The sequence below is a fragment of the Quercus lobata genome, chromosome 3 (assembly GCF_001633185.2).
Source record: "Quercus lobata isolate SW786 chromosome 3, ValleyOak3.0 Primary Assembly, whole genome shotgun sequence".
NCBI lineage: Eukaryota > Viridiplantae > Streptophyta > Magnoliopsida > Fagales > Fagaceae > Quercus > Quercus lobata.
The window spans coordinates 29,031,083-29,092,030 of record NC_044906.1 but is presented as its reverse complement, the minus strand read 5'-3'; the positions used below and the strand labels follow the sequence as shown (position 1 = coordinate 29,092,030).

Sequence of the window (60,948 nt, the reverse complement as noted above, 5' to 3'; positions counted from 1 at the left end):
AGGAGTGTGATGATACATTGCACCACACATCCACACAAACTAATGACTTCAATGCTATTTCAATTATATATTTTTGCTCAATTTAAAGAAATATATAAAATGACATCGTAAGGACAAATTTGATAATTTATTATTATTAACATCAGTAGAAACCCTCTCCTCTCCTTTGGCCCCTGTAAATTCTCTAAAAAAATCAAAATGGACTAAATTGGACTGAATGAACAGAAATTGTTAGAATGGACCGAAACATGATTTTGCATTATTTTAGTTGATATTTTGCATTATCATTTTAGTATCATAGTTTATAATAAATGATAGAGGATTGAGAAAGTTATTGTAAATAATCATTCCAATATTATATTAATTTTTTATTTGGTTTAATGTCAAATTTCTCTTTCATTCCAATTCCAGATTTATGCATTTGTCCAATGATAATTATGCATTTGCCAATCACCCACATAGCTAGGGGTGTGATGAGACCTAACACCAAAAAATGAAAATTGAAATAGCAAGTCATTAGTTTGTGTGGATGTCTCTGATTGGAAAACGCATCGACCTTAAAATAGGATAAATGGAAAACATTGTCATTTAAAGAAAAAAAAAATAGAAGAGTCTTTGAGCTCACGGGTAGTGCATGTGAAGGGACTATTGCACTAAGATTATCATCATCTTTTTAAAAAAAAAAAAAAAAATTGAATGTGTCAATTGTTTAATTTTTTGAAAAATCATTATAATTTCAAGGCTAATTATATCGTGAATTTTAACTTGTGTAAAAAGCCACTTAGGTAATTAGAAATGGTAAAATTGAATTCATGTATAATTTCGTATAAAATGTCTAAAATTTAACCTTAAACACATATAAAAAGCTTGAACAAAGAAAATGACAATTGATCCTACAAATGGTTAAGTTGTTACTCTTAGAGGATTTTGAAACACTTCATGTTCTAATCACAATGCATAATTGCGTATTATCCAAAAGCTATACTTGCGTATTACAGCTCTTCAAAGCCAATTGACACCCCAAACCAAAAACTTCAAGATACCAATCGATTTTTGGTAGAGGCAGAACTCAAAATTAGATCTTTTATTCAACAACAATTGACTTTACCAGGTGAGTTAACCGGAACTCACTTATCTAAAATATTATTTAACTTAAGCATGATTTGCAAAAGATTGGATGCAATGTATTTTCAATATTGAGATAACACTCCCACATGCAAATGTTACTAGTAAGATATAGTAAGAAATATGTGTTCTAATAATTATGAATTTAAAAGTCTTTTTTTTAGTCCATAATGTTTTATTTAAAAATTTTCCATATTTTCATGTACAGGGGGAAAAAAAAAATCATAAATCATAAATCATAATTATCTTGTAAAATTTATTTATTTAAGAACCAATCAAAATTAGTTATTTAGAATCACATGATATGTAAAAATGCTTATTAATGTCAAACCATGATCTTTTGACTGGATGATCCAATCATCACATTTAGAATGCTACATTTTCCATATTTGCTCCTAAAGTGATTTGAAATTATGATTTTGCTTTTGAGTGTTTGGTTGCAAAATGAGATATCTATATATATCTATATATATTACATGTCGTGTTTTGATATAAGATCAATACTTATTGAACATATTTTTATTGACACAAAAAGGTCTAGAAACGTCTAACATGAATAAATTGCATGGTACCCTCCATCGTCTGACGATAGTGAATCAACAGAGTAATCCAAATGACAAACTAGCTAAGTAACCCATTTAGTGCCAGTTGTTTAGCACCTGTGGATACGGACGACCCATGACACTTAGAAACTTGGTCTTTGTGTGTCCTCCACTTCATCATCTCCACATAGTGAAGTTTGCACACCGCGTCTAAAAATCCTCCTCCTAATTCCTATCCACCTCATATGGGAAGCCAAGCCCAAAAATCTTGGTGTCATTACCCACTCCCTCCATTACACTCCCTACAAGGGAAATGATTAAATTCCTAGGAACATGGTCAGCCCTAGAACACTATATACGCACCAAGCCTCCTTTATTCCAAGATATGAGTAAAATTTCCTAATTTTCTTACTTTAACTTAGCCATTGGAGAGTATTTGGCCGATACCACACTGGTGCACTTCGTAAATGTTTCATCTATGAGTTTGGACTAAGTGTTTTATTCTCCATCTCTTCTGACACTACGAGTTTGAATGATTAACTTACTGATGATTTTGTATTCATCAAGTATGTTGCATGAGTTCTAGTATTATCAGACACAATCACACAAAGCTATTGTATCAATCATGAACATTATCACCACAAGCAAAATAAACACTAAACTAATTGGTTTTCTACCACATCTCAAAAAAAAAAAAAAAAAAAAAAATTCCAATTAAATTTATAATATGATAGTATCGGATGTGTAAAGTACGGTATTAAATTGAAGATAAAAGCAAGAATCATGTGATTGTGATTATATAAAATTGTTGTGTTTTTTTTTTTTTTTTTTTTGATAAGAAAATTGTTGTGTTAATTAGTCCTCGATGTTCTTGTCAATGTTTCAATGTTACCCTTACTCTTTCTTGCTGCCATTATACAAATGATGTCAGATCACAATTTTCACAAAATTAAGCATGGCATTACGTAACAGATGTGACTCGTGAAGCCATGCCGCCCTAAGTGATTCAAGTGCCTGTAAGGGTGTAACATGGCACTATCTTCTCTAATTTTCTGAGATCCACAAGTGCCAAATTAACCATGCAAGGGTTGTGCCAAATACTGGAAAATATTTTACACAGCATTTTCATGTACACTGCTAAACACTGTAAAATGAAAATATTTTTTTGCAAATATTTTACATATAAAGTATTTTATATTTGTAAATATTTTACATTGAAACAAATGGAGCGTTAGTATCGGAAAGATAGAGCAAAGGTAAAATTAAAACATTTTTAAAATTTAAAGACTAAATTGACAGAATTAATAATGAAGGATGAAATTGAAATATGACCCAAAATTTAAGGACCAAATTAATTTTAACCTAAAAACAATGCAAAGGTCATGACTTTCCTATTTACTAGACTCATGCAAATGTTAACCTTCGAGTAGTTGAGTTGCGTAGCATGCCTAATTTGTGTTAGCGGGAATAATCTTGAATAAGGATATAACTAAAAATAAATAAAATAGAAAGAGAATGAAAATGAGAAAAAGAGAAAGGGAGGCAAATAGCAACGATTAAAATTTTCATTTACCATTTGTTTATATATTTGCCTTCTCAATGATGTTTACAGAGTTTATTGTTTAAGAAATTTCTGTAGAGGTAATTATAGGTTTACATTGTATTAGTAAAGTAAATCTCACATTGTAGACTTTTTACATGTGTACAACAATGTACACGTATATATATATTTTTTGATGAACGAAAAATGGGTAGAGGGGGGGACCTGAGTTGACATCTTCTACTTGGGCGTGATCATAGCAACACTTTCCCACTGGGCTTGGGCCTGCAGGAGTAGGGGATCTAGGTGATCTATAGTTGTACACCCAGCCCCATCGAACATTGTACATATTTGTTTAGTCTATAATGTAAATCTTACATTGCTAGTACAATATAAACTAAGAACTTTCCTAATTTGGGGTCCCTTTTCTGAAAACTCATTTCTACGCATTACCCTCATCTATTGCTTGTAACTAAAATTTTTAGAAACTTCAGTATTAGCCATTACAGCCAGTGATCTATTGGTCTAGTGGCATTTCCTCCCGTCCTTCAATGGAGGGGCTTAAGATTCAAATCTTAGTAGGAACATTGTTGTAATGGGAAGAGGGAATTTAGGGATTCTAACTTATAGGTTAAGGTGAGGACAATGTTTGTTTAGCCCAAAAGAAACTGCCAAATTTGTTGCATCCTCAGGGATTAGTGGCTACTAGTGGCCATTTGTAAGTGTGTGTTTGGATTAGCTTTTTGCTGAAAAAGAGTACAAGTAATATTGTACCGAAATTATATAAGGCTCTAAAAAAATATAAGCAAGCAACTAAGCTAATAATCTAATGGAAAAATGCTAATCCAAGCTCGCTTAAAGTCAAATTCTTACTGTATACATCCTCAAAAAAATTCTTACTGTATATCTAGTAATTAACAACCAAGTATGCAAGAAGAAAAACACTCCAAAGAAAAAAAAAAGAAAAAAGCACAGTAAAACTAACCAATAAGCAATATATAAAAATGAACTCTTACAATTATCAATATAGCACAAAACTTGTAAATACAAATACAAGCAAGAAGCCTCATTAAAGGGTAGATAGTGACAGCTTTTGTAAAATGCTATATGCTTTTGATTTCTTCTCCTTCATTGAAAACTAGTTGTACATTACACTGGATGGGGAGCAAAGGCATACTGCTTCCAATAATGAACTACCGGGGGGGAGCAAAGGCATCCCTACTTGGAACAATGAACTATATATGGGAAGATAATTTCAAAAAATGTTTCTAATGTAAAAAATAATTAACAATGTACAACCCTCTGATGACATCCACAATTAAAGGGGTTGCAATGTGAACCTATATCTTGACCGTAGAGATAGATGGAGAGGAATCCCATCCACTCATGCAGTGAAAGTGATTACTCTGAACGAGGAAACATGAAAGTGAAGCCTGAGTTTTCACGAATAAGTGGTGGTGGTTCAATATCAGCGATGTCTATTTTCTCCATGGACTTTGATAAGTCATCAACTGAAAATGGAATGCTGCACACAGGTGACTCTAAAGGTCAGTGACAGCCACAAACTAATGTTCTGAAAGCATGTTAACAACTATGCAAGTTCTGTTAAACAAAATGGTACAATTCCTGCATATGAATTCAATGGAGTATTTTTTTAAGCATTAATTAAAATCCAATTGACTCTTCATCATTAAATAGACTGAAAGTTGCACCTAAACAATGTCTCAGGCTTAGAGTTTTAGCGGTCATTGATAATTATGCATCATGTATTCCAACTATATAAAATAATTGGCACCCAGTTTTTGAATCCAAAAGGGAGAACCAAATGGGTGGAGGTTAGCCAGTTTGTGTATAACAAATTGGCAAGCATCGGTTTGCTACCAAAAGGTTAGTAGCTTAGTGAAATGCAACTCAAATTGAAGTTATATAAAGAATAGCAACTGAAGCAAAACAAAAAAGAAAGGCTGAAGGCCTCATCACATAGTTGAACGCCATTACTGACCTTGAATCATCATCCAACAAGAATGAATTACTAACTGCATTGTTAGAATCTTCTGTCATCAGCACCCTCATATTGGAAATAACCTACACAAAAACAGTAAGATGGAAAAACTAAATATCATCTGTTTTCGATTAATGTTTGTAATCTTATGGAAAATGAAAACCTATCACTCTGCTTGGTAACAAAGATGACTCGGACCTAGTTTGAGTAATGGCATCCATAAAAACTTACATCCGAGGACACACTATGCGTGCCATACTTGTCATCCCAGTACATTGTACTGATCCGATAGAGCTGCTGTATACTAAGGACCTGTAAATGGAAAAATCAAGTTCATTGAGATCTTGGGAAGAGGTGAATGTTGAATTTTTATTTTTTATTTTTTGCTAGGCAGGTAAAAGTATAAATTATATTTATTTTTAAAATTGGATATATATTACATACCGGGCAAAGATCGTGGCTTATTTCATCCAGTGTTTTCTTTGGTTTTTGATGTATAACCTGAATCAGAAAAGAGAATATTTCAGAACACCACTTTTTGTTGCTTCTCCACCATTGTATCAAGGTAATGGTGTAAGAAAAATAATTTAACAAAGACTAGAGGGATACCAGAAATCCGATTGCCTGTCTAATATGCTTGAGCTCATCCCAAGATGAACCTGCATACTGCATTTTTTTTTGGGTTATTTAATATTTATATATCACAAGATCTGAGTATCATGGCAGTGAATTCAAGGTACCTCATCTGTTGCCTTATAACACCAATGTTCCAATTCAGCCAATCCAGCCTTCACATATTCACCATTGCTAAAAGAACAGCACTCTCGCCTTAACAGAAGACTGCAACAAAAAACAGTGTATGTAGGATGACAAGGGAAAATGTACTTGCATAAGACTTGCAACCAAAAAGCAACCAGATATTGTAGCATGGATTTTATACCTGTTAAATAGTTGAACATTGATGAAAGAAAATATTTGTGTGAACACCTTACGAACTAAAAATGGGGGTACCTAGAAAATGGAAGAGCGAAAGAGCAAGAGTTTAGCAAAAAATATTTCACCAAGAACACACTCAAAATGAAAAATCTATTGAATGACATCCATGATCCATGGAAAAAGATCCAATCACGGTTTAGTTAATCCATTAATCGTGGTCATGAAAGCCAAAGCTGGCTTGAAACATAATGGTCACAAGCAATGTCAATGTGCACCACTTCTGAATGTTAGTTTCTATTATATGAGTACAAAGGAGAAAAAAGATGATATAGAAAGGAGCAGAGCCAAGATAAATTCTACTAACATGATTTTCTTTCAAAGTGTTTAGGAAGTTTCCAAGGCTTTTTACAATCCCTTGCCAGTGAGCAATCAATGCTCGCTGGGCCTCTGTGTTTGCAACTGAACGCGATGATCCCTTAACCAAGCTTGCTCTGGATATTCTTGGTGCCTGTTTCATCATATCCAAACAATAATGTTCAGTTTAAGTAGTTTAGAAAGGGGAAAAATAATTAGAATGACTAAACAATGACCATAGTGAAACATGAATTTGGCTCTATAAAAATAAAGTTTAGTAAGTCTGCAAAAACCAAAATTTATAAACCTGGATGCACAATCCAAGCAATGGAGAAATTTCTTTCTTCAGATTATCTCGAATCATTCCATAAATCTTTTCTACATATGCTGTAAGCTGCTGTTTAAAAAGCAAAGCTGGGTACTTGGCTTCAACTTGCCGCAATGTATCCACTCCATTAATGCTACCATTGATCAAGGAAATATTCACTCCTTGTGGAGCACCACGGAAACTCTAAATAAAAATAATAGAAAAAACATGAATTAACAGAAGAATTGAAAATTTTGAACATTTTAACAAGCAATTTATATTTTTTTGAGAAAAAAAAAAACTATATTTACTTGTGTCATCCTCCCAAATAGAGTTGCTGATGATGAACGACGGCGTTGTGGGGCCATACCAGCAGCACCACTTGCTTTCAAAGTGCGCTGGAGTAGTAAGAGAAGTGTTGAGGCATTGGATAACCAATAGGCCAAGATATCATTGTTATCCTGGGTCTGAAATCCAAATGCAAATATTAAAGTTAAAAAAGAGGCTTCTGATTTTTATAAGAGAAAACAAAACACGGTACCCAGCATATAAATCTGGGAATTTCAAACCTCGATAGCATTGCCAATGGTCTGAATGATCCGATCAAAAACACTAGTCCGCTCAACTTCAAATGATCTCCACTGCAAAAGGCATTTATATATGATGCAGGCAGCAATAGGCCTATTCCCTGCAAAGCCTAGGTGTTCGGAAATACATCTTATGAGCAACTCTTGGTTCTCCTGCTGCTTCTCATTTAGGGATTTTTGGGGTTTCTCCTCTACTTCAGAAGGATCCCTATGATTTATTGGAGGAATATGCAGATCCTGATTCATATACCAGGTGATCAACAAATGAGAAAAATCAAGAAGATATATTCAAGTAGTTCATACTGTAAGTTTCTTTTCATCTTTTTCCTTTTCCTTGAGATAATACTATCAGTTTAGAAGAGCTTTACTTACCAAACCTATCTTTGTATCCGTTCCAATATGACCACCTTCAGCAGCTCTCTGTCATTAATCAGAGAACAGGAAAATCTCTAAACTATTTGGGATATCAAATATTAACCAACCTTCAATATTAATGATTTCTGAATTTACCTGAATAGTTGATCTGGAGCGTCCTGAAAGGAACTTATTAGGTGCCATGGATACAGCTTGTTGACGCAGGACTTGATTCTCAGATTCTAAATTGGAAAGTTTTTCCTCTAGCCTAATCAAAGAAATCTAAATGCTTAGTTATCCAGGTATGGAAAGTCAAAAACTACTGATGACTTTCTTTAAATAAATTGTGATTTGAACTCAAATTATATGCAGGCCATGAATAAATTTGAAACCATAACGATGTTAATTGGTGCTAGAAATTGATATAGGAAGTTTAATGCGCTGTATATATAACGCATAAGAATAAAATAAAAAGAGAGGTTCAAACACCTTTTTCAATCTTAATATATAATTTTCCATGTCTGATGTATTTCTAAAATCTGCCACAGTCAAATACTACACATGAACATGTAAAATTGCTAAATTCTAATTACATACAGGATCATGCAAAACCCCATCTGACAAATTTGAGAGTCAAACTAATAGTGCAAAAACCTTACGTAAAACATTCAGAGGTGAAACTCACTTAACATGTAAATGTAACTATAGGAGGATCAGGATGTCATTCTTGAAGGATCATATTACCTGGTTAAAGATTCCTGGAGCTGATGAACTTTCTTCTCTGTTTCTTCTAATTTTTTCTGTCGTTCTTCACTAGATTGTTGGGCTTCATTGTATTTTCTTTTTGAGATATCAGCACTTTGTCTTTCTGATTCCAATGATGTCTGTGGTGGTTATGTAAATAAATGAACTGACCATGCTTTACTGTTACCAATATGAAAATATTGCTGCACACTCATACAAGAAGCTGAAAAACATTTTGAACCTTTGAAAAAAAAAAGTATCCAGTCCTAGATGGTACACAAATCTGACATGATGATGTGAAATAATGATTTCAAGAAATGAAATTGCACATAGTGACCTTATCATGTCTTGTTACTTAAGTCAGTTTAGCTATTTCATTGACAAAAGTAGCATAAGCTGCAGAACATGTTGAACCTTTGCAAACTCAGATGATTCCTATGGTACATGGATTACAAATCAGACAAGATGCTGCCACAAATTGAATGCAATGACTTCATTCTAACCAAGCGACCTTTGTACCACATCTTGTTACTTAGGTTGCTTTATCTATTTCAATGAAATGGTGTAAAGTGTTATTGAAACCTTTAACCTATATTAAGGTAAAATGATTTAAAGCTATCCTAACTGCAAGAGTTTGTAAAGTTAAGACTACTCTTCATCAAAGTTATTATTGTTGAGTCACCTCTGATATTTGGATTCCCATAAATACCTACTCTTGTAAATGAGCAGTCTCATTTTATTTGGCTAATAAAAGTTTAAATGGTGATATGGAAGTATTGATCTTAATAAGAGTTTAAGTTTTACAGTTTGTGCCATTGAATTTCCATATGCTGCCTTTACACCTATCAAGAATCTATGTCAAATTCCAATTTTTTGATACTCCTATGGAGATATGCATGGTCATCATGCAGATGAGATGTTTGATCCATGTCTGTTTTCCATCAGCAGCAATTGAATTTGTCATAAGTCAGCAAATGGTTTTATGTCCAATGCAAAAGGCATTGTCAAATAAGCACTTTGAAAATTGCTTCCTCACCCTCACACCGATATGCCAAATTGAAACTTAAAACTCCTCTAACACACAGGGTATATGGTGTTAAATTAATAAGTAAAAGAAGAAGTACTGCTTTGCAAGATGCTGTTTTTGAAAAATGCACTAAAAATGAAAGAAGATTTGATTGTCTATTCCGTGCATCATTTAAGAAAATAATTCTAGTTTTTTTCGGTGTGAAAATGAATACTATATATCGCACATTTGATTCAACAGAAGACATTAAGTAAAGTTTATTGGTTGAACTTTCTAACCCTTAGGTTCTCCACTTCTGCTGTTAGAGAATCAATTTTCTGGGTATCTTGAACAAGAACTTGAGTTTCTTTAATAACAGGAGGTGCTTCTTCAATAGCCTTCTTTGCAGCCTCTCGTTCCTTGACAATTAATGCATTTGCTTCTTTAACTTTGTACTGCAGTTCTTGCAACAAATTCTGCAATTTTGCCACCTCCTGTGCTTTTGCTTCCTCAAGGTCAGCCTGCATACATTACTCTTAAGGTATGAGAAAAATTCACATGAATAGAAAGCAATGGGAATCTCTTAGTTCTGAAAATGAAGAAAGATCAAACAAATGTTACTGACCAATTTTGAAGTCACATAGTATCTTTTAAAATATGGTAAAGCAAATTTTGCAGTAAGATAGTGCTACTATGCAAGGTTTCATGGTGTAAACTTTTCATAGAAGAAGCATACAATGGATATTAGCAATATTCTTGTATACCTAAAACTACCTATTTTCAGAGCATCAGTATTACCCTTAAACGTTTTTCCAATTGTAAACGCCAAGTGAGCTCCTCTACATGTTTTTCAAGCTTATCCTTTGCTTCTTTAAGTGCACCTGTTTCCCTCGCAGCCTGCAAAAGATTGTATGTGGATCTCATATTCAAAATCCAATATAAGACATAATGGACTCAATATTCTTTTATATCGATTACTGAATTAATCAAAATAGAATAAAATAAAAAGAAAGAGCATGCAACTCTCCACTCCATCACACATTTTGAGTAGTTTGACTATGCCCTTTAAAGAGCTTATATTACAATTCAACTTTGTTTCAATGACTATTAAAATAGAAACATTATCTTTCCTAAATTCTATTTTCTTACAGTTGTGAATCAAATACTAAGGAGTAGAAATTAAAATGATCATGACTAGGTTGGTTACACTATTGAGGCACACAATTAAACTTTTTTAGATGCATGAACCATAGTTCCCAACTACTGTCATGAATTATTGTCTTTGCATATGATATAGCTCCATGTGTACATATCAAGGATGCTATAAAAGGCCACTATATTTTTATATTTCTGTAGCATTTTTTTTATCCTTCTATGCATTTTTTGAACCTTGTTGTTTATATTAAAAGTGGAATGTGGATGTATGGGCATCTGATATGCTCAACTTGTCCATTGCTAGGCTTATCATTTACCACACGAATCTTGTGCACTCAAATGTAATAGAATACAGATTACTTTTCAATGTCTCCAATTTTGACTGTAAACTGCTCATTGTTGTCTCTTGTGGCATTTCCCGGAGATATAATGCAAAACTTTCTCATCTAAAATCTTTAGTTCCAAAAGCCCATATATATTTTTATTTTATTTTATGTATATTGACCATGTTAAAAATTCTCCATTGATATTCCCAAATTTTTTAAAGCATAACATGACAATTATTACAAACATATTCTTATTTGGACCAATGTTAATTACCATCAGAAAATGGTGTGCATTAAATCCCATTATCAAAATGGTGCTCATCCCCCTAATGATTCACAAACTATTTCCTTTAATAATTGAGATGCAGTGCCATGTATGCAATTTTTTTTTCATAGATGGTACCATGCATACACTTTGCATGCTGTTATGGTTAAATGATTAAATAATTTAAATTCATCATTCCTAACAACTTAAACTTTTGGGAGAATTGGTAATTTAACACATGCCATGTTGCAAATGCACAATTATTTAAGATGGTTAAGGGAATAATTGCTTAATACTAACCATTTTGAGCTTTCTTAGTTCTCTCTTTGCAATTCTTCCCCTCCATATGCATTGTGTGACTATTGTACCCCTCTTAAGCTTCTTGTAGTGTGAGGCAGCTTTATAACAACGCCATCTTGCCTGCATTTTTCTACCAGTGAGTATGCATTTTTGACAACTGACAAACGTAGAAAAGTAGATTTCCAAGTGATACAAGTCTTAAAGTGTATGACCTGAACCAAAATTGCCGCTTTTGTTATCTTCTTAAATCTGAATTCATTACGAGCAGCCATTGCCCTTAAGCCTGTTTGCAAGACAAGAACAGAGAAATGGAGTTTGCGATATCTTTTCCAGGCTTGGTATCTGCGTGTATTCTTCTGAATTTTCTTAGCAGCTGCCTCCCTTCTCATTTGTTCAAAAATTTTGCAAGCCAGTCTTCCTGCAATTTATACCAAAACACATAAGAATATAAATTCAAAACAGAAATTGACCAAGCAATCAACTCATGCCCTAAAGACCTGTGCCAGGCAAAGAAGGGAAAACATAACTAAATCATTCTGTTCAGGGGACTAAGTGATCTTCAGGAACAGAACAGCATACAGGTGTAGAACTTATATGTGCTATCACAATTTTCAGATGGCTCACCTCTACATAGAGATTGTACAACTATGGTAGCCTTCCGCAGTGCAATAAACTGTTTACGAGCAATATGGGTTCGTATGCGCCGCTGAATAGTTTTTGCCGCATTACTCAGTACTTCAGCTCTCCGTGCATCTAATTCAGCCATCTGACCAGCTCTTAGGAACATTTTTGTTTTACCTATCTGCAAAACCATTTTGCAACACATTCAAATAAATTCTTTTCTAGCCACAGTATGGATTGGATGAATGGGAATTCATTATACTTAAAGAAATAACATCCACACATGCATAGCTTACTCCATATCTACTGATAGTAACTCCATCATTGCAGCAGTTCAAAGATAACACAAAAACACATGAATGCACACATGCGCGCACACACACACACGCACATAACTCCATGCTGCAACATTCATGGGTCTATGTAACATCTGGTTAAAATTTAAGCAACTCTAGGAGCTTATAGGAGATGGATGAAACAGGATCAGTAATAATTTTTAAGGATTATCAGTAATTTCTAAAAGCAGCAAAGGAACTCCTCAAGTTACCTGATATCCTTTAAGCCCCATCTTTTCCAGAATCTTTTTGCAGGCAACCTTTTCATCAACACTGCTCATAATAAAATAAATTCAGAAAGTAGAACACCCTCATGTATTTAAGCATACATGGTAAATTTCAACGATTTCCAGTCAGGGATTCTATTACTACATTAACAGAAATATATGCTAAAAGAGCCTACTTACTTTCCTTCCACGACCTCTGTGGCAAGAAGACCAAATCTATTTATGAATTCAAAGAAAGGACGCCGAGTTGGGTATCCAGCACAACTGATTCTGATTGCCTCCAAAACACCCTACAAGGACAAATATCAGTCATAGCAGAATACAGAAAAGAAAAGGAACAAAGATGAAAGATTATAAAAATAAATGAGACAAATACATTTTCAAAAAAACTAGATTGAGAGAGAGAGAGAGAGAGAGAGAGAGATCATATTTTACTCACACCACAACGCAGTTGCTGCATGATGTTGACATTTTCAAATATGGCGGGTTTTAGAAGGTTGTTTGGCTTCACACATCTTATGTAGTGAGGTTCTGTAGAATTTAGTGTTTCCATCAACTGCTGTAGTTGTAGCTGCAACAATTAGATCATAAAAACTTAGGTTTCAAGTTCTAGCAGCTTAAAAAGATTTTGAAGTGTTCAAGGGAAGTCAGGCAAGCTGGTGCTTGTAGATGAAATACATTGACTAAAATCTATCTTCAGGTGAAATCAACTCCAATAGCCATTAATATCACAGAAGAAAAGTACCTTAAAACGAGAACCAATTGAAGAAAACTTAGAAGATTTAGATGTCTCTTCTGGAAGTGGAGGGAAAAGCCCTGCCACAAAAGGACATTTGGAATCATCCAACAAGTCTTGATGTTCAGGAACCACATAGTCCTTGTTTTTGTCCAAAAATTGGTCAGATTGATATAGGACCTGAAAAGAATTGTTATGGGGTAAAAATCAAATTGTAGAAGCAGCCCTCCCTTGCAGCAATAAGCTTGGGTAATCAACTATACCTCTCCAGCATAATGAGAAATGGTGAAATCTGTGCGGGATAGCTTTGGTTTTATAAAGCGCTTGTGATTTTTAAATGTCTGATACAGCTTGTTTGCAAATGTTTCATGTGTTGACTTTGGAAACATGCTGAAAAGCAAAAGGGACTGGTTATCAAGAATGAAAAGAAAGATCTATGTGAAGTTCAACTAGGAGTTTAATCTTGAAGTTTAACATAATCCTACAAAACTTAAGCAATGCAATTTTCAGATTTCTTCTACCAAAACAAGGGAAATAAATGCTGAAGTAAACTACGCCCAACTTCCTTTGAAATGAAAACCAAAACTTCATCGCAGAAGTGAGATAATTTTTTTTTACCAAGCTTCATCAAGGAGAGCAACGATTCCACCAGGTTTCTGAAAAAAGAAATATCATAAGTAAAAGACATGATTGAAATACTCGCCTGAGACAGATGTTCATTCAAATACAAAAACATATAATTGAGCTAACAAGCTACTCAAAACTAGTGGAAGAGCACTGCTAGTTGAAATGTTAAATATATGTCTGTTTAATAAGTCGGTACAAATGGGAAAAAGAAAATGATTTCTATAATGAATTAAATGATACAAGTTAGAAGGCACTGCTACAATGGATCCACAGCCATGAGCTTCAACAGTCACACATCTCTATCATGATTTAGTTTAAACACAGGATAGGTAAATTCTCAACCTACAAATAGTTGCTTGACCTGCCTATTTTTATTTTTACTTTTCATGGGGCAGGGAACCTGATAAGTGCTCACCATTGAAATCACGGGACACACAATACTGTTCTACAATCAAATCCTTGTTGACTGGTAAAAGTTCTGTCATATGTAAGCTTTTTGGTCCTCAAGAAATGAGGAAAATAAGTGAGAGTTGAATCAACTATGTATGGATATGCTTAAAAATATGTTCTTACTAGACAAATGAAGGGGGGCCTACGTTCCTGGAATTATATTTTGTCCAGTTTGGATCTAATAACAAAAAAAAAAAAAAAAGGTGATTTGAATGAAGAAAAAGGAATAACCTTTTCAATAAGATCTAAGACATCTTGATTATCAACAAATTCAATGTAGCTCCAATCAATCTCCTCTTTTGTGTATTCTTCTTGTTCCATCTTGAATACATGCTGAAAGTCACCACCAGACAATCTAAAGTTAAAAGAGTGACTAGACTACAGCTGAAGTGGTCAATATGATCTGAAACATTACCTGGTTGAAATGTTGCTGCAACTTCTCATTTGTGAAATTAATGCAGAATTGCTCAAAACTGCACATCAGAGTAAGCTGAAATTAACTCATGAAGAAGTTCCTAACCCATTAAATGTGATTTCTTGAACATATTAAATTATTTATTTTAATATATGTTTGTGTGTGTTTGTATGTGAATATGGTATCTATGTGTGTCTATCTCTATATATATAAATTGTGCATGCGTTTATGTATATAATATGTATTTATATATATATATATATATATTTCTATGTAAGTATTGTGTTTATTAGTTGTTACCTGTTAGTCTTAAAGCTTTCAAAACCATAGATGTCAAGAACCCCAATCAAAGATTTTGAATTAGGATCTTGTCCAATTGAGCTATTAATTTTATCCACCAACCTGTACATAATCAGATGCACTTCGTTAGCATCAAATGAACATCTAAATTCACATTATCTTTATGTTTCAAGTAGTAAGTAGGAAAATTTTGATCAATCGGGTGATAAATGTCATCATATTACTGCAATATATATCTTACCAGTCAAAAAGTCGAGAGTATATTGTCTTTGCTAAACCATCCCGGCTAACTGCTGCACTTTGAGGATCAAGGCTCCGTTTTATCACTTCTTCTGGAGTGATCATGACACGCTTACATAATGCATCTTCCAAGGCCTCAGCATTACACCTGAAATAGATCAAAATTCAATTGTTTCAAGTTCCAACCAAATGAATGGGAACATATCAGAATATTTAGGAACTATTGCAACAGAACTCATACATGAGAAGGTCAGCAGTCATTTTAAGATGGAATTTGGCTTTGTCATCTTTTGGAACCGATGAATCAATTTCCTTTCCTTTAGCAAATTCAATATTGCCAAGATGAAGTATTGCGGCAACAACTCTGAAAATTGCTTCCTGAGAGAGAGAGAGAGAGAGAGAGAGCTCAGAAGGTGGTCCTTCTTATATATATGTAATAAATCAGTTAAAAATTTCTTTGAAAAGGATGAACCTGTTCCTTGTCACTTATCCCAACAATTTCCATTGCTCTCCTTGTGGCAAGATAATCATGCGCATCACTTACACCAACCAGGTCATAGCAATTTGACTGGTTAAGATAGTGAAATGATTTAGGGTTTCCCAACTTGTACTTCTCAATTTCCTGTTGACATTAACAACTTTAGATGAATTTTCTAATGAAGTGAGGTAAATGAAACATGCAATAAATAGTTAGGAAATCACAGAGTTGTCATTCCAACTGGAAGATACCTCCTGTGGTGCAGCACAAAGAAGGTAGAAGCAGTGATAGTTGCGTTCAGGATCAGAAATTTGGCAAACACGAGACCTCTCTAGAAGGTAAGTTCTTATGGCTGCTCCTGAGATTCTTCCTTGCTTATCAAACTGAATCTCCACAAATTTACCAAAACGGCTGCAACAGTATTTATTTAAAAAGATCAGTGTCAACCACAATAAAGTCCAAGCATTCAACAACTTTTGATTCATTATATGTGAACTAAAACAGGTAGCTCCTGTCAGACTAATAATTGCTTAATCATTGAGAAATCTAGTTGCAAGTATGCAGCTATTTAGCAAAAGATTATCTTTCAATTAAATCAGCTCAGTGTTGTATTCTAATCAGTGTAAGAAGAATGTCTGGGTTATAGCTTTTGAACTTAGAGTAAATTTATAAATTGGATGTGAAGAGACATAAAGTCAACATTCTACTATATTGCCTGAGTGGAAGAGTGGCTCACCTGGAATTGTTGTTCCTTACAGTTTTGGCATTGCCAAATGCTTCAAGGACTGGATTTGACTGCAGTCAGATCAATTAGAACGAAACAAGAGGAATGTAAAAAAATATAAGATAAAATGGAGCAATGGAGATTTCATTTAATTGAAAAATGATATCTAGGTTATTGAACATACTTCAAGAACTTGTTGCTCAACTGTCCGTCCTTCAGTAGCAACCCGTCCTCCTAAAAAGGCAAGGTATTGCATAAGCATTTTCGTGGTCTCAGTTTTACCTGCTCCACTTTCACCACTGACCAGGATTGAATTGCTTTTCCCCTCATTTATCATTGCTCTGATTTTAGTATAAGCATTAGTGTTGCATTAGTGTTGAAATTTGGTTCATTGATAAAGAACTTTATAGAAAGAACAGTGGAGAATAGGGATAACCTGTATGCAACATCGGCAACTGCAAAAACATGTGGGCTTAGTTCTCCAAATGGTGCTCCCTTGTATTGTTGCATCATATGAGCATCATAAAGATGAGGCAATCTTTGAAATGGATTTATGGCAATTAGAATATTTCCGGTATAAGTCTGCCATGATATAGGTGAGGTACAAATTATTAGTCCAAGGTTGCAGAAGCAAGAGTAATCACTTAAAATGGTTATTTTCATTAGATTTTATTAAATATAAAGGAGAGGAGATCTTACATAGATTTCATTCAGTTCATATCTAATTTTTAGGTTTTGCAGAACTCCAGGCTCATGCAAATAAGATAACTTTGTCATGTCATCAACTCCACCAGCAGGAGCTTCCACATCTTTTGGATAGATTTTTGATAGGTTTGCCACAACCTTAGAAGTACCAAAGTTGAAACACAAATTTTTAGTGTGTAAAAACAGTATAATAGGTCGGTTTGGATTGAGCTTATTTTTGTTGAAACTAAAAATTGAAATTGAAAACACTGTGACAAAATAATTTTTAAATGTGTGAATAGTGCCGTGAGACCCATTTTTAATGAAAAAGTTGCTGAAAAGTGGAATTTGTGAGCCCGTGAACAGTGCACGGGATCCACAGGACTGATAAAGTGACGAAAAATAGGAAAAGTGCCGCTACTGTTCATGAACAGTAGCCGCTGTCCCCTGCTGCAGCTGACCAAAAAAGAAAAAAAGAAGAGAAAATGCAACAGTGAAACGCAGACGTGAGATTCTGCCCAATCCAAACGGCATCAATACAATGACCTAATACAATTTTGTTTAAATGCTTCACTGTGAAGTTGCACTCATATTTCTAGTTACTATTATAACCAATATCTATAAATATGACTAGGCAATAATTCTGCCTTGCAAGGTTTTTGCTAATTTAATTTAGAAAAAGAGAAACATGTGCTACCATTACAACCAATTGTACTTTCAGCAGTACACAATTTATTTATTTGTCATAAGAAAACTGATGCTTGTAATTTACTTAAAGCAGCAGGAGCTGCTTATGAGACATGAATTTAGAAGCACAACAAACCAAAATTATATGCACAAGAGAGATAGAGTAGTTTAAAAATTATCATTCTGAAAATGTATTTAGGAAAACTTTATGGATGTGACTTAAAATTGCCCTTTGTAATATGAGTCTCACTTTGGATCACAGAAGAACAAGTAAAAGAAAAAGAAATTTTGAAAGTGATAATGTATTAGCTCCATTTTTGAGCATCTTTAACTATTCCAGTCTCATTCTTTCTGACATCTAAATGGAGGCTAAAGAAAATCTGGAAGGTAAAATGAGTCAAATGATACATAAAGAGAAAATAAACCTTCATAATCCAACCAAAATCATTGATGGGAACGACAAACACAATTAACAAAGAATGTCTACAAAATGGTAACCAGAAAAGACCGCTTGTTCCCCATAGAATGCAATGTGATTTGTCAACAAAGGGGACAAAACATCAAGGATGTAAGTACAGAATTTGAGTGAAAAACCGATAAAAATTTATCTCAATTGAATGTTTTAAGAATAATAAGGGTAAATTGCAAATTGCAAATTGCACCCCTAAAGTTTGAGGGTATTTGGATTTTATATCCTAAAGTTTCAAAATTTGGATTTTATCTCCTGAAGTTTAGGGTGTTAGGATTTTACATCCTAACGTTTCAAAATTTGGATTTTACCTTTTAAAGTTTAGGGGGTAGAATCTAAATTCTGAAACTTTAGAGTGTAAAATCCAATCACTCCCAAACTTTAAGGGTGTAATTTGCAATTTACCCGAATAATGAAAATAAAGTGAGGATCCAAAAAGTTAAGCAATTTATTTAAATTATAGGAAGGTAAATACCTTCCTCCCATCAGTAGTCTGGATCTCAGCTTCCTGTCCATTAATCTTTGACACCTGTCCATCAATCCAAGCTATTCCTGGGTCTTCAATCCAGACATGAGAACCTACAATGATATTCACTGGAGTTGCCTACAGATGCAGATACCCAAGCATTAAATAATAGCATAGAAACTTTTATTTTAAATTTAATATAGATACAACAAAGATAATACTGGTTTCAGTCATAATCAATCAGCACAACTCTGAACATAATTGTGAGCATTTGATGCTGAGTCAATCGAAAAGTTTACATTTAAGTTCTACCATACGGTCTTGTATGTACTAATTTAAATAAACTAGAAATCTGTTCTAACACAGAATTGTCTTGAAAACCTATCACGTGACCCAGCTGTATACCTCGTATTGCTGAAATTTCATCTGTGTAATTTGTAAAACAAATACCACCTTCACCTCAAGAGTTTTTCATTTTCATCTACATCATAATGTTTCATGAAATTTCTACTTGAATTTTTCCTGCTTGCCTATTTGGAGGGATAGCTTAAACAGTAGTATACTTGAGTGCAAAATGGTAAGAGAGTAGCAAACTCATTAAAAAGCCAAATAAATCTTTCATTACAATCTCATTGCTTCAATGCAACAGCATCCCAATTTTCCATCACAGTCTGATTCCAGTATAAGTATGCACTGGGTAATAATGCATTTTAACCTTGGGCCATGTGATAAGTAGATTGACTAGAGTTCATTCCCAGTGAAGATGTTGTCTATAATTTATGAACGGTTAAACAGGTTTTCATTCCAAAGCCAATCTTTCCAAAAGCCATATATGTTATTAGTCTAATGTGCATTTGGCAACTGATTATAAGTTAGTTTTTTTGCTTAAATTATTAACTGTTTGTGAGTCCCACACTACTTTTTGTCTCTGCTTTATTTCAAATAGTATAAGTTTCAGTTTTCTAAAAATAAGCTAGCTTTTAGATTTTTGTCTTACATTATGTAAATAAGCTACCGAAAATAAGCTTTTTAAAAGCTAATTAGTGTTTCCTAGCAAAGCACAATAGCATTTTCATTAGCATAAATTTTCACAAACATTTTACCATCTGGTATATTCCTTTAAATCTGACCCCTCCTCTCAATCTTGTGACCATCATTAAGCAAATATTCATATTTATTTCTTCACCCCACATGCTAGGATTTTGTAAAGAATCACCAGACTAAGCAATTGCTTTATTTGATCCAGATAATCAACATCGGAGTTATTATCTATTCTCACTATATTCAATTATCAACATTTTTATAGAAAAGTCTAAAATGAAAAATGCTCCCATAAACTTTACAAAAAAACAACTTGAGGAAAGATTGAGCCTGATCAGATATGACATTGCAAATACACTAACTAGATATAAACAAATAGTCATATTAAAAAACCTAGGAAGAACTACCATATATGTTTATAACTTACAAAGTCTTAAAAAAAGAGTCCAACACTATAAACCACAGCAAATTAACTCTAAAAAAACCAAGCAAATAATCAAAGCACGCATACCATTTTTTTAAGATTTCGATCAAAGCTCAGCTACGAACAAAACTCTTGCTTCATAAAATCATCAGATGATGGATTCAAAGATCTAATACCCTTCAACTCTCCAGCTCAAAATCGCACTTTCTTGACCACAAATACCATAAAATAAAACAACCCTTTTGCCCAAAAAAACCAAATTGGAGTCAAGTAGAATCAAAGAAAACTCAAGGAAACGCCAATTTTTCTAGGAAAAATTTTCTGGTGAGGGAGTGACTCTCTTTATCTCCAGCCCAAAATTGCACCTTCTTCGTCACAAACACCACAAAAGACAACGACCCTTTTGCCAAAAACCAAAATGGAGTCAAGTACGGTCGAAAATAATGCCGGAAAATGCCATTTTTTTTTTTTCTGGGAAAAATTTAGCTAGAAAATGATGGAAAGCGAGAGAGAGAGAGAGAAAAAGAAAAAGAAAAAAGAAAAATAAAAAAACTTGACAGTGGTGTATGTTTGTGTGTGTGTGTGTGTGGAAAGGAAGTGAATGTTGGGATCCGAAATGGTTTCTGGGAAGTGACATTCTTCAAGAGGTCCTGTTAGTTCGGTTAGCTTTCCTTTTGTTTCGCGCCAATTCGTGGCTGCTAACAAAGTCATCTCTGTCTCTGTTTGTGTTTGTGTGTGTTTCTTAACGGAATGTACTGTGTGTCTGTTGGATTTCTCAACGGAGTGAAATCGGTTCTACTTTAGGCTTTTACAACTCCTCAAATTGGACGTGGGATTTGAATCATGGTATAGGATCTGACGGATATGAACATATTGGCCCTTTTTGTTGTGTTTGATTGGTACCCTTTGGGATGAGAAGGGACTAGCTAGAGTCTATGGTGAAGTTAAATTAAATAATAATAATAATAATAATTGATTGATTGATTGAAAGGTGTATCTCGTAATTGTCCCATTTTATGACTAATGTAAAGAGGATTAATTATTGTTGCACACAACTTGCCATACACGGCTGTCCATTCTATTTTGTGAAATTATGTTTTTAAAAAAAAGATTTTAGTTATTATTGTGAAAATGGGTTAAATCATATAATTTTAACTGAAATCTTGTTTATAAAATATGATTTAAGCTTATGCGTACATACATAGCCTTTTTTTTCCAAATAGCATAATTTAAGGAAAAATTTTAGGAGAAACACATCCAACTAAACTTATCTAGTTATGTAGCGTTTTTTATAATTTAAGTATTATGTTTGATTAGATTGCCATAATTAATCGTTGGAACTTGAGTTTGGCAAATTAGAGTTTCACTATCAAACTCAAGCTCAAAAAAAGTGATATATAACAAAATAAATTTGGTCGAATGCGTTTGTCATAAATTTTTTTTTCCTAAAATTATGCTATCTGGCAAAATTAGTTGTACCTCATAGATACATATTGCGTGATAATCACTACTCTTTAAAAAGACCTAAAAATGGAGCAAAAATTTACTTCTATAGTTCTTGGAGTTGTATAAAAGACACGAGATCAATTTGGGCATATGATGGATTAACAGTAATTGAAAGCTTATATTCCATTATGAAGTTCATAAATTGGAGAGGGTGGATTGTTTCTAAGGAGGAAATCACTGTAATAGGACGGGATGACAAACCTTTGGGATTGCTCGATTCATCCTTTCTTGCAAAATGAAACAAACCCACTTCATGAGTTAGGCTTGCTCGGGTTGGGTTGGCCTAAACCACTCCAATGCATGGTTAAGTAAGTGGGTTTGGTTCCCCCACTTTTGTAACTTGTTAACCTTATTCTGTTCTTATTGCATCATTCATTAGCAAAAATAAGTAGCCTAATGAATCCTAAGGGATTGACATAGTAATTCCCAAGATCTCATAAGATTCATGATGTTTTAGGTTCAAAACTTCTAGCCACCCAAAATATTTTTCCTTGAAATAATCTATTGTGTGTGGGATTGGCAAAAAAAAAAAAAAAAAACTTTAAACACCCTCATTTATTAAAAAAAAAAGAAAAAAAAAAGGCCTAATGCATAGGATCAGAAGTAGGTGCAACTCATGAGCCATGACCCAATTGATTTATGCTCTAGTGAATTTCCTACGTACAAGTCTCCTCCAGTAAGGGATGTCCATGGAATGGGTGGTATCAACCAACCCACCAAAGGCTAAAAAGAAGTAGGTTGTGCACAATTTCCTAGGCCTGATCTAAATTGTTGCCGGGCTTGGCTTAATCAACTTTGGCCCATCTAGCCTGGAACCATACTTTAGTTATTAATTTTCATTTTTTCCCGTAAAAATTCTATAATAAAGGGTTTTTTTTTTTTTATTATTTTTTTTTAGAATTACAACCTATCAATCATTAGAGACTTTACTAGTTAAGCTAATTAGAACTTATTATAATAAATGTTGTGATTGCGGTATATAAGCTCAAGTTTTTATTTTTTTTATTTTTTTTGAGAATGAAGCTCGAGTTGTTTAGTTGTACACATAATCCACCACCCCCACCCCCCCTCCCCTCAAAGTTTCGAAGAACCATTTTGAGTTATAAGCAGGCATTTTGTTAATATAATTTGTAAATGAACCCCCCCCCCCCCCCCCCCACACGGTTTCAAAGAACCTGTAGGGCTGGGCTAATTGAGGCTCAAAGAACCAAGCCTGAGATTAAAGACAATAAAATGCTTGAGGATATAGCGGCTAACCATCAAACTTTGTTAATTAAGATTTTATAAAAGGAGTAGATTTAGATGCTAACATACCCTATCTTGAAAAGTCTCTTATATATGTATATATTTCCTTTAAAGGAAAAGAATGCCATGAAATTGACTATTTATTGACAATTAAATGCCGCGGATTAATTAATGTTATACCTTGTTGAAATAAAAGAATGAACAAAGAAAGAAAAATAGAACAATAGAAGGTTCTGAAAAATTACTGTTTTTTCCATAAAAAAGAAAAAAAAAAGTCTTTTGATTATGTTAATTCAACTAATTGTACAATGTCGAATTGGATAAAGATAAGCCTAAAGTTGACCTATAGATACTATTAATTAATTATACTTGAATTAAGAACAATTAATATGCCTTAGGTTCAATGTAAAATGTGTGGAATAAGGGCATATATACTACTAGACCTAATTTATGATGTTTACTCTTTATTATTAGTCTATGATACTATATTGATTTTTGGTATAAGTGAGGTTTGAACCCCAAATCTTTTATTTGATGACAAGAGAATTTACCAATTAATTAGATTCCACAATTGGCCTCATAATATTGTGCCATATAAGTTTTTGAGGTCTTATAATTTTACACATAATTATTTTAAGGTGAAATTACACTTTACCTACATGTGGTTTGCCCAAAAAACACTTTGTTTATCCGTGGTTTAAAAATTGGTACTTTACCCACCTGATGTAAGCTTCATTTGTCTCATATTATCTACCTCTGTTAAAAATAAGGGTAAATTTGTATTTTTGCTACACTTTTATATCTCTCCTCTCAAAACATAAAAATCTAAAAAATCAAGGGAAAAGAAGATCTAAAAAGCTAGGTTTTGTAAAAATCTAAATTTTGAAATTTGCCCCAAAAAGAAAGCACAAATTTTTATAAAAGAGAACAAAAAAATTACAACTATGAGTCAATTTACCTCAACCTTTTTTCTTTTTCGTACTTTACAAACTCACAAAAGTTATAAATCCAGATTTCCTTATAATTGCTGCTACCAATTACATATGAACTGAAGGACTCAATACCTGCTAAGATAGCAAGAGACTGCTAATACTTGAGATGACACTAAAATGTTTTTACATATAACCTGCAAGTAGAATCATTCAATTGTGGATCACAAATTTGCAGACTCAAATACAAGTGTCCCCCACAATTTTGTTGAATGTTGCATTCAAAAAAGCTTCAATCCCAGACTTCAAGCTTTCATTTCTTTCTAGTGGAATGCACGCCATAAGTGTCAAGTTTGTCATAAATGACCAACCACCCTATCTTGGTCGTTTTCTTCTACACCGATTTCACCATCAATGTTTAATTTTAGCCACTTCTTTGACTTGCAAAGTTTCATCAAGTAGTACCATCCAATCCCAGCAACAGTCAATATATCACTCATCAAATAAACTTTTTTTTGTAGCAAAAGCCATTATCATTGGTGTTTATGTGCTTGGTACCATGTGCTTTTTTGTAGCAAAAGCCATTATCACTACCAAAAAAGCACATGGTACCAAGCACATAAACACCAGCATTGGCAGCCTCAATGGGACCCGGTAAGGCCTCTTCAACATTGGGAACTTCCTTCTCAACCATACAAATGAAGAAAACTCTCATAACATGCTCAAAATGTACAAGAAATTGGCTGAGGATATAATGTCTGTGAACTTCATGTATGAAAACCCTAGTGAAATTGAAGTTGATAACAAAATTCCAACCCAAGGGGTGTTGAACCATTTAGACCTTAGACCAAAACACTTAGGCAAAGATCCAATATCAGCCATACCCAAAAGTTGGAAAGCACTACTGCTTAACTGGGCTTCAAAAAGCCAAATTAATTGTTGATAACACAGCACCAACTTCAAGAAAGATTTTCAACCATTTCCCAGCAATCAATTCTGCAGCCTGAGCCATGAACCCAGCTTCCCATTCAGTTTGATCCACAGAAAGAGCCCCAGTGACAGCCAAGAGTGGAAACAAGTAAGCCAAGCAAGTGAAAATCACAGAAATAAAAAGAGTTTTCTGGGGGTAATCAACTTCTCCAGCCAAAGAACTAACATTGTCCCAGAAGTTCAAGTTCCAAAAAAGGGCGTTGAAGAACAAGTTCCAACCTTTCTTAACACCCTTCTGTCCCAAACTGAGCCACCTATGAGGCCTAATATTTGGGAGTGCAATCAAGGACAAAAAATCATATAGATAACAAATGTATATATACATTTGCTGAGTCTAGAAGCAAAGTTTTTTTTTAAAAGCTAGGTTTTAATTTTTGAAAACCTAGCTTTTAGATCTTCTTTTCCCTTGATTTTTTAGATTTTTATGTTTTGAGAGGAGAGATATAAAAATGTAGCAAAAATACAAATTTACCTTTATTTTTAACCGAATTGGATAACGGGACATAAATGGAGTTTACCTCAAATGAATAAAGTGTCAATTTTTAAACCATAGATAGGTAAAGTATTTTTTGGAAAAATCACAGGTGGCCAAAGGGTAATTTTTCCTTATTTTAATATATATATATATATTTTAATCAAGTTTAAATTTTATTTTATATATAAACCCTCCTCCTCCTCCTCCTTCCCATGATGTTTTTGTTTTTCTAGACTTTGTACTATTACTTATATGCCTGATCATAATAGAGTCAACCTCATCGTATTTTTAATTTTATTTCATTATTTCATGATCACCTGCACAAATTTCCAATGGACAATTTGAGGCTCAACCTTCTCCCTCTCACTTGGACTGTGTGTGAAGCTCATTGGATTATCAATCTTACTCAAAGACTTCAATTTCAATTCATAACTCGTCAGATTCAAACACGCATAAAAAAATGATGACATTTTTATGGAACATTAGACCAACAGTTTCATCTCTCTCTAGAAGCTTTTGGGTATCCATATAATTCATTGAACATCACACCAACATCATCAACCCTTTCTAGATGCCTTTTAGCGAGCTGCCTCTAGTTCATTGTAGCAAATTATTAAAGCTCGTAATAAAAATATATCCCAGAGCGCCCAAGAAACAATCCAAAGCATATCTCTATGTTCTTTAATTTATTGGGTCAATGATCAATATTGAATTTTCATATTTTTCCATATCTTGCTTACGTTCCAACAATCCAAAAGGCACAGTCCTTAAAAATTCACATAAGTTGAGATTACTTTATGACTAAACTATTTGAGACGGCACATAATATGCAACTACGTACCACTGGCACTTCTTATACATGTAGGTCCTTCAGACATTGATTTTCACAATGAATATAAAATTAGTATGAAATTCAATTCACAGCCTATTCCGACCTTTACACCTTCTTTTCAGAGAAAAAATAGTACAACTTGACAACATTATATGTACATCACAATAATAAGATGCCGGTCAACTTTCTTTGTTATTCAATTCTCATGTTGTTGACCAAATATAGCACACCCTTTCATTTTGAAAATCAGTGTTTGAATATGAGATGGACAATTTGTACTTTTATGGTTTTATCCACAATTGCCAACTGCTTTTTGAACGACAAAGTTGGCTTTAAGACTTATGCTATATTCTCCGTGGAACTTTGTTATTTCATAGAAGTTTTTGAACACGTGCTCAAAAACTTTGAATATAGCCTAGCTAGATCAAGCACACGAGGAATAATAATTTATAAAAATTTATAAACTTCCACATTCTAGTGTGGAATTTCTAAATCTTAGTTTCAAGACTGCACTATTCCACGCCAAATTGTCTGATAAGACAACATAAGTTGAAAATTATAATAACTTCGACTTTTTATATAGGGTCCGAGAAATGCGTGCTTTAATCATTTATTAAAAAAAAAGAAAAAAAAGAAAAAATTATCAAAAAAATTAGTTTTTATTTTTTTTTTATTTTTTTTATGTTCTTATAAAAAGTTTTTTAAAATTTGCTAATGTATATTATAAGGGCATATGTTAATAAAACCCATATTATATAGCCCCCCAATGGATTGACTTCTTTTTCGTTTTTCTTCTAGCTTTAAAGCCTTGGCTTGAGTTGTGTTAATCACAACATGGATATGTGGTGTGGTCTAGAAATGTTCTATATTTCAACATCTTAATGTTTTTAACTTCTAATATAATGGAAATAACGGTGTTCGATATCTGTTCTAGAAAGTATTGCCTGGTTTAGTTACTGCGTAACTTGGACTTGACTAATTAAGGTGGCACGTGAAGTTGAGTATGGAGAAAAAACATTGACTAAGTAATATCATCTACCCTTAAAGTTTCTGTATAGGATTAATAAACTTGAAAATACATAACCACTCCAACAGAGACTGACAGTGACAAAAGAAATGAATGATGGCTTTGAGTTTTGTTGGGTAGTTCTAACTTCTAGGTGCCCGACATGCTTACAACTTTTCTATTTTTCGTATAATATAATTTGGGTTTTGGTCTTAGACATGTATTAGTTGTTAGGTTGAATAATTGTTTAGGTTCTAATTTTATGTATGTAGGCAAACCAAGTACTAAAAATATGTTTAGTTTAAGATTCTTAAATCCAAAAACAGTATTAGATATTATTCAAGATGGTTCAAATCAAGATTCAAGAACAATGAAGTTGTAAAAAGAAGAATTTAGAAATTGCAAGGCTCGACCAATTGAATGTCGATTTTTGCAGAATAGAAATTAGGCACAAAAGCGCGCAAAACATTTAGGGTTTGTATCTAACATTACTAGGTATAAAAGGAAAACACTAAATTATGTTTTAGAACTTCTAAAGAGTCTTATGAGTTATTTCTGTGAAATTTGAGAGGTTTTGTGACCTTCTAACTCAACAAGCATTTATTGGAAAGAAGATCCATATACAAGAACTGGTGGAGATAAGTTGCTATATACAAGATCAACAACTATTGATGATTTTAAGCATTGATGATTATTTGTGTTTAACCTAGATTTGTTTAAATGAACTAAGTAATAAACTGGTATATAATTAGGTTAAACAATCTAAGTGTATAGGGGTCTAAATAATCCAATAAGTGGTATTAGAGCGAAGAAGTTTGGGGGTGTTTGGATTTTACTTTCTAAAGTTTAGGGGTATTTGGATTTTACTCTCTAAAGTTTAGAGGTGTTTGGATTTTACACCCTAAAGTTTCTGAATTTGGGGATGTAAAATCTAAACACCGTCAAAATTTAGGGGGTAAAATCCAAATTTTGAAATAGCAGAGTGTAAAATCCAAACACTCCAAATTTTAGAGGGTAAAATTCAAATTCTGAAACTTCAAGGGTGTAAAATCTAAAACCCCTAAATTTTTGAGGTGTAATTTGCAATTTAACCTAAATAAAATAAATAAACAATTAAAGAACCACTTATTATAAGAAATAGAGGAAGAAGAAGCCACTTATCATCTAAAATTGAAAATGCACTAACTACAAGAAACACTGTCTGGGTGGGATTGAAATTTGATGCTGGAGATAATTATGAATTTGACCCCAAATTTCAACTCATCTTATCTCTCTTAGATTTATTACCAAGAATGACTTCTCTTGTTAGATATTCTTTACACACACAAGATTATTTAATTATTTATTTTTGGTACATTAATAGTTGGGTAAAGGGATTTGTGCTTTTGATGGTTTTGTTGAAAACATCAAGATATGCCAATTGAATTATAAGATTCTTGGTTAAACATTGAGAAAGTTGTAAAATTGAAAGAGAGATAGGGGAAAAAAATGTAGAAGCAAAACAGGATTTAATGTGGCATGACCTTAGATTTTTTTTTTTAATTGTTATAATGACTTAATGTTGGATTTATATTCTAAGAGTATCTCCAGTAGATTTTTCAAATTTTTATACTGTTTGGAGAATGAACAGTGACTTTTACTTTTTAACTATCTACTTTTTCAAATACACTTTCTAACAGATTCTCTATCTCATTTAAATATTATTTCTTCATTCATTATTTATTATTTTTTATCATCATTTATTCTTCCTATATTCATTCCCAATAATTATACTTTTCAATAAAAAGTGTTATATTCACAATATTTTTTGCAATACTTTCACAAGAATCACATCAAAATCTTATGTGGAAAGTTGTTACTAGTTCTAATTTGAACTCACCGCTGAAATTATATTTTTCTCACCAATATTAACTAATAATAATCTATTACTTAAAATTTATTGTGAAAAAGTTGTGGTAGCATTTCTCAATTAAGATTTTTTTATTTTTTATATCATTTTTCCTTTCATTCAATTCATTCTCATCCATACGTTTTCATTTCTTTTTCCTTGTTTTTCTCCTCCACACACGTGTCTAGCCTATCTCTATCCACCCCACCCCTTCTTTTATTTTCTTTTTCTCCCTCACATTCAAAAACATTCCAACAGCTCTCATTCTCTCTCTTTTTTTTTTTTTTTTTTTTCCAGCTCTCTCTCTCTCTCTCTCTCTCTCTCTCTCTCTTTGATTTTGAGAAGCAACAGAGAGAATGAGGGAAAAAAAGAAGCAATGGAGATGAGAGAAAAAAAGAAAAGAAGCAACAGAGATGAGAGAAAAAAAGAAGCAACAGAGAGAATGAGAGAAAAAAAGAAATCTGGAGGAGAGAGAAAGAATTAATATAATAGAAGCTGGTGTAATTTTTTAATCAAAAAAATTCAATTGCTAATGTACAGTAGCCCATTAGATTTGATGAGCTACTGTTCATCAGCCAAAAAAAATTTAGGGTTTAAAGAATTTATTGGAGACTATTTTTTTTGGTCTCATTCTCTATTATAGAGATTATTTTGTTTTTAGCTACACCATTGGAGATGCTCTAAGAAACCTTAGAGTTTAACCCTATAATTAGTATGCCTGGGTTATAAGGTAAAATGTATGTATGGTGTCTTAGATATAATATATTAGTTTTTCCAATTAAAATCAACACATATTTACATATTAATTATCAAATAATAACAGTGTATTTGCTTTATTAGTCAGTCTAACTTGGTGTTCCAATTTAATTGAAAAAAAATCTAATGTATTATCCCGTAAGAAACTGTAACTAAGTTTTATAAGTATCTCTAATAGTTTACGTAGTTATGCAGTTGATTATCGAAAAAATAATAGTTTATGTAACTGCTGCTTCTAGGCGGTTAATATTGTTATTTATTATCAGACTTCATAGACTATTCTCTTATTTTAAACTACGTATAGCGTAAGAGTTAAATTTCAGACCTGGACTTGTTTGTCTAGGCAGAGACTTTAGTGCCACCAAAAATTAACCTCAGCTCATACATGGTCTTTTGACCTGTATATCTTTCTAAAGTTATCTTCTAATTTGTCTCTTCCTCAGCCATTCTTTCTTGAAAGTCCCCCATTGACTACAATGGCCTGACAACAAAGCCTATAAAAGGAAAGAAACTATGCACAAGGAAACCTATCTCTCCCACCCAATCCCTTCTCATATCAATGGAAATGAGCAAGTTCGCAAATAACCATGGTCTTCATGAGCAGCCTAAAAGACAAAATCCCAGTCCCACCACCAAAGTAAAGAGAGAACCTATGAAGATCAAGTATATCTCAAGCCCAATGTTGGTCAAAGCTAGAAATGCTTCAGAATTTCGAGCAATCGTTCAAGAACTCACAGGCCAACACTCCGAGGATAGAAGTGATCCCCATCAGTCCTACACAATGATCACCAATCATGCAGAACCACAGATTAAGATGGTCAAGGAAAACGTGGATTGTGGAGTTCCGAGGACCGTGCCTTTGCTTGAGTTACATGAAGACTATCTTTGGGAGAACTTTTCAGACAGCTTCTATGGACAGTAATTCATCAAGTTTCTCATCATGTCATTGTAAAACTAGAGAGATGCTTTATTGTAGTGTTTTTAGCATTAAGGGTTTGCTTATTTTGTTGTTATGGATAATGAAACCTTCTTCAGGCTAAGCCCTTTTGAACTTTCAATTTCTCCTAAAAATATGTCGTAGTATACAGCAAAATCTAGCCTAATGCACCATTATGGCAATATTAAGAAAATTAACACGAAAATTAAAAGAAAAAATGGGAAAGTAATGTAGAAAGAAATATGTTACATGTAGTTCAACAATAAGATTTTAGTCTACACACGAGATGAATGCATCTTTGACTAATTTGGAGAATTTATGAGCAAAGTATTATTGGCATGTTGAGAATACAACAGGAGTGGGCCTTGGAGTACTTGATCATTGTACTAATGAAGAAAGAATTTTGAGAACAATTCCGTATTAAAAATAATTGAAAGATTTTTTTTTTATTATTTAAAAAAAAATATATTTTGGTATCACTTCGTGATGTGGCTATATACAATACAGAGAATATGTGATGGTGGATTGACTGTTGGCTATAATTAGAGGCGAAACCTTTACTTTATATATGCACTCCAAAATTTCTAGGAATCAAAGATGGATTTTTTCTCATTAGAAAAAGAAGAAGATGGATTTGTATGATCCTTATAGTATATCCTAAAGGCGGCTTTTGCATCTTCTATTATGATTCATTGTATGGATGTTAGGACTAATGGCTTCCCTGTGGTTCTTCCTAGTCATCCTTGATCAAGTCCTTCCAACACGTTAAATTCTACATTTGATTGTGTTAAATTATTGATTTAAAAAAAAAATTTAAGCCATTAAAATATGATAAATTTAATTATTTACCCGTAACTCTAACATTTTAAATGAGATGTAGAATGAAATTAGGAACTGAACTTATGAGAATCTCCTATTTTGATATCATATTAAATTACAAATTGTCTTAAAAGTTTAATATGTTAGTAAATAATGAATTTAATCATTTAACCATAATTCTAACACGTTGCTACATAAGGTATTATTGCATTCACACCTTCAAGAATTGGCATCAAGTCGAGTGAGGAACTGAGGGTTGTAAAACAAGAACTTGTTGGTACAACTAGAGACTTGTTGATCTTGAATTTACTGTTTTTGTCAGGATTTTTATATCTATATACAACTTAATTACGTACAATTATGATACACATTCCAGAAAGAAAGAACCATCATCTCTCTCCAACTAATTACTTTCAAATCTTTTGTCTCACTTTTCTTGTTCCACTCTATACTCCAACAATAAAAAGTTGCCACATGTTCACCTAATTAATTAATAATGGTAGTATTAAATCCTAGTTAAGCTAGTTAAGTATTATTAATTGGAAAAACTTAATGGATACCTTAAAAGCATTAATTTGGGAAATATTTTAGAAATTTTTTATGTGAAAAGAAAAAACATCTAATTTTTTTCACATTTTTTTTTCTAATATTTTCCATAAAAAGTAGTATTAGAAATTTTATAAAATAGTCTATTAACAAATGTCCTAACAAATGTCCTACCTGTTCCATATTAATTAAGCATGGTCTAATTGTTTCTTTTATTTGGTAAGTGGCCAGTTGTTTAACAATCAAAGAATTATATCCACTTTAATCTTAAAAAAAAAAAGAGTTAAATATGAAAATTGTGGATATATCCACAATTTTCATATTTTTTCAAATTTCTCGCATAGTATTTTTAGAAGTATAAATTGACATTGATTTGCATATTGAAAATGTACTTAATAGAACATTTTATTAAAGAGGATATAATAACCCGCCATTCTTATAAAAAGAGTATCCATCAATACAATTCGTAGCTTGTGAAAATGTCTCACAAACCGCAGAAATCAAAAGTAAAATGTCATGATCAAGAAAAGACAATGATTAATCACTTGTGTTAGCTAATTTTGTACATACAAATTTAAAAATAAAAATAAAAATTTGAAAGGACATCAGTAAATGATAATAAATATTTTTGTTTTGACCAAAAATAACATGGATAACAAGATATTTTCCATTCAAAAATCAAGATGGAGCAAAAGTTGTAATAGTATATAATTTGTTTTATCTTTTCAGTTTCAATTGTGGTTACAATTTTCCTAACACCGTTTCTACCAGGGCATTGAAATATGACAATTGACTTGACTCATAAGGAAACACGTTGCCATCGAAGATTCGAAATAGGGCCATGTCATGTGTCCTACAATTAGCAGGTGAGTGACACATTGTAGACCATATGGAGGGCAAAGGAGAGAGTATTGGGGCCAAAAGATATTGAGTCTGTGGTAAAATCAAGTTTTTGTTTTTCATTTTATATATTTAGAAAAACTTAGTTATATTAATTTTTTTTTTTTAAGTTCTGATAGTAGCTTTTTATTATCAGACCAAAAAATCAATCAGTTTTTGGTGTAGATAGGGATTGAACCTTAGATCTCTTATTCAACCATAAAAAATTTTACCAGTTGAAATAACTGAAACCCACTTAATTACATTAATTTAAGTTCAATATATTAGAATCTTCAATAAAAAAAAAGAATATGACTAACGGGGGTACTTTTAGGATATTCATTAATGGACCATTTAAAAAAAAGTCTTATACCATTTTTATAGAAATATAAAATACTGCCAAAAAATCAAAATTTTTTCTTATATATAAATATTTTTTAAAAATATTTCATAAACTAATATCCTTAAAGCATTCGTTAATGTTTTTCATAAAAAGTAACATTTGTTGATTTTTTATTGGTTAATACAATTATGTGTTTAAAATTAATAGGAAAGTTTAATGTATTGCACTTAAATTGCTGTACCTATTTACACAAAGTTTTATTCCTTTCTCTTTTTTTGAAATCTAATTAAAAACCTCTAGCACGCTTGTCAACTACATGTGTGTAATATATTTCTGTTGGAAGAACATAGAGAATAAAAAGCTTGGAGAAGCCTCCCTCTTTGACTAATTCTTCAGATAATTTCAAGAAGTTGTGACCCACAAGTTACTTGTTTCTCAAGGAAGCCAACAACTCAGTTTTTGTATCTTTCACCGATTTTTGGAGAAAAAGTACGTACGATGTTTGATTCCTTTTCTAGAAGGGATTAATTGTGCTTTATTGGTACCTCTGATGTTTGATCTTTCGAACTAATAATATAGCGGTTGTGTGGAGCGACGGGATGCTTTCAAAGACCAGATTTTTAAGGTAGTGAAAAATGAAAATCATGCATAACCATTCAAATAGTGACACGTGGAAACGTTATCATTGATTGATGTCAACTATGGCCAGTTCTACTTTATTGGGCAATTTTATGCAGAAAGCAATTAATTGATTAGCATGTTCTTACACTGCTTAATTAACTATAAAAAGTTCCTAATTAATTATAGTAATTTAGTAAGTGTCATGAGTATTACAGGTTTTTCTTTTACGTTTTTTTTTTTTTTTTTTAAATTTTTTTTATTTTAAATATTTTTAATAGTTTAGCAGCATCTTTCCCCAAAAATAAAAAAAATGAATAGTAGCATTGAGTGTTATTTTTTATGAGGAGAATCATGATTTAAATTAATTTCTCCTTCCCTAATATTATAATTATCTTTAAAAAAAATAAAAATAGAAGATAATAATCTATAAGTATACACAACGTTCAGGGAAACAGATGTATGCATACGATTTGATTCTTGATATGTTTAAATTTCTAGTGCAATTATTGAACTTTTTAGTTCAATTTTATTATTTTATGACCGAAGCATGTCATTTTTAAAAACATTTTTCTTATGCATGCTTATATTTATCTTTTTTGGCTTACAACATATATATGGGAGAATTAATGGATTTGAATGCACACTTATTTATATATATATATATATATATATATGGATTCAGTTCAAGTTATGAAGAGGATAAAAATTAAGGTTGACGGATCCGTTCAAATGACCCGACGGTACTAAATTAATGGGTTGTCAAAAATAAGACAACGAATTGAGGTAATGGACAGAGAGATCACACGACGGATGGACCCCCAAAGTAGATGAATGGTCCCCTCTTTATGGACGGATTCTAGGTACATGGGCTCGAGGGCGATAGATACCAAGGCCACGTGGCACCCATGTGACTTAAATAAACCCCAAGGAATCCTAAATGGAAATATCTTGCACCCTACGATAGCCCCTGGTCAATGGAGTCCCTATATGGGAAGAATCTCGCAAAATATGTGCATTTATTAGGATATTTCCTATAAGGAAAGATCTTTTTGTCCAAGAAATAGAAGCAAGTTTTGCTCTACTATAAAAAATCCCAAGCCCTCAAAAATAAGGTACACACAATTTACCTCAGCTCTGGCACTCTAGAGTTGTGAAAAGTTCTCTAACTTAATCTTCGGAGGGTATTTGGCCGGTACCACACTAGTACTCTCTGTAAGGTTTTTTTTTTTTTTTTTTTTTTTTTTTTTTTTTTTGTGTGTTTATGCAGGTTTTGTCTATGAGTAGCAATGAAGACTGTGTGACTTACTGATGATTTTCGGCATCATCAGTCGGCGCTATTTGTGGGAAATGGTCGATTGGAAGTAAGCCATACTACCACTTCCCGGATAAAAAGTTGCATGGTACTTACTCGCTCGATGGTAACCACCAATAACCATCAAGGGGATGAACCACACACTACCGCCCTTGAGAGACAGGTTCAAAATCTTGCAGCATCGATAGAATGCCTCACCAAGCAGAATCATGACCTAAAGAAGCAGTTGCGCCAAAAGAACGCAGTGCTTAACACAGGAGGAGGACCAGGAAGGTACCAGCGTTGAGAGGAAGAACCAGGAGGGGCCGAAAGGCAGCAATGCCCTAAGTAGATAAAAGTGACAGGATATAAGCTGTCCATTCACCGCAGATACTATTCCATCGCATATGGTTGTCGAGATGCAGATGAAGAAGGAGAGGGTGGACTTCATGATGAACGCCCTTAGAGGATGGGTGTCAAGCGACCTCGATGAGCTAGTCCATCGGACGGACTTGCCTTTTACTGCACATGTCACTTCATTCCCCCTTCCACCGAAATTCCGCATGCCACAAGTAGAAACCTACAATGGGTTAAAGGATCCCTTGGATCATCTGGAATCATTCAAAACCCTCATGCACTTGCAAGGCGTTGCAGACGAAATCATGTGCTAAGCTTTCCCGACTACGCTGAAGGGTCTTACGAGGGTATGGTTTAGCAAGCTGACGCCTAACTCTATCAGTACCTTCAAGGAACGGAGCGTGCAGTTTGCTTCACATTTTGTAGGGGGCACAGGTATAAGAAGTTTACTACATGCCTAATGAGCATCAAGCAGTGGGAGGAAGAAATGCTAAGATCCTATATAACCCGTTATAACAAGGAGACCCTTTCGATTGATGAGGCTGATGACAAGATTCTAGTGGTTGCATTTACCAATGGGTTACGGAAGGGTAAGATTCTATTTTCCTTATATAAAAACGGCCCAAAAAGCATGTCGGATGTACTTTACAGGGCTACCAAGTACATGAACGCAGAAAACGTGCTGCTGGCCTGAGAAGAGAAGCCCAATAAGAGGGAAAGGCCAGAGGATGTATGACAAGATAAGGGACAGAAGATGGATAGAACTGGAGACCGATGGAAGGACAGGTGCTCCAAACTCCCCACTGGGAGGTTCACAAGTTTCACCTCGCTAACTGCCCGATTGACCAAGTCCTGATGTAGATCAAAGACGAAGGAGCCTTAACATTTCCTGGTAAGCTGAAGGGAGATCCCAGTAAGAGGCCCAGGGACAAGTACTGTTTCCATCGTGATCACGGTCATGATACGTTCGACTGTTATGACTTAAAGCAATAGATAGAAGCTTTTATTAGATAAGGAAAACTGCAAAGGTTCGTTAGCAAGAAGAGGAGGGATCCACCAGAGGAACAGGCTGCCCGGAATGAAAATGAGCGTCCTAGGCCCCCCTGGGAGATATAAGGATGATCGTAGGGGGAACCACAGCTTCCAGTTCATTCAGGAAGGCACGCAAAACCTACCTATGGATGGTGCAGAATGTCCAACTGACGGACTTCGTCCCAAAGATGGCATTGACAACCCTGTAATCGGGTTCACAGAGGAAAATGGCCGGCGTCTCCACCACCCACATGGCAATGAGATCGTAGTTAGCATATGGGTGGGGGACTACAACACCCACTAGGTCTTTATGAACAATGGGAGCCCTACTAATATCTTTTACTACCCGACGTTCCAGCAAATGAGGATTGAGAGAGAACGGTTGGTTCCAACTAACGCACTGCTTGTTAGATTCAGAAGAACGAGAGTAAACCTCCTTGGTGCAGTTACTTTGTCCGTGACAGTCGGTGATTACCCACATCAGATCACCAAAGATGTCTCTTTCCTGGTTGTTGATTGTTCGTCTACCTATAACGCCATCCTGGGTTGGCCTACCCTTAACTCGTGGAAGGCCATAACATCAACTTACCACTTGATGATCAAATTCTCCATTGAGTACAGAGTGGGGGAGGTACGAGGAGATCAAGTAGTGGCGTGTGAGTACTACATTGCCATGTTGAAGATGGATGATCATTTACAAAAAATGTGTATAGAGGAGCAGCGGACGTTGGTAGAACCCATGGAAGGGCTGGAAGAGATGCTCCTAGACAATTCTAGGCTCGATCGAATGACTAGGATTGGCACTCTTGCCAACCCATCGATACGATAGGCGCTCATTTTATTTCTGAGAGAGAACCAAGATGTCTTCACTTAGAGCCATGAAGACATGCTTGGAATTGATCCTTCGGTTATTATCCACAAGTTGAATGTATTGCCCTCTTTTCCCCCCATCTGTCAGAAGAAACGAGTATTCGTGCAGGAGCGAGACAAGGCCACAGTGGAAGAGGTTCACAAGTTACAAGAAGCAGGATTCATACGAGAAGTATATTATCCAGATTTGCTGGCCAACATATTAATGGTCAAAAAGGCCAACGGGAAGTGGAGGATGTGCGTGGACTTCACAGACTTGAATAAGACATGCCCTAATGACAGCTACCCACTTCCGCGAATCGACATCTTGGTGGATTCAATAGCAAGACACTAGTTGCTAAGCTTCATAAACGCGTTTTCTGGTTATAACTAAATCAAGCTAGCAGAGGCTGATTAAGAGAAGACTTCATTTGTCACCAGCCAGGGTCTCTTCTGCTAAAAAGTAATGCTGTTTGAACTCAAGAATACGGGAGCCACGTATCAAAAGCTGATGAACAAGATGTTCGCACATCAAATTGGGAGGAACGTTCAAGTCTACGTGGACGACATGTTGGTAAAAAGCATTCGGGCGGATGTCCATCTAGACAATCTCAAGGAAACTTTTGATACCCTTTACTCTTATAACATGAAGCTGAATTCGAGTAAATGTGCAGTCGGGATGACGACTGAAAAATTCCTTAGGTTCATGGTGTCCCAAAGAGGTGTTAAGGTCAATTCAGATAAAATACAGGCAATAATGGAGCTGACCTTGCCAAAAAACATCAAGGAGGTACAAAGTATAAACGGTAAGGTAGCTGCATTGAACAAATTCATCTCAAGAGCAACGGATAGGTGCCTACCATTCTTCTGTATGTTGAAAAAGTCCTTTGAATGGACAATTGAGTGTCAGCGAGCATTTGAGGACCTGAAGGCGTATCTTTCTTCCCCACCTTTGTTGAGCCCATCCAAACCAGGTGAAGAATTATTCCTTTACCTAATTGTCTCCCCAGTAGCTGTCAGTGTAGCTTTAGTCAGAGAGGAGGATGGAGTTTAAAAGCCTGTATACTTCACGAGTCGAGCACTTTGGGGTGCAGAAGAGAAGTACCCACCAATGGAAAAGCTAGCTTTCGCCCTGGTAACGGCAACCCACAAACTCAAACCTTACTTTCAGGCGCACACGGTGATTGTTCTAACGGATAAGCCTTTACAAAGAGTAATGAGTAGCCCAGAAGCAGCTGGACGGATGGTGCTATGGGCAATTGAATTGAGTGAGTTAGATGTGCAGTATCCCGCACGGCCATAAAGGGGCAAGTTATTGCTGACTTCATTGTGGAATTCACGCACGTAGAAGGCTAGAGGGTAGGAGAAGTTCCTTAATGGAGTATCCACATGGACGGATCGTTCACCAAACAAGCAGGCAGAGCTGGTGTGGTACTCCATAGCCCAAAAAGGGATGAGGTTGAATGCATGGTCCTACTCGATTTCCCTACGACAAATAACGAGGCATAATATGAAGCCTTGATAGCAGGGTTGGATCTAGCAAAAGTAGTAGGAGCCACAGATGTGGTAGTGTATTGCGACTCTCAAGTAGTCACCAGTTAGGTTAACAACGACTATGAGTGCAAAGACGAACGGATGAAGAAGTATCTTGAACAGGTGAAGAATCGGGTAAACGACCTTTAAGCAAAGTTTGTTCAAATCCCAAGGGAGGAGAATGAGCATGCCGATTGTCTTGCCAAGGCTGCATCAGCAGAACATATGCTCATTCCTAATTAGGTACTGTCCTTTGTTCAGCTATCACCATTAATAGACAGTATCAATGTGCATAAGGTAGGCTTCGAAAACGATTGGCGACACCAATTATTTCCTATCTGAAGGATGGCATGCTACCTGACAATAAGGAGGCTGCAAGGAAACTAAAGGTTCAAGCAACACGTTTTATGTTGATTAAAGATGTACTATACAAAATGGGCTTCTCCTGCCCATACCTGAGGTGTTTTATCCCAAAAGAGGCAAATTATATCATGCGAGAAGTACACGAAGGAGTCTGCGGAAACCATTCTGGATCATGGTCATTATTGCACAAACTGATTCGGTGGGATACTATTGGCCTACCATGCAAAAAGTTGCCATTGCATATGTCAAAACTTGAGACAAGTGTCAGAGGTTTGACAGCCTTATTTGGCAGCCAATAGAGGAACTCACTCCAATAATGGCCCCATGACCTTTCGCTCAGTGGGGATTGGACATCATGGGTTCATTCCTAATAGCAATTCGATAGTTAAAATTTCTGGTGGTTGGTCTCGAGGAGACAAAGGGTATATGGCCTGAAGAATTACCAAGTGTTTTATGGGCTTACAGGACGACGACAAGGACGCCTACAAGAGAGACACCGTTTCGCTTGGCATATGGAAGCAAGGTAGTCATCCCGGCCAAAGTAGGACTCACAAGCTACAAAGTGGGAAACTATGACGAGAGTAGGAATGATGAAGCTGTGTGCCTGCAACTTGATTTGGTGGACGAGGTTAGGGCAACGACTGAGCAAAGGTTAGCACGGTACTAGGACCTCATGGCCAAGCATTACAACTCCAAAGTCAGACACAGAGACTTCCAAGTTGGAGATCTTGTCTTAAGAAAGGTGATGGGCACCACAAAAGACACCTCCCAGGGGAAGTTAGGACCTAACTAAGAAGGACCAATTGCATCATAACATAGGAATGGAACCTACCACTTGCAGACACTGAACGGGCAAAAGTTGCATCACCTATGGAACATGGAGACCTAAAGAAGTACTACCAGTAGATAGTGGCACGAAAAACAACACTCCTCATTTCCAGTTTATTTTCTTTTAATTAATTTTTACTATTTATAGTACTTTTAAGCCTGACCAGCAGTTTTTTTTTTTTTTAATAGGAGTTTATTTAGAAATATCATAAGCATATGTGCATCTCTACAAAACCGTGTCTACAACCAATTTCTTACGTAAATAGGATGCCTTGCAACTTGTTAAGTCCCTAAACAGACGGATTCACCAAGAAGTGAGCTGAAAATTATTAAGTCCATAAGTGGATGGGTTAATCCCATGGGATGAGTTAAAATTATAAGTCCACAAGTGGACGGGTTCATCCCAAGGGGTGATCTAAAATTATTAAGTCCATAAGTGGACAGGTTTATCCCAAGGGGTGATCTAAAATTATTAAGTCCATAAGTGGACGGGTTCATCACAAGGGATGAGTTAAAATTATAAATTCACAAGTGGATGGGTTCATCATAAGAGATGAATTTAAAGAATATAAGTCCACAAGTGAACGAGTTCATTATAAGCTATGAATCTAAAGAATACACATCCACAAATGGACGGGATTGTCCCAAAGGATGATAAAAAAATCATGATGTCCATAAGAGGACGGGATCATTCTAAAGGGTTGATTAAAAATTGTCAAGCCCACAAGTGGACGAGCCCACCCTAGGGGGTAACATAAAAATTATGAAGTCCATAAGTAAATAGGTGGACGGGTTCATCACAATAATAGGATTTAAAGATATTGCGTGTGCTATTTCTACTTAAAAGTCCAAAAATAGACGGATCTATCCCATGGTGTCATTTAGAATGAACAGGTAAAGTTCTCGAATAAATAGTTCCTTAAATGGACAAACAGAAACATGTTGGAAATAGAAAGCAACATATGAGCGAACAAAGATAAGCGACAGATAAATAAAGATAATAAATACAAGCCCACAAAAAGGCAAATGTTTACATCTAAAGTCAATAGAAGAAATGGATACAATTCTTTCAAGTGATCAAAGTTAATAATTTACAAAGTAAAAAAGAAAAAAACTACTATTGAACAGCAGTGGTCCCTTCATCCTCCTCCTCCATAATCTAATCTCCTTCAAGATGACGAGTAATGTCCTCAACGAATTTTTCTTGATCAACTTGAGTAGTATCCTCGTCACCTTGAGGGTTGGGATTGGTCTCATTAACAAAAAGCTTGTTAGTTCCTTCGGAGTAGATGGGCTGGGCTGGAGTTTGAGCCTGGGCATCGATAGAAACATGTGAAAGGTCTAGCTCAGGGAAAGAGGCTCTGACCTGATGGAAGCAGTTATCAAAACCGTTGGCAAAGGAGCCACCAAGCTCCTTCAAAAGGGCATCAGAGTTGCGATACTCTCGTATCGCATCCTCCTTAGCTTGACAGAGTTGACATTTTGCCTCCGAGATCTCTCTTTCCTTGTCTTTAAGTATTTCTTTCAGTGCCTCAACTTGCGACTACGACTCCTTTAATAGCTTCTTTGTTAGGTCTAGCTTGTTAACCTGAACCTCCTTCCAAGCCATCAACTCTCGAAGCTCCGTCTCTCTTGCCTCAACCTTCTCCCTTAGATGGCCCAGCAGCGTCTTATGGGATGCACAGCAATCCATTAGACCTTTCATCATAAGTAACCCCTACAAGAATCCAAAAACACTTGTTAGAGTAAGGAATAAGACAACAAGACAGATAAAAGAAAAAGGATGGATATATACCTGAGCCAGGCTAAAGAGACCCATCCCCCTAATAGCCTCGGTGGCATGGTTGCCCAAGTCCTCATAATCTTCGTCCCTGATGATTAAAGAAATTTGCTTAAGGGCATACTAGAAGTCCTCGTGGAGGAGGACAGGGGGTTTCTTGGTGATGGGACCCTCACCAACCATCAAGCCTTTCCCCTTTCTCGGACCAGGCTTGAGGGGCAGCTTGCCGGTAGCAGGGTCTTGCCAACAATTGATCCTGAAGCCACCTTAGGCTTTTTAGGTGGACGGTTAGTTTTTTCGGATATTTTTCTTTTGGTAGAAGGATTAGCCTGACACATTACCTTAGGAGGTAAACTCCCCTCCAATTTTTTCTTAACAACAACTTATTGCTTGATGAAAGCTCTCCTTTTACTGTCTTCCATTTCTGTATAAAGGTAGACTAATAAAAGGAATTAGATAAACTACTAAAAAACAAAAAGAAAAGTATGGAGTGACGAGCTTACGTTAGTGCACTTGTCTGTTGTAGCGATGGGCAACTTCAGTTGGTTGGGGACTGTCACAGTACCAGTTGAGGATGTTCAAGGTAACTAGCTTAGCCCACGATCTCTTCGACAACTTAATGGTTTTGAAGATCCTCTTTAAAAAGCTCCACTCTTCAAGAGTGACTTCTGGATGGTCCCGGACTGCAATAAGAGATAGTTAGAATATCAAGTGAAGTAAACACTGGGAAATAAAAGCCTAATATAGACGGATACATATCAGACGGGGGCATAATACCCCAGGTTTTGTCCACAGGCATGTACTTTTTGTCACTAGGGTGACACATCCAGTCGTCCCTTTGGATAAAAAAATAATGACTCTTCCAGTTCTTGTTGGAGTCAGGGGGTGTCGTACACTAGTCTAAGCAACAGACTTCTTGGCACAAAACTGTACATGCCCTTTGACTGAGTAATCTCGGATGGACGGTAGCAATGGAAGAAATCTTCCACCGTCATCCTACGTGACTTGTCGGACATCACCCCATATAGAACTTTCACACCTAGGAAGACTCTTTAGGCATTTGGAGAGATTTGGGTGACGGCTAGTCCAAGGTATTAAAGAAGACGACGGTGAGGAACATTTAAAGGGAATTTAAGTCTCGCTTTCAACATTTGCTCATACACTCCGATGTCTTCTGCACCCTTGTAGTAACACTTTTCACGCTTAAAGGGTAGACGCGTTGGGATGTTGATGGAAATTTGGTACTTCTCCCTAAGCATGTTGAAGTGTCGTTGTTTGATGGACGAGTTGAAATCATTTATTGTCCACAACGGAAGCATAATGAACTCCCTAAATCCATCAGGACCTTTGACAGATTGAATGGGGGGTTCACCAATGTCTATATCATCATTGTTTGAGTCTCCCTTCGACCCGTCCAAATCCAAGTCCTCATCCTCATCCTCTGTGGAAGGTGAGTTGGCCGACGAAGCCCTTTCATCATAAGAGGTGCCAGGGTCATCCTGACCTGATGACCACTTTATCATAGCCCGTTCCCTTGCAGACACACGATTTTTCACTTGATGCACTAGACATCTATCACCTACACGTGATGGATAAACCCTAAGACTCTGATAGGTCTACATAGACAACGGGTGTGCAAAATTTAAATGAATGACAAAGGAATTCAACAAGTGGACGGTATGCCAGTTTGATAAAGAGGACGGTAGTGCTTTGGTTGTAAATTCATTGCGGAAAGTAAAAATGAAAGGTAAATAAGCATGTATATATAGAGGGAATGGCACGGAAGATGAAGGGACACTTTGGTCCAAATGATTAACCACTAAAAACATGCCACATGCCCCTATTGCATTTATGGCCCTAGGCTAGATTGTCAATCAAAGCACATTTCTCTAGGGCTGAGTTAGACCGTCACTCCATGGGTCCGTCCGTGAAAAGAGGTGACAAACTCATGGAGTGAGGGGGCAATTGAAGAGGATAAAAATTAAGGTTTACTAATCCATTCAAATGAACTTGACCGTACTAAATTAATGGGTTGTCAAAAATAAGACAACGAATTAAGGTGATGGGCAGAGAGATCACATAATGGTTGGACCCCTATAGTAGACAGATTGTCCCCCTGTATGGATGGATCTAGGTACATGGGCTCGAGGGCGATGGATACCGAGGCCATGTGGCACCCGTGTGGCTTAAGTAAACCCCAAGGAATCCGAAATAGAAATATCGTACACCCTACGATAGCCCCTGGTCAATGGAGTCCCTATATGGGAAGAATCCCACAAAATATATGCACTTATTAGGATATTTCCTATAAGGAAAGATCTTTCTGTCCAAGAAATAGGAGTCAGTTTTGCTCTACTATAAAAAACCCCAAGCCCTAAAAAAAAAGGTACGCACAATTTATCCTAGCTCTGGCACTCTAGAGTTGTGAAAAGTTTTCTAACTTAACATTCGGAAGGTATTTGGCCGGTACCACACCGGTACTCTTTGTAAGGTCTTCTTCGTTTTTTGTGTTGTGCAGGTTTTTTCTAGAGCGTGTGAGGACTGTGCGGCTTACTGACAATTTTTGGCATCATCAAGTTACATCATGGAATGATCCAAGTTGATCCACGGTGTGAGTGCTACTTCTAACAAGCTGAGTCAGTTTCTCATATTTTGTGAGAATGCTCATTTGCAAGGAATGTGTTGGCTTTATGCAGAAGAAGGATCCATAAACTATCTAATAATGTTTAGGGTTTTTTCTGGTTGTTCTATTGTTTGATAGATAAGCTTCCATAACTGGATTTAGAAAAATGGGCTGTGACTGCATGGGTTATATGGAATGCTTGAAACAAATTTTATTTTGAGAAGTTTCAAGCACATCCCATGTGTATTGGTAGACTAGAGGAGTATTAGAGGTTGGTTGCTGCACAAACATGCTCTTAATGCCTTTGCGGCATAAACATGCCTTTAATGGTGTTTCTTTTCGCTGTTTTTTTTGCACATGATTATGTATGGCCTTGGTTGTTTTTTCTTTCTTTGTTTTTGTAGTTGTAGCTTCCTTGGATGGTGTCAAGGTTCTGTATTCTCTTTGTTTGTATACTTCTTATATCAATAAATTTCTATCTTTTATCTCAAAAAAAAAAAAAAAAAAAAGACCAATAGCCATGTCATCAATTAATTGTTTAAATTCAAGTTTTTGTAATTTAAAATAATGCATAAAAGATGATTTTATGAATCAGATGGTAAATATTATATCCAATTGAAATGAAAATTGGCATACATGTTAAGAACATATAGAACATGTAATTCAACTATTGAATTTTCAAAATATGAATTTAATAGCAAGTTATTGGGTGAAGTAACATTGCTTAGAGTTACACTAGGTAGGAATGGCAACGGGTCGGGTTCGGGCCGGGTTTTTTCATATCTGGACCCGATCCGCGGGTCTGTCCCAAAAACCCGGACCCGGCCCGTCTATTAAACGGATTTTTTTCTTAACCCCAAACCCGGCCCGTTGGGTACCCGCGGGCCTCGTAGCCATGCCACGATTTGGGCCCAAACCGTGGCCTAATCCCCAAAAAAAAAAAAAAAAAATTCTGCCTGAAGCCCATACCGTGGCCCAAAAATTAAATAAAAAATGTTTGCCTAGATTTTTTGAGAATGTGTTTGCCCAAATTCAAGCCTTGATTTTGGGCAAACATAAATTTTTTTTTTTTTTTTTTTTATACTAGCAGGAGTATACTTAGGTAGAGAAAATCAAAGAAATCAAAGGATGAAAATTGAAAAATTGAAAAATAAAAAGAACCACTAGGAAATCATGGATGAACAATGACCAAAGATTTATGATTTTCCCTTTCAAAATCACAAAAACAAACACAAATCCTGACACAAACACAAACCCAAAAATTTCAAATTTATAATTTTCCCATTCAAAATCACAAACACAAACACAAATTCAGATTTATGATTTTTCCCATTTAAAATCACAAACACAAACACAAACACAAACACAAACACAAACACAAACACAAAAATTTCAGATTTATGTTTTCCCTTTCAAAATCACAAACACAAATCCTAACACAATCACAAACAACTCACATGATTGAGACGAAATGAATCCAGGAAAAAAAAAAGAAAAAAAGGAAAAAAAAAGGACAGAGAATGAGGTGGTCCGGTGGAGACAAATGGAGGAAGCGAGGCGGCTGGAGGTGCAAGTGAAGGCCGACGGTGAAGGGCTTCAGGCTAATCAGGCCGGCGGTGAAGGGCTTCAGGCTAATCAGGCTGGCGGTGACAGATGTTCAGGCTGACAGTGACAGATCGGAGGTTGGGTGTGATGAAGAGGGACTGACCAAGTGAGAGTGGGAGAGGAGAAAAGGAGTAGGCAGGCGGCTGATTGTGTGAATATGGGGTTAGGGTTTTTTTTTTTTTATAACTTATATATATACGGGGGTATTTTAGTATTTTTAACTTATATATAAACGGGTCGGGTCCGAGTTCGGGTTCGAGCTAGGTTTTTTCCAAAACCCGGACCCGACCCGGACCCGCTTCGGGTTTTTTTTTTTTTTAAAACCCATACCCGACCCTATAATTTATCGGACCGGGTAAAATCCGGCCCATTAGGGTCGGGCCAGACCGGGTATTCGCGGGTTGGATATAAATTGCCATCCCTAACACTAGGTGTAATTTGAACCAACCTTATATATATATATATATATGAAAGCTCAAATTAGTGTGAAAACGAGCTTGTTCAGACCCCAAATTAAAAATTATGACTAAATTGCTTTTACTCAAACTTAACAAAGTGCGGAACAAGAGTAAATATGTACATTAAACCGATTACACTACTCTAAGCCATATCCATCCACAATGAACAGTAAAATGAAAGCTTAAAGAGTAGGGAAGCGAGATGCAAACATAAGATAACACCAAGACGTGTTATCAAAGAGGAAACTGAAGAATTTGGCAAAAAACCTCTCCGTGACCCTCCAAGTCAAAATTGATCCACTAAAAAATAAAGTTGGAGTACACGAATAACAAAAGACCCTCTAAACCTAGTCTACCTCATGTACTTGAGCCCTCCAAGTTCTTGCTACCAACGGACTTCTCGGAGTCTTGTCTTCTCTAGCTTTCCGGATCCTGTAATTCAGCCCAATTGCGTTCACCACTAAATAGCTCCTTCCAATGCTTCCCAATAGCACCAAAGTCTCACTTAACACTTAGATTGTGTGTGGTAAGTTTTTGGGTTAAGAACCTCTCAAGGATCTAGAGATGGAGAGGTAGGAGTAGAGGAAAACCACAAGGAAATGTGTAGATGATTGTGGCTATAACAATCTCTAACTCTCAAGTGTATTTGCTAGGTTTTTCTCTCTGAAAGCACTCCTTACATTTCTTGAGTAATGAGGATATTTATAGTCTGGTAAATAGTTTGGTAAAGCACTTTATCATTTTGCCAAATAGAGAGTTTCGTAGGTACCTCGCTAGATGTCCCTTCTCGTGAAACACTCGCAAACTCGACAGCCTAGTGTAACTCTTCAGCTTTCAGTTATGTGCTTCACACATGGCCTATTCACGGGTTACTCTTCTCACAAGCTAGTTGCGAATTGCACTGATTCATCTTTGAAGCTTGATTCTTCACCACTCTTTGACACTCATCCTTTACAAATAACCCGCATAAATATAGGGAAATGATTAAAGAAATTACAATTAAATTTGGCATGGAATTAAAGCCAACAAAGGCTAGTTGGAAATCACAACTTTACAATATATATATGTATATAAAGTTAATGTTATTGTGAGGCAAACCAAAAATCGTATAACTTTTTTTTTGGTTGTTTTTTGGAAGCCACAAATCATGTAATTTAGTTGAATTTAGATGGATTCTCTTCTTTCAACTAGTTGACTTAGTAACTTAGTTAAACATACATACTGTTATGGTGGTGGCCAAAACCAAGTTAAATACATTATCAAATATAACCAATTGTCAGATTAGTGAATCATGGTGAAAAAGCTCCTTAATAAGTCTGGAAGGAAACATTGAAATCTAGAACTTGTATGGAAAAAATCTATAATTTACTGCTTATACAATATAAATCTGGAGTTTTAAAATACCATTCTCAATAATTCATCGTAAGCTAGAGATAAAAATTATTTTATAAATTTTTTTTACAAATTATTGATGTGGTGAGTAATTATTTATAAATGAAAAAGTGACATTAATGGTGGACCTAAATAAATGCCAATAAAAAGTTGACCATATCAACATTTTGTAAAAATATTATAATATTGTTTGTTATTGTAGTACTATTCACTGGTCATATGCTCAAATAGCAAATAAAGACTTTCATTTAAGATTTAATGACACAAAAGTTCTAATAGCAAAAATTTATAGCTAAAGCTCTACTTCTTACAACAAAGCCAAACAAGGGCAATATCAGGCTATACCCATAAAGCTGGTGCAAGGAGAAGATTTTTTTTGAGTAGTGAAGAAGAAAGTCTCACAAATACCGAAGGAGACTGAAATGTTTAGCATAAAATGTAGGCGGATATACTAACCACTTAATTATTAATTGAGCCAGAAACATTTATTTGGGCATTGTGATAACCTTACTCTTATTATGGATGTACACACTCACACATACATACATACATACATATATATATATATATATATATATATGGGTCATGTTGAAATTATAATGGTTTAATTCATAATTAGGAGTTACTTTACTCCCACTCCTTTATATAACTATTTATTTAAAAAGTAATTTGATAAATCAATCATTGGATTACATTATTTCCTTGTACCATTCACATTTATAAAATATCAAGATGATTAAAGATTAATAATTATCTCGTCAAGAATGTTAAAATTTCAATTTTTTAACTTTAAAATTATGCACAAAATATGAGTTTGTGAATCAAATATTAAATAACATGTAATTAACATAAATGATTTTCATATTAACAACAACAAAATTATATATTCATTATTCATATTTTTAAAATATTAATCCTATAAAAATTTATATACTGATGTAGTATCGCAAATAGTTACACAAAATGTAACTTAATCATTACGATATATATATATATATATATCCCATACAACTTGAATTCAAATTACTATTGTACGGTGTGCGGTCATCGGCCCATCATACATAGGCCCCAAAAGTGCATGGTGTACCCTTACTAGCCCAATACTTGTGGGCCCAAATGGTATAACGTGCCCGATTGGCTTTGTCGAGAACTATTTCAAGCCTCAAGCTGTTATTATTTGGGAATACTTTGAAATACCTTGGTAGTGCCTTGGGGAATGTCGTTGCTGTATGTTTTTAGACCCCTTAAAACACAAGTTGTTTAACCTAATTATTTAGCCAAGTGATTACTTAGATAAATTAATAAGATCTAGGTTAAATACATTCAAATCATATCATGTGAATAGTGCGAAAAAGTAAATAACACAACGATATGATAACCCAGGAAAACCAAACTGGTAAAAAACTTGGGGAGGATTTAACCTAGCTATCCTCAAGGTAAAACAGATCTACTATGTAAGAATTGAAGTTTGTATAATAGCGACTTAGACCACTAACATCCTATTACTACCTCGAGTAGAAAACTTACTACCATGATCACGTGCAGCTTTGAGTCCATGAACTACCTCTTTCTTTGATTCATAGCAACCACAAGTACTCCCTCTTGTGTTTTTCCTTAAGCTCTTGAAAATAGCAACCGAAGAGATAATCAAGCTCTTAACATTAATCTTGATCTTGATAACCCTAAGTGTGTATGAATGTATACACCTCTAGATCTCACAAGAGATTCACAAACACAACATATCAACAACATCTAAAACGTGGCTAGGGTTCTTCCTTTTATACTTGAAGGAACACATAAAACCCTACATGTCATATGGGCTTGGGTTGAGTTGGAAATTCTACAGAAAAAACAATCTGCACAAGGTTCGATTGATCGAGTCTAATTTTTGATTGATCGAGCCTTGCAAAAATTGAATAGTAATTTCCTGCAATTACTCGATTCCAACTTTACACATAACCACACTTTGAGCAGCCTAAATCTAGACTTAATTTTTTGATCATGGTTTGCCAACATTACACACTGAAGTTCTAATATATTTAGATCCTAAAGTCTTAGAACCTAACAACTATCGAGCACTATTCGACGTCTAGAGCTAGTTCCAATATCCAAACTCTTGTTCCTAAAGTGGGGTCTACCCCTGTCAGGAATAATTAAAACGGGCCCCACCCACATGAGTGTTGTTGGAAAGTAATCATTGCTGATCCACTATGGAAAGGCTATAAATAGGGAGAAAGCATAAGAAAGAGGGGTTGGACAATAGAGGGTAGAGAACTATAGGATAGAGAGAGACCAAGTGAGGAAGCCTAGGAAGAAGGGTGTTCAGTCAAGGTAATTACCCATCTTTATGAAGTCTTAATATGGCTTAAGGAACTTCCCAATATAGGAGACTCAAATACCCACAATAACAAATAAATTGTGAGCCTAATCACACGGTAGGCCCATTTACTGAGAATTGGATGCGCATAATTGGCATCGTCTATAGGAATCTTCTACTCAGATGTAGTTCCACCGAGGTTCACTTGACTGAACATGTCCAATCATCACTCAGTGAGCTATGTCGATAGTGGGTCTAGGGGCTCATCCCAGAGTTCCAGCTAGCGAGAGAGAAGGCATAAGAGGAATGAAGATTAAAGACACGAATGGGATGGGGAACGCTATCGCTTAGGAGAGGGATCGTCACAGACGTACTGATTGGCGTCCGAAGTCCCTGAGTAAGAGCATCATGACATGAGAGATCTAGAATTAGAGCACCTGCGCATACTAGTCAGGGACCTAGAATTGGAGGTGCGGGGTAGGCATCGAAGAAGGAACTGCAGTGAGTCTCCTAAAGGGTCTGTGAGTATTGGGGATATTCATGGAGAAGTGTCCCGCCAATCTGGTTCCTGTTGATTAAGGGAAAGATCACAAGATTTTGCTGACAGAGAGTCAGTTTCCCCTGAACGACATAGACACCGGATTGCGGCAATGGATGCCACATGCCGTGCATTATGTAGGGCGGCTCGATCACCTTTCTCAGACGAGATTAAACATACACAGATGCCGAGTAGATTTAGTAGACCATCGTTTATTTCATATGATGGAAAGGCAGATCCCATCGAACATATTAGTCATTATATTCAGATGATGTCTCTCTACAATCAAAATGATGCGCTCATGTGTAAAGTATTTCCTTCCAGTCTTGGGCCTATAGCTTTAAGGTGGTTTAATGGGTTAAGGAAGGGATCAATTCGTAATTTTGGAGAGCTAATTCAAGAGTTTCATGCTCGGTTTATGACATGTAGCTGAGTACCGCAACTGGTGGGTGCATTGCTCTCTATGAAGATGGAGCCAGGGAAACTCTTTAGAGCTATGCGAATAGGTATTGGGAATTGTATAATGAGATTGGTGGGGGAAATGAGAAGGTGGCTGTTAGTACCTTCAGACTGGGTCTGCCGGAGGACTCGAAGTTACGAGAGTCGTTGACTATGAGGCCTCCCGAGAGCATGCAACAACTTCTGAGATGTATTGAGGAGTATAAAAGGCTGGAAGATGATCGGCAACAAAGTAAAGGTAAAGCACCTACCACGTCACAGTACATAAAGGAATCTTGGCTAGGGGGCTTTCAGCCAAGGGCAAGGAGGGAATTGAGAATTCAAGAGCCCAATTCTTGTAATGGGATAATCGATGTGGCGTTTAAAGAGCCTGTGCATAAGATTCTGGAATGAATCAAAAAATGAACCATACTTTTGATGGCCGAGCAAAATGGGGGGTGACCCGACAAGAAGGAATCAAAACTTGTATTGCATTTACCATCGAGACAAGGGGCACAGCACCGAGCAATGCAGGGTATTTAAGGATCATTTGGAACAATTAGTGAAATCTAGGCATCTAAAGAATTTCGTCGTGGACCTCGGGAATGGTGCCACCCGGCAGGTCTCAAGGTCACACGGGAATGCACTTCCACTCTCGTTGGGTGTGATTGAAGTTATTCATGCAGCTTCAATGGGTACTAGTGTGACTCGGTAAAAGGGGGGGGGGGTGTAAACCATAGTGTCATTAGAGAGTAATCAGGAAACCGAAGCTCTCGGCGTAAAACCTCTCCGCCACCCTCCAAGCGGTAAATAATCTACTAAAGAATGTAGTTGGGATACATGAATAGCAAAAGACCCTCCAAGTCTAATCTACCCAGTGTACCTAAGCCCTCCAAGCTCCTACTCCAACGAGATTACGCCGAACCTATTTCTTCTTTAGCTTACCGGATTCCGCTATAACCATAGCATCAACCAATATGAATTGGTTCCTTTCGAATTGCTTCCCAAAACACCAAAAAGCCTTCTCATAGATATAGGTAAGGTGAGAAAAAGATTTGGTTAAAGAACCTCTCAAGGATGTAACAATGGAGAGGGTGAGAGTTGAGGAATTTGAAGAGTCATTATGTAAAGATTGTGGATGAGTCAATCTTGTTTTTCTCTAGGGTTTCTCTCTCAAAATTGTCTCTGAAAGCTCTCTATATTTTGTGGGTATAAGGAGTATTTATACTGGAGTGAGAAAGGAATGCAAAGAGTCAGTTTTTCTATAGCAAAGTGGACTGGCGACTTGACCTTGCGACTTGACTGAGTCGCGAGTCCAAGCCGTAAGCTAACTGAATGGCCAGTTTGGACTTTTTGTCCTGTAGTGCTACAACTGGCATGGGTTTAGCTTCTCTGCATGCTTCACTTGTGTGCATCTTCTGGCGGCTTGCAAGCCACAAGCCACCCATGAGATCCAGTCGCGAGTCCGTACTTTACTACACAATCTTGAGCATTTCTTCACACTCTCTGACACACTACCCTTACATGATTCTCACCTAAACACAGGGTTACTAATTGCTAAGTTACAAGTAAATTTGGCACGAAATAAAGCCAACAAGATGGTTGATTAAATTCAACCTTACAATTTGGAAGGAACAACCCAACCACATGATAATGCGCTCATGGTTACTGCCTAGATAAATGGTTATATAGTCAAAAAGGTGTTGGTAGACCAAGGAAGTGGAGCCGAAGTAATGTATCCCAATCTCTTCAAAGGATTGGGGTTGAAGGTAGAAGATCTATCTAAATACGATACACCTTTAGTGGGACTTGATGCCAGAATGGTGATTCCATATGGACAGATTTCGCTTCTTGTGAATACGGAGGGGAAAGAGGTGATGGTAAATTTTATCGTGGTCGGTTCATTTTCTCCGTACACGGCAATACCTAGTAGGCCATGGATTCACGTAATGGGAGCAGTCCCATCCACTTTGCATGTTAAGGTGAAGTTTAATATTGACCATGGTGTCACCGTGGTGAGGGGAGACTAGCAAGTGGCAAGGTAGTGTCTAGTGGCAGCCGTGAACCTAGAGATCAAACAAAAAGAGTCTACCGAGTAGGATCCATTGTAGTAATTATGTAAGCCCCCAGATGGCGAGGGAACTGACAGTGCCAAGGATTTGATTAAAGTAAGTATACTTCCTTATGAGAATAGGAGCTTCTATATAGGAACTAGTATGAAGCATGAAGATAGGGTGAATATATTGTTATTTTTAGTTCAAAACCTGGACATTTTTGCCTAGAGCCCCTACGAAGTGCCCGACGTGGACCCGGAGTTCATTACCCACAAACTTAATGTGGAACCGCTGTTCCCCCCAAAGAAGCAAAGGTCGAGGAGATCAGCTAAGCAACAAATGAAGGCTGTGAAGTAAGAGGTTGAGAGGTTGAAATTGGCGGGGGCAATCAAATAAGTTTATTTCCCAAAATGGTTATCCAATACTGTGGTGGTGAAGAAGTGTTGTGAAATTTTAAAGTACTCACAAGTGTACGAACTGTTTTGAACTATAGTTTAATAAGAACAAGGTCGAACTCATAGGGACTTGAATGAATGTAGGAAAATTAATTAAACCTTAACCAAATTAATCCTAATTTAGTTTAATAAAAATTGGTTGTTTTGAAATTAAATAAACTAAACAAATAATTAAACTAAGCAAAGATATAATATAAAGCAGTAAAGAGATGTAAACAATGTAGAGAAAGGAATTAAGGTTTTGGAATCCACCTTGTTAATTTATATCAGCATATATTTATGATCATTAATTTTTCCCAATTATTGCATGATAATCTAGAAATCAATCTTGCTATCATGGAAAATATTCTCATCAAAATTCTTGTTTTAAAAGTCAAAAGTATGTTCTTCTTCGCTTCTTAAGTATAAAATTAAATCATCAATTGTATCTGTAGCCAAACAAATCACAAGAGATATTTAATTTTAAAATCAAGAAATAATAAACCAAGCATTTAATTAATTAAGACAAATCCTAAATCATGAGAAAAACATGATTGAACTCATATCTAAAATCTCATCTTAGTCAATTGATATGAAATAATAACAGTTTAAATCATTAAAAAACAACTACTGTGGGAAAAATCAAATCACATAAATTTTATTGATAATTCTTAACAAGGTTTCATCCTCAACCCTAATTATAAATTTAGCTACTCATAGTAATTGAAATAAAGCACAAGAATAAAATATTAAACATTAAACTAGACAAATAAAATAGAGAAAGAAATAGTCATAATTCTTTCGTGGAGAAAAGTTACAGAGAAGCCACATGTGGCACTGCCTCTTGCTCCAAGTTTTTGTTTTGCATCCCAGACCTAGCACTAACCTTTGCCTCCTCTGAATTTTTCCCTAAAGAGTCTTAAAATAGGTCAAGGAATCCTATTACAAGTTGAATTCCCGTTTGGAGAAAATCCCAGATTTTTAGGTTTCACTTTACCAATGATTTTTGCCCATTTAACTTCAGAATTTGGACTTTTGGTAAACTAAAACATTTTAGTACTTTAAGTTAAAGTTGCAGTCCAACTTGAATCATCTCAATTGGACATCTGAGCCGAAAGTTATGCCAAAAATACTAACTGATATGCAGGCTGGAATCTTAATCCAAATTGGACTTGGATTTGGTGCAAATTTCCTTAATTTCCTTTAATTCCTTGCTCCAATTGGACTTAAATTTAATTGGATTTGTCGTCTCTAACTTCATCATGGCTTTTGTAAAAGTAAAAACCATTAGCTTTCTTCTTTGCACAAACCCACTTATTTAATTCCTTTCTCCTACAAAAGACAAATTTACGCAATAAAATTCAATTAAGCACAAAATTGATTATTTAGCCTTATTCCAAAACCAAATAAAAAATGCATGAATTACCTCAAAATAAGTATGATAATGCTTTCTAACAATGATATAAATATGAAAAATTAAGCTATTATCAATGCACATCAAGAAGAAGAATGGAAAATGGAGGGTCTGCGTAAACTTCACTAACCTCAACCGAGCTTGTCCTAAGGATCCTTTCCCAGTGTTGAAGATCGATTAGCTGGTGGATGTCACTTGTGGACACCCCAGGATGAGTTTTTTGGATGCTTTCAGGGTTATCATTAGATTGCATTAACTACCGAGGATCAAGAGAAAACGTCATTCATATCTCCTAAGGCAAACTACCACTACACAGTAATGCCTTTTGGTCTAAAGAATGCAAGGGCCACTTATCAAAGGATAATGACTAGAATGTTTAGAAAGAAGATTGGGAGCATGACAGAGGTGTATATTGATGAAATGGTAGTGAAGAGCAAAGAAAATAAGAAGCACGTTCAAGATTTATTTGAGATATTTGAAATACTCAGGCGGCACAAGTTACGTCTCAATGCTGATTAGTGTGTCTTCAGCATGGGGACTGGCAAATTTCATCTATATATGATCACCCATCGGGGAATAGAGGTGAATCGCGATCAAATAAGTGCCATAGAGCGACTCAAACCATCGAGTAACCAGAAGGAGGTACAGGTATTGACTGGGATGTTAGCTGCCTTAAACTGATTTGTTTCAAAGTTCGCTGATCGGTGCTGTCCCCTTTACCAATTGCTGAAGAAATAAGTGAGAGGGCTTTTCAGGACTTGAAGAAATACCTGGTGAGCGCACCAATACTGTCTTCCTCGAAGGCTAGTGAGGATTTGTTTATGTATTTAGCAGTATCCAAGCACACAGTAAGCACGATATTATTGAAAGATCAAGGAGGAATCTAGAAACCGATTTACTACATTAGTAAAACCTTGTTTGATGTAGAGACGAGGTATTTACCCTTGGAAAAGTTGGCATTAGCGTTAGTGCATGCAACTAGGAAGTTACCCCACTATTTTCAAGCCCAAAAGGTGTATGTGTTAACTGAGTACCCACTACAATCCTTGCTTAGGAAGTCCAACTTCACGGGCCGAATAGCCAAGTGGGGGACAAGGCTTGGGTCATTTGATATTCGGTATAGGCCTAGAAGCTCAGTCAAAGGTCAGGTACTCGCTGACTTTGTTGTAGAGTTTACTCCTCGAAGGGACTAGGGGATTTGTGTGTAATGTGGAAGCCCGACCCTAAAGGGTGTTTGTGGACGGTGCGTCTAGTGCAATGGGAGCAGGGGCTGGTATCGTCATAATATCACCAGAAGGAGTAAAAGTGGAACATTCATTCAAGTTGGGCTTTAGGACATCTAACAATGAGGCCAAATATGAGGCACTTCTTGCAGGGTTGAGGGTCGTGCTTAGCTTGTAAGTGGTTGACCTGGAGGTGTATTCGGATTCTCAGCTGGTGGTTAGTCAAGTTGAGGGAAGTTTTGAAGCCAAAGATTCTCGAAAGGTTGATTACTTGAAACTCGTGAAGCAAATGATGAGTAGGTTTTAGAAAATGAAATTAGTTCAAATTTCTCAAGGGCAAAACAGGCATACAAACTTCTTAGCAAATTTGGCATCATCACTAGCCGATGAGGTACCTTAATTGATCAAGATAGAAGTGGTGAAGGACCCCATTATTGACCCAAAAGTGAATGTGTTGACTATTGCACTATCTGAGCCTAGCTAGATGGACTTGATCATTGAGTTTTTGGCCAAAGACGGTTTACTGAGCAAAAGCAGAGAAGTTGACAAAGTGCGTAGAATAGATTCTCAGTTCTAGTTGTCCAAAGACCGGAGATTATACCGAAGATCTTTAGGGGGACCTTACCTATTGTGCCTCCATCCTACCAAAGTTAATGAGCTTTTAACCGAGCTTCATGAAGGGGTTTGTGGCAACCATGTTGGAGGTCGGTCATTGGCCCACTGAGCAATGACATAAGGATTTTGGTGGCCCCAGATGTAGAGAGACGCTGCTGAGTATGTCAAAAGATGCAAGTAATGTCAGAAGCATGCCCTGTTGATACACCAACCAGCAGGAAGTTTGAATCCCATCAAAAATCCATGGCCTTTTGCTCAGTGGGGTCTCAACATCATTGGCTCATTCCCCTGAGCTACAGTGAATAGAAGATTTAACTTGGTGGTTGTGGATTATTTCACTAAGTGGGTTGAGGCTGAAGCGCTAGCTAATATTTGAGATGTGGATGCCAAGAAGTTTGTTTGGAAGAACATAGTGATGAGGTTTAGAGTACCAGAGTCCTTGGTGTCAGATAATGGGTTGCAATTTGATAGTAATGTTTTTTGCAAGTATTGTAGCAACCATGGCATAAAGAATAGGTATTGAACTTTGGCATATCCCTAAAGCAATGGCCAAGTCGAGGCAACAAACAAAGTAATTGTTAATCGGTTGAAGAAGAGGCTGGAGGGAACAAAGGGAAGATGGACCGAGGAGTTGCCGAACGTGTTATAGGTATACCGAGCAACACCGCAAAGATTAACAGGCGAAACTCCTTATTCCTTAATGTTTGGAGTGCAGGTAGTTATACCAATAGAGATAAGTCTGTGTAGCACAAGGACCTCAGATTTTTCGCCCGTCATGAATGAGGAATCAATGGTAAGACAGTTGGATTCACTAGAGGAGCGCCAAGAAGTAGCAACTATTTGCCTAGCGGATTACCAACAGAAGCTGGCCCAACGGTATAATAAGGATGTGAAGATGAGAGAGTTTGGCGCTAGTGACCTTAAGTTGCGTAGAGCTGTGGGGAGTGCTTGGGACATCCATGCCGGGAAGCTGGCTCCGAACTGGGAACGACTGTACATAGTCATTGCCATAGCTGGAGTGAGAGCATACTATCTAAAAGACATAAGTGAAAGACCACTTCCCCAGCCATGGAATGTACAAAACTTGAAAAAACATTATCATTAAGTATGTAAAGCGCAGGTGGTCGGTATGTATAGTATTTGGCATGTAGATTGTAACGAATGTGTAGTGTATGAATTTTGCCACTTAGAAGTGCTTACTTCTCTGAGGACAGAAGCCTCGGCTTGGCCTGACCTAGTCACCAACCAGGTGAAAACCTTATCATAAATTTTCTAAGGACAGAAATCTTGGCTCGGCCTGACCCTGGTCGCCGACCAGGTGAAAACCTTATCATGAATTTTCTAAGGACAGAAGCCACGGCCGACTAGGTGGAAACCTTACCCTAAATTATCCAAGGACTGAAACCTTGGCTTGGCCTGATCCGGGTCACCGACTAGGTGGAAACCTTACCCTGAATTCCCTAAGGGTTTGACCCTAAACACTGTTCGAAGAAAAATTGCAATGGCATGTGAACCTTTTGAAGAATAAAGATGGAAAGGTAATAAAAGAAAAGAAAGAATAGAAAAATAATGAAATGCAATTGTCTCATCACCAAAACATGGTAACCTTAAATGTAAATTTAAAATATTATCACCAAAACCATGGTGATTTTAAGTCTAAAATATTGCCACCACACCTCAGTGACCTAGGGAAGCATAAGAAGTAGTAAAGAAAGCAGCAAGGGTAATATCAAAAACCTTAAATAAAGGCTAAAAGCAAACAAGCTGATAAAAACTTAAACTATCAGTTCTTGGGGTTGATCGGACACGCTGGGCATGGCACCCTCAGCAGACTAGAGATCAAGATTTGGGATAAGCTGAAATGCTTGCCCTTGATTGGCATTGGGATCACTTGAGATTTCAAGATCAATGAGCTTGGCATGGGAGTCAATCTCCACAACTAGTACCCTTATTCTTTGACTGTTTTCATCCTTGGCATGGGCTAAATTTTGAACAGGGCGAGGTGAAGGCTCCTGATAAGGGATTTGTTTGGCGTTTCTGAAAGGGGAATCTTCAAGCACACCCAAAGTAGACACAGCTGCCAACCACCCTTCACTGAACCCAAACCTTTGTGATTGGAACATGACCGGCTCGCTGAAGTTTTCAACATTGACGAATCCCATGTTGTAGAATTTATCCTCTCAACATCTCCAACCCTCTCCACAGTAGCATCTAATGCCGTACTCTTCTCTTGCATGGTGGCTTTTGCTACTTCTTTAAGAGCCTTCTCCTTCTCGGCCTCCTTTGCCGAGCTCTTCACCCTGTCCTCCATCATAAAGGCTAACTGGGCGGCCTATTTAAGTGATAGATTTTTTTTTTTTTTTTTTTATATATATATATAATAAATTTAATGACTAAGAAATATAGTGTAGTTTTTTAACTTGAAAAAGGTCTTAGTTGTTACCACAATGGTATGCCATTGGAGCCTAAGTGCCATTGCTTCGTCGCTGCCATCTGCAAAATGTTGTATATCATTCGGCAATTGAAGAGCTTGCCCCAAGCTCTGAGCAATACGACCACCTTGCCTATTAGCCCAATTCTGTATGCTAGACATCACCGAGAGGGGTTGGTCCCCGAGCAAAAAAACGCTTTGCCATCTAACAGCAGGAGGCACTGAGGAAGACGCTATATTGGAACCCACTTCCACGGTAGTTTGGGGGCCTGAAGCGAGCTCCCTTATGACCAGCGGGGTAGTAGGTGGGGCAGGAAGGGCTGGGGGAGATGTCTCCCCCTATTGATCAGAAGACTCAGTTGTGTCTCAGGGCCTCTTTCGGCCGTAGGGAGCTAGGGGAGGAGGAGTCTGTTGTTGCAAGGTTAGTCATCCGCCGGGCAGGAATCAGTCTGCCATCATTATCCTTCTAACCACCATCTCAAGATCAGGGTTATCGGTTTCGGTTCCTTTGGAAGAAGAGTCTACGGATTCAATCAATACTTGCCTCTCAACTCGGGCTTCTTTGTTTGCGTCCCCAACTCAGGCTTTTTCATTTGGCTCTTCAACGAGGATGTGCTCGGCTCGACTATGGAACACCCTGTCTGCTAAACTGTCCCTTACTGGTAATAGTGAACCCTCCTTTATTTGCCCGGGGCCGAGCGCTTGAGCCTTGTCGGGAATCAGTCCTCTAGGAAGGAAACCACATAACCGAACGTCAAGGTAAGAAAGAAGAGGACTACCCACAGTTAACACCTGATCAGGATCTTGAAAGCTTGTGTATGCAGGGGTGCAGCCTAGGATAAGATGGGATACCCGCAGTTCACTGTCGAAGTGCAAGAAAATCTCAGATTGAATTACGAAGTTGAGGTCCTGCATGTGTATGGTACTAGGGTCCTATCTAAATCACTTGGTATCTGTACTAGTAAAGGAAACAATTAGTGTTTTGTAGAGGACAATGATTATAGAAAATGAGGTATCGATCCACATCTCGAGGTGAGGTTGGGCAAGTTATTTCATTGGCAAGCCAATTGCCACTTACTCGGACGAACTCTCTTGCCGAGTTTCTGTTTGAATCAAGGAGACACGATATCAACT

The 60,948-nt window shown here is 36.1% G+C and overlaps 2 protein-coding genes and 1 pseudogene across 2 annotated transcripts; 1 reads left to right on the top strand and 2 right to left on the bottom strand.

Annotated features, from left to right (window-relative positions):
- Window positions 1–4,204: 4,204 nt before the first annotated feature.
- LOC115982029 (myosin-9) lies at window positions 4,205–21,153 on the bottom strand. The gene is made up of 38 exons (XM_031104499.1): window positions 20,555–21,153; window positions 19,012–19,140; window positions 17,396–17,539; window positions 17,133–17,278; window positions 16,881–17,037; window positions 16,709–16,767; window positions 16,224–16,383; window positions 15,967–16,116; window positions 15,736–15,872; window positions 15,496–15,642; window positions 15,255–15,356; window positions 14,955–15,012; window positions 14,771–14,872; window positions 14,081–14,118; window positions 13,726–13,852; window positions 13,472–13,642; window positions 13,166–13,297; window positions 12,907–13,016; window positions 12,712–12,772; window positions 12,168–12,345; window positions 11,756–11,961; window positions 11,544–11,663; window positions 10,296–10,394; window positions 9,797–10,018; window positions 8,492–8,631; window positions 7,904–8,015; window positions 7,766–7,813; window positions 7,376–7,630; window positions 7,118–7,273; window positions 6,807–7,010; window positions 6,510–6,653; window positions 6,150–6,220; window positions 5,950–6,049; window positions 5,819–5,875; window positions 5,654–5,710; window positions 5,441–5,521; window positions 5,210–5,292; window positions 4,205–4,732 (listed from the first exon to the last, which is right to left on the bottom strand). The coding sequence occupies exons 1-38, from the start codon at window positions 20,555–20,557 to the stop codon at window positions 4,609–4,611; spliced, it is 4,590 nt and encodes a 1,529-aa protein (XP_030960359.1). The 5' UTR covers window positions 20,558–21,153; the 3' UTR covers window positions 4,205–4,608.
- Window positions 21,154–24,503: 3,350 nt separating this feature from the next.
- On the bottom strand, window positions 24,504–25,462 carry LOC115980692 (annotated as a pseudogene).
- Window positions 25,463–51,389: 25,927 nt separating this feature from the next.
- Window positions 51,390–52,057, top strand: LOC115980691. Its single transcript, XM_031102918.1, has 2 exons — window positions 51,390–51,619; window positions 51,712–52,057. Exons 1-2 carry the CDS (start codon window positions 51,390–51,392, stop codon window positions 52,055–52,057), a joined length of 576 nt encoding a protein of 191 aa, XP_030958778.1.
- The last annotated feature ends 8,891 nt before the right edge of the window (window positions 52,058–60,948 follow it).

Excerpts from the sequence above, each read along its gene's own strand:
- LOC115982029 (XM_031104499.1), bottom strand. Across the intron at positions 8,016-8,491 it reads CTCCAGGAATCTTTAACCAG|GCTAGAGGAAAAACTTTCCA; the intron begins GTAATATGATCC and ends TTCTTTGATTAG. Across the intron at positions 5,522-5,653 it reads TAAGCCACGATCTTTGCCCG|GTCCTTAGTATACAGCAGCT; the intron begins GTATGTAATATA and ends TTCCATTTACAG.
- LOC115980691 (XM_031102918.1), top strand. The coding sequence starts at position 51,390 with ATGCCGAGTAGATTTAGTAGACCATCGTTTATTTCATATGATGGAAAG. Across the intron at positions 51,620-51,711 it reads ATTCAAGAGTTTCATGCTCG|GTATTGGGAATTGTATAATG; the intron begins GTTTATGACATG and ends CTATGCGAATAG.